Source organism: Anser cygnoides, chromosome 13 (assembly GCF_040182565.1).
Source record: "Anser cygnoides isolate HZ-2024a breed goose chromosome 13, Taihu_goose_T2T_genome, whole genome shotgun sequence".
Lineage (NCBI taxonomy): Eukaryota > Metazoa > Chordata > Aves > Anseriformes > Anatidae > Anser > Anser cygnoides.
Window position 1 is genome coordinate 7,296,925 of NC_089885.1, and position 54,853 is coordinate 7,351,777.

At 42.2% G+C, this 54,853-nt stretch overlaps 1 protein-coding gene and 1 long non-coding RNA gene across 11 annotated transcripts in view; both read left to right on the forward strand.

Annotated features, from left to right (window-relative positions):
• The first annotated feature begins 1,685 nt into the window (after positions 1-1,685).
• KIAA1210 (KIAA1210 ortholog) lies at positions 1,686-45,611 on the forward strand. Of its 10 annotated transcripts, none has more exons than XM_048079103.2 (13): positions 1,686-1,933; positions 16,146-16,222; positions 16,364-16,424; positions 21,132-21,303; positions 25,611-25,740; positions 28,245-28,403; positions 29,714-29,779; positions 33,228-33,437; positions 34,654-34,756; positions 36,375-37,964; positions 38,722-38,873; positions 39,575-39,680; positions 43,414-45,611. In XM_048079103.2, the coding sequence occupies exons 5-13, from the start codon at positions 25,624-25,626 to the stop codon at positions 43,584-43,586; spliced, it is 2,676 nt and encodes an 891-aa protein (XP_047935060.2). In that variant the 5' UTR covers positions 1,686-1,933; positions 16,146-16,222; positions 16,364-16,424; positions 21,132-21,303; positions 25,611-25,623; the 3' UTR covers positions 43,587-45,611. The 10 variants fall into 10 exon arrangements, with proteins under 10 accessions (XP_047935060.2, XP_047935009.2, XP_047935027.2 ...); XM_048079070.2 differs by lacking the exon at positions 16,364-16,424 and adding an exon at positions 7,124-7,236 and having other exon boundaries at positions 1,706-1,933; XM_048079078.2 differs by lacking the exons at positions 1,686-1,933; positions 16,364-16,424 and adding exons at positions 6,235-6,570; positions 7,124-7,236.
• Positions 45,612-48,372: 2,761 nt separating this feature from the next.
• LOC136791838 (uncharacterized) overlaps positions 48,373-54,853 on the forward strand; it is a 15,146-nt gene continuing 8,665 nt past the window's right edge. The window contains exons 1-2 of the long non-coding RNA XR_010834686.1: positions 48,373-51,034; positions 53,553-54,853. The exon at positions 53,553-54,853 is cut by the window's right edge and continues 8,665 nt beyond it. This is a non-coding gene — a long non-coding RNA (uncharacterized lncRNA). The remainder of the gene's footprint in view (positions 51,035-53,552) is intronic.

The window sequence follows — 54,853 nt, forward strand, 5'->3', positions numbered from 1 at the left end:
CAGCATTTTCTGAACTAAATGCCAGGCAGATTTCAGATGCAGTCCTCCATCCAAGGTTTTATACACCAAGCCAGTGAGAACGCTTCCCCAGTAATCCCTGGGAATTCCGTTTTGGTGGTTGTTACCCTAGAACCATTCTTGGTTTTGACTTTTTTTCCTGTGGACTTTCTCTGATGAGTGGAGACCAACGCAATCTAGCTAGCCTTTGCTTCTCAGGATGAGGAGTTCAGTGTGGAGCCATTGTGACAAATGCAGTAATTCAGGACGATGGGAAAACTCATTTGGATAAAACTCCAACTGTGTTTTTGTGTCTTTTCCAAAGAGAAGGCACATCCTGAGGTCAGGTTTGATTTGCTCTTCTTCTGTGGATGGCATTGAGGTTGGCTGCTTGTAGAAGCTTTCTCTTTTCTGTTAAGTGCGAAATTAGACTAGAATATGATTGGTTTCTGTTTGTGATGGCCCTTGCGCTTGATGTCAATTATTATTTGCGTCATGGCTTTCCTTCACGTCACAGGTGTTAAAGAAAATAAAAAATGGAGATGTCCATTCAGAGATGGCAAAGTTCTGCACTGTAGGGAACTGCTGTAGCAGAGGCGTTTTTGGGACTCTGTGCCAGAGGTGCGTTCCTCAAACTTCTAAGGGAAATGTTTTAAAACGTTTTTTCCTAATATTCTAGAAGAACTGATCCAACTTAGATCTAGTCTTGCTACTCAATTTGTAAGAGGACGTCGTATAGAAATACTTGTATAATACTCCTTACTGGCTTGCCAGACCAAACTATTCAAATATTATCTACTAGCCGAGAACAAAAGCAGTTTTCTACCGATATTTTATAGGACAGCATAAATCTTCTGTAGCAATGAGAGTTATGAACTTACTGCATTCAAGCGCATGTGTGTGTTTTTTTTTTAAATCAAGAGCAGGGATCCTTCCAGGCGGTGCGACTCCAGGAGCTGACACCGCTACTGGTGCTGACTGGTGCACCCTGGCTGCCATGGGTAGTGCGATGTGCGGTGCTCACCTCTGGTTTCACCTCACCGGGGCCACTGGCTGCCTGGGGATTGCCACGTGAGTTGAATGCGGTGTGATGCCAGAAATGGGTGCAGCTACACTGTCCTGGCGCTTGGGTATCCCAGGGCTGTGTTCCCAGCATTAAACCACGGCCGTTTTCCTCCTTCGCTGCCCAGTGAGGACCTCCTGAGTTGTAGCAGCGAGTACCAACGTTACATGTATCGCCACAGGGCAGTATTTTTCTAACAGGGGTGTCCTGGCTACTTGAAACTCCAGAGCTTCTCTCCTGACCTTGCCATATTGCAGGGACTTAGGGTTTTTTTCCTGTTAATGTGCAGGGTAGCATGTTAGAATAGGTTGTGATTTACAGTGAGATGGGATAACGCCTGTTCTGGAAGGTCCTGCGCACCCCTTGTGTGCTGGAGAATGCCAGCTGTTTTGAGTGGTTATTTCAGAGACAGTGCAGTACTTTCTGCAGCCTCTCTGTTTAAAAAATAACAGCAACGATATAATGTCCTCAGGGCTTCTTTGCCTCCTAATTACAACCAACCCTCTCATTAGTCCCGCAGGGAGACAGAATCAAATGCCATGTGGTGTTTTACACTTAGGATGCTGTGCTTACCACGAGCTGGAAGGAGGCAGGAAAAGGGGGAGTTAACAATTCATAACCATTTATGGAGCAGGCACAGCCCTCCTTGGACCCAGTTCAGCAGAGTCTGAGGGCCTCAGATCAGGAACTTTATCTGGCTAGTAATTGCATCGGCATGCTGCCTTCCTTGTGTGCAGGGGGGGGCATTTGGTGAGCAGGAGACGAAGCTGCAGAGTCCTTGTGCCGGCATCCACGCACAAGGATGAATTAAATGCACGCACGCCTCCGGGGAAGGACGATGGCTGGATTCTACAGTTGCCTGAAAAGTAAAAAGTAAGTGCCATGCTGAGCCCTCCCCTCCACCTTTCCACAGCGAGCTGACGCCAGTGGGTGCTTGGGAATTCCTCCCTCCTGTATTTCAGCAGCAGCACTGCACACAGTGCTTGTGCCTTGCGACTGATGTACCGTTCGGAGTATAAAGTGCAAAAAATCAACTCAAACTGAACTAACAAATGATGAAAATTGGTCATGCTTTTATTCCTTCACAGATGTGTGTGTATATATATGTCCAGTGGCAAACACAAAATACTGAAAAAGAAATTAAGAACCTTTTGCTGTCTAATTATAGCAAAAGGAAAAATGTCCTCTTCTTTATTGATTAGCTACATTGTTTATGTTGAACAAATAATGAGAAATACAGAAATGCACGTTGGCTTTTAAAAATGTTCAGCTAGAAATCTGGCATTAAATGCGCTCTGAGAACTCGATATGCTCAGTTTTTTGTATAAGCAACCTGAGGTGTGCTCTGTAATCGCTCCCCATTGAGAGATTTGATTTTATTTAAAATAAATATTTTTGATTGCTTCACTATCATGTTCTGTGGGAGCAGGCTATAAAGGGAGAAGAGGACGGGGCAATGCATGTTAGTATTTGTGCTTTAAACCACTGTCAAGACAGCTTTTGTTTTTCCTTTGATATTCTCTCTGCTAAGGAATGGAACAAAATTTTCTGCTGCAAAAAACTGAGCAGCAGTTTTTGGTGACGATTTGCATCAGCGGACTGTAGAGGGCTCTATTCTTGCATACAGTACAGGATTACACAAAGTGCAAATTCACGGAGAAAGGCAAGCGAAATTGTATCTTGAGGCTTAAGATATGAATGATGACAGTTAAATGTACGGATGAAATCTTGGTTAGCAGGGGAAAAAAGTGCCAGTTCAATAGTGAAGCTGACAATTCCTTCTTTCTCTTTTTCCCTCTTCTAACTGTTGGATCCCTCATACCAACAGTGTCTCACGTTACTCTGGTGGAAGTATGTATTTTTGAAGGCACTCAATTCCTACTGGATTTCAGTTAGCATTTCCATCCCATATTCCATCCCTCTTCTCCTCCTTTGAAAGTTGTAACGGTGTCTATGAGAGGAATCTAAATATTTGGAAAGTAAGTCTAATTTAGCTAAGAGGGAAGATGCGATCACAACAGACAAAAGGACTGAGAATTAGTCCTGATGAAGGTAGAGAGATTGGCACTTGAACTGACAACAAAATCAATTTATGTTGTTTGATTTATGTTGTTTTTCCTCCAAATCCTCCAGCATCTAATGCAATTAAGATAAACTTGGAAGGCTGAGAAAGGCTATAAAGGATGAGCAGCTGAAGCTTCTTTCATATGGCATATGATCACTTCTTTTCAGGTGGAAACGCACCTGATTTCTGAAGAACAGCTTTGTTTTTTCAACAAATTCTTCTTTCTGGTTGCTTTTCAGTTAGATCTCTATGCTGGGTATACATGCAGTTTGTGTTCCTCATCCTGTTGTCTCAGTCTTGTGATGTGTTCCCAAGTGGATTAGTGTGACTATAAATACTTCGCAGTCTTTACAAATTTTATATGTTGCTTTGGCTGTGATTATTGGCAGTTAAAATGAGCCTGAGACATTAATTGCAGCACCAGAGATGTTTGGAGCCTGAGATGAATTTTGGATAAATTTTTTTGGGGAGTTTGACACGAAGCGTTTGTCTTTCTGGGCAGTGTCAGATGTGTTACAGGAATGGCTTCCCCAAATCCTCCCATGGTTGTTTGACCTGTAGGAGTTAGTTTGCTTTGTGAATGAAATGACTTGGATGTTTTAAACAACTGGCTCGGGCACAAGCAGCGGTTTAGCCAAAGCAGCAGAGCTCTGCACAGGCCTTAAAACCTGCCACTGCCACTGGCAAGGGGTCCTGCCAGGGCTTTGGGCTGCTGTGTCCAGGTGAAGTGCCTGGGCTGTTTTAAAAGCTGCTTTGGGGGAGCTCTCTCCTGTGCTGCTGTCACGTTTGCCTTCGCAGCCCCACATTTTCCTAATGAAGGCTCTGTCTCTGCACACTGCTGTGACTTCTGTCTGCGTCTGAGCTTTCTGCAGTGAGTTCTGCCCCTGTGCTTCATGAGTGCTCTCTTACGAGATGTCACATCATTAAAACAAACCAAAAAACCTCATGCAGATAATTCCTCAGCACAGCACCAGTCTTAATCCACTGAAATAAAAGTTGGAGATTGCTTTCGTATTTTTCTTTAACCAGCATCTGCAATCCAAGTAATCTAAAATTGTTCTTCCAGTAAGTTTGTAGCTCTTGTAGCTCATCCTTGTTGCAGGGTTTCATTGTGCTTGGTCCCAGCCCGGTGTCAGAACAATCCATCAGCTCTGGGCAGACATGATGCAGTTTTCTAAAGCCTGCAGAAGAATTTGTTAATATCTGTCTTTCAGCTTTTGATACTAGCCAAATACATAGTTATGAGCTGAAAATGTGGTTGCTTGAATAGTAAGTTTCAGTGCTGGTCAATGCAAACTGCCAATTTCCAAAGACAAATATAGTGTGTTAGAAGCTATATAAAGTATTTGGCTGAAGGCTTTGTGTGCCAGCTCAGAGCTGGTTTCGGTAACAGACTATAAGGAAATGTATTTAACTGGTCTGGAGTTAATGTGGTCACTCAAGATTTCATGGTGCCTTTCACAAGCAAGCCCAGAATTACGGACTTATTTCGGTTTGAATGTCTTTGCTATGCCAAGCTCTGTACTTCCAGTGGGATATTTCATTTCTTTCTTGTAGCCCAGAATTGTCAAAAAAAAAAAAAAAAAAAAAAAATCTGATGTGTACTCCTGTGCTGCAAACAAGTTCAGCATCTGGGTAAAGCAGCTGGTCAAGGGATGCATCAGTATCATTTTCAACATATTTTTATTATGAGATGGAAATTACAGATGTAAAATGATATTAGGAATGTAACATCAAGCAAAATTTGTTTTCTGGATTAGGAGCTGTTGCTTTGTTGCTGTCTGTGTTTGTTGCCTGTTCGGATGAGCATCAGGAAGAGATTTTGTAGTTTGTGGGGATTGTTGTAAAGGTGTCACAGCGCTGCCTACCTGACTGATAGCCAGCCCAGCTGAGGTCTCTGTTCCCTGCACCCTTCCCTCCAGCTCCCTCACTCCAAGCCTGCTTGTTGGAGAGGCTCACAGAGGACAGCTGAGGGTGCAGACTGCACTTCCTACAGCTTTTATTTCTGCGTAGGGTCCTGTGGCCCTTTGGTAGGAGCCTTTGGTTCCCCATCGGCAGCAAGCAGCTGCTTTTGGAGCTTGGACACTAGCAAGTGACTTGGAAGCAGTTTAAAGCTCCACTGAGTGCTACTGACCAAGTGCTACTGACCAAGTGCTACTGAAGTAGCGACTTGGCACTGCGGGGAGCGGGGCACTTCCAGAGTGTTGCCTCTTCTCTGTCAGCAGGTCATTCGCCTCCCGCAGCGTCTCTCGCTTTTTGGAACTACATTGGTGCGGCGGGGTTACAGCGGGGACCGTCCGTGACGCTTGGCTCTGACATGTGCTTGTACACGGAGCTCCTTGCAGGGTGCTTGCAGCGAGGCCATCCCCATCCGTGGTGGCATCCCCGCGTGTGCCTGGGCTCAACCAGGCCATCAGGAGGCCACGCGGCTTCCCCGGAGCTGCTGCCTGGGAGCGCTGGTGCCCACTGGCAGCAGCCTGCAACACGAGCTGGTCCCGTGGTGCTCTGGGGGATCTGTGAGCAGACAGCGAATCCTGGAGAGGTGAAATGCTTCCCACGATTGCTTTGGTATCCCAAAACACATGTGGTTACCTGCCTTTAGTGTTTTATTATTATATTAATGCTATTTCCCAATGAGGGCAAGAATCACTCATTAACAGTTTTTCAGTGGTTCATTGTATTTTTTTTTTTTCTGGTTTATGAAAGGTGGTTCCTGCCCAGCAAAGCAAGTTCACCAGTGCAGAGAGAATCCCTGGAAGCAGACAGAGGTGGCAATACCAGGTTTCAAGAAACGGCTTGTGGGGAGTACAGGAGGCAAAGCATTGAGCTGAAGGGAGGTGCTTTTTGGAAAGTGGGGAGCTCTCCCATCCAGGGCCAAGTCAGAGAGGGTGCGCTGAGCAGAAAGGACTCCCCAGCCGTTACGATCCCTTGGGAATCTTCCAGTAGGCAGCCTGAGAGCTTGCTTCTGTATGTAGCAATGTAGAGGGCGTTTGGACATTTGGGAGTGTTTGGTCTTCAGCTCACAGGGCTTGTTCAGTGCCACGCCTGGTATTAAAAGCATACAGATTGAAGCCCTGTTTTCTTACACAACAATAATAGAGAGGGTGAGCAAAAGCAGTCAGGAGGTGGCAGAGCCATGGCACTGCAGGCAGTTATGCACAGTTGGTACAATGGTGCTGTATTATTAACCCAAAGCTCAACTATTTCTGTTTGTTGATTCATTCCATTTGACTCATCTCTGTGTGAGAAGTTCAGTTGTGGCTTAATACGGCCAGTGAGTCACCCCACCTCTCCCAGTCCTCCTCCTCCTCTTCACACTTCTCTCTGGATGGTGTTTGCTTTAGCAGCCACCGGGATGCGGTGCGTTTGCTGGCTGTAGGCTGAGGAATTCCAGGCAGCCGTGTCCGTTTGGTTTCAGCACAACAGCCCTTTCCCTACCACCAAGGTACTGAGTGTCTGATGGATGAGTGCCTCTAATGCTGCCTGTCCTACTTCTTTTCCACCACAGCAGAAGCTTCTCAGCTTGGAACAATCTGCTGAATGTGATCTTCACTCTTCTGCACCATTTGCCTGCCAGTTTTTTGTCTACCTTGTTTTGCGAGATTGAGCCTCGAAAACATCTTGTCTTAATTTTGCTTTGTGTTCTCTCCTTATGCAGGGTCTTCTGCTGTTCAGGGCATCTAGCTTTGTACCCTTTCAGCCAAATGGAGAGATGAATTTATCATTTCTTCCTTGTACAGAGGTCTGGAAAGTTTAATAGCTGTGATATGAGGGCCTGGAAATGGCTTTCTAAGCTGAAATCTGGCTATGGATGCTTAAGACAAAAATACACTAGCTCCAAGCTGTGCTTCCAACGGATAACCTACCTGAACTAGCTTAGCACAGCTAGAGCTGCTTACCAGCAAACTTGGGAAACTCCAAGATGAGGCTGGCTGTGGGGAGACAGGCAAAAACCCAAGGTAATTCCAAGGCTGAATTTTTATTTTTTCTCTCCTAAGGGCTGTTGCTGTAAGAAAACAGTTGAGCACAACGTGCATTGATTCTTACCAGAAGCTCTACTCTACAGTCATCAAAGCTTGTATTTCTGAGTTCAGTCCACTGTAGTTTCAAGGTTGGTACTGTTACACATCGAGGAATTTTAAGAAATATTTTGAATACAGCAAATATGAACAGCAGACTTTTTTTTTCCATATGTTGTTATATTAGTAATAGTTATTTGTGTTGAGGTAGCAGGTGGCCCTCCTAGGCTCCATTATGGGAGTCATTGTTTAAACAAATTAAAGCCAGTCACTTAATATCCTGCCTGATTTTGCATGCAGATGCTGAGCTGTCACTGTTCATCAGGCGTGTAACAGTCAGGATTGTGCTAACAGCTCAATGTTTCCGACACGATGTACACGAAGAAGCTGAGACCTGGGCCACACACATCCGTATGTCCTTACTCATCGTTTAACTCTGTTGTGACACCAGTGTGTGCTGCTGCGTTCGTATAGGCCTTCAGGTATCAGGGTATCCTGTGGTCTTGTGTATCCCATCACCGTGCTGTAGCACCTTTATCTGTGACACGGTTAGAGGGGACTGTAGCACTTCCAGTCGGAGCAGGGTGACTTTGGGCAGACAAAGCAGCCTGATTCTGCTTTCCAACCATGCAGCCAGAGCTAAAGCGGCATTCCAGCTTCACATTTTTGTGGTGGTTGTTTCTTTTGGCCTCAGAGTTTCAAGGATCTGGTGCTAATTAGTGAACTAAATGTTTGACTTTTATTCATGATGGATTCATTTATGCTTATTCATTCTAAGAAATATGTAATCGTGTGCTTTTGCCAGGCACAGAATCACTCATCTAACAACACAGTTCTGATCCACACGGTATTTCAGACGCGAGCGGGATGTATTTATACACTCGAGCTCAGAATTACTCTGTAGATGTACGGATGTAGTCATCGAGCTGTCTCTGTGTATGGGGGGAATACAGACCTGACAGAGGTGCAGAGGAATTGTTTGCTGATTCACTCTAGCAAATTACTTTCCATCCTCTCAGTTTAGAGAAAAGAATATTCCAGAAGTTGAATGTTCATTGTGTTTCTTCAAAAAATGCAAATCTTTTCATTGTTTCCTTCCTTGCAGAGCTTGGGCTGTTAAGACCTTACAGAACTTCTGTCCCTGTCTGTTTTTTTTCATGACATCCTCCTGTCTGTACCCCATCTTGCTGTCCTTGGTGTCCCCCTCCTGGGATTTTCTTACGTTTTGTCCCCTCTGTTCCCTGATGCCACCACCTCCTTCAAAGCAGCCAAATGCACCTGGTGCTCCAGTGGTGCAAACCAGCGCTGGCTCAGGTGGTCTTGTTGTGGAGGGGTGTTTGTGGCTGCAGCCTCGGAGAAGTAGGATCCCTTTGTAGTGGCTGCTCATATAAAAGAAAAGCCAGTAGATAGCCTGGGGACACATGTGGCTCAGGGACTGCTTCAAGCACGTGTGACTTCCCTTGGCTCTCCCAGTTCTCCTGTGCTTCAAGACAAAGTGTGCCTTGGAAGGTGCCTAACTTGGGCTGCAGGGAATGCTGTCAGGAGGAAGGAGCAGGGACAGCAGAAGATTTCAGTGAAATCAAATGCAGGGAGACCCTCAGACTCCCCACAGAGCTCCAGAAGAGCTCCTTTTGCAAGCGTGGAAGCTGCCCCAGGCCTTCCTTTGGCTCTGGCTAAGATCAGCAGCCAAAATGGGGTCTGAATTCTAGAAACAGTGGGAGCTCACGGGGTTTAGCCAGCCAGATGCAGTTTGTTTCAACATAGGAGGGAAATGGCCTTGTTTTTATTTTCGCGTGTGTACAGCCAGTAGATGTTGCCCTGGCTAGGTCTGGGGACTTCACATGAAGAGATTTCCTGACCTTCCTGCCAAAGGCAGCCTCTGGGACCACAAAGCCTGCATTTTATTTGCTCTCTTGTATAGCCAAAAGATGGCTGGCTGTTTGTAAGAGTTTGATCCTTGGAGTGAACATTTGTGACAGTCAGCCCTGGAAATTTCTGGTAGTCACTAGTTTTTTCGTTGTTTGTTTGTTTCTTTTTTAGTGTACTTTAAATTCTGGAGCATTAAATGGCTTTATTGATGTATCTTGGAAGCAATGTGTTCTGGGGAGTTTCATCTACCTAAAGATGATTTTTTTTTTTTTTTTTTTTTACTTTTTCCCATCCTTAGGCTGTTCTTTACCCCACAAAGTGAGGGATAAGAGACAGTTTTGGAAAAATAAATAAATAAATAAGCTTCAGACATAGCTTTAAGTCCCATGTTTCAGTTCTGGCATTCAGATGGCTATTGTTTCTGCCTCATTTTCCCTGCAATATTCCGACAGCTTAATTTGTTAATTTTTTCTCCGGACTCTTTCAGGCCTAGGATGTAATGATTCCTCGTGAACATTTTGGGGACCAGAGCAGGATTCAAATACAGGAACATGGCAGATATGCAGGCAACTCTTGTGAAAGTTTATGGTTTCTCCAACTTATCTGTAGCAGTAGCACCTGGTAGCAGAGTCAATTGGTAAGGTCCCAACGTGCTGGTCTCCCGTAGCAGAGGCAGTGCTTTGCTCGTTAAGCTTTCCAGGCATTCAGCGTGACCATCACGATTCCACAGGCAAAGAAACTCAGGGCTGAGTGATAAACGTTTTGGCTACTGTTGGCAGCCCTGCCATTTGCCCTGGACTCCAGTGACAGAGGCAGAGATAGTCAGCTTGACTTTTATTCTTGTTCTTGACGCCGGCTTCTTGACTCTGCTAGCGTAAAGCATGCCTGCTCTTCAGTGATAGTGGCTGGACATTTCCTGCTGCTCTGCTCGTGGAGCTGTTTCCAAAGGCAGCAGGGCTTACTGGTGTAACTCCCTAACTGCCTTTGGTTACGTCCGTGTTGATGTTAAGTGCATGTTCCCCCTCCTTCCCCAGTTCGCCAGCTGTATCCACGTCAAGTGGATCTGAGGGAGTCTCCTGCTGCTGGCAATGTGCTGGTTCCTCGTACCGTTGCTGGATGACTCTGCTGCTTCTGTTGCTTCTTGTTAGGAGGAGTGGAAGAAGATCCTCATTCCAGCTGTTTCCTGAAACTTCCCCAGTGCGGTAGTGTAAAGAATTGCTACACGGGAAAAGCACTGACTTATTCCTACGCTGGTGCCAAATGGTGCAATTCAGCTGGGTCAGTTAATGTACATTCCTTTACAATAGAGGCAGTCTGGGCCCAAAACATTGGCAGAGCTCTTGTGTGTGCTTAGTTCATGACTGTGTTAGTGCCAGTCTTGATTTGAGCAAAGTTCTCTCGTGGTTCTCCTGATTTGTACAGACCAGAAAATGCACTGGAAAAATTATGCTGTAAATTACTGTCAGAGAAGGGCTGTTCAGAAGCACTTAGTTTTTGGCAAACAGGTGGCTATTCTGCTGTCTGTGCTGAAGCAGACTTGCAGTAGGGATCCCTGCACTGACAGCAGCAGCACGAGGTTGTGCTAATAAGCTCTGCAGAGTAATTAGGGGCACGAGGGCATGCCCGAGACAGGTCAGTGTCTGGTGTGGGTTCCAGCCATTGCAGAGTGGGGCTGCTCGGACTTCAGCTGGGCATCCCGAGCTTCATACAAACCAGCACTGCTCAGCTGTACCTGCCCCAGCTTTGAGCTCACACAGGTCCACGTACGTACGCTGCAGAGTGCATTTCCACTCTGTTTTCACCAGTAGCTTACAAATATTTTTTGTCTCATTTGCCCTTCCCCCTTCTTATCCTTTTGGCTTCTCACACAATTACAGACTGAGCCCGTGTGACTGTATGAAAGGCATTTCCTCCTGCTCCTTTTTTATTTTTTTAACTCAGCTTCAGTCCACCAGCTGCTTTCCATTAGTGTTACACACACACTCACTGGGAGGGCAGCACATAATGCACTGCTGAATAGCAGAAATCCTTCAGAAGCGGTCAGACAGAGGCTTCTCAAAGCAGACCATAGGTAAAAAGAGTTCAGCACACTGGAACCTGTCTTCTGGCAAGCTTTCCCTGTGAAGCCCAGGTCTGGGGACCGAGCACGGTGAGGGGGTGTTGTCTGAATGCAAAGTGTGAAAGCTGGCTGTAGATCTCTTTATGTGAAAGGTTGTTTGCTCTGGATATCTCTTCAAGGGTAGCAGCTGAGTGTTTTCTGATGCTGCGGGGATTTATGACCCCTACTTGTTCCTGGGAGAGCATTTTTATTGATACTAAATACTGACAGGATGCTTATCTAGGCTTTCTGATTTGTGATCCTTTGAAAATGGCCTTAAACTTTCCTAAGCTCTTCTTTCCTTAGAAATGACAGAATCAGTACTCATTAACTTTGTAAACTTCTTCCCCACCCCTCCCTGTTATCAGTGGAGGTGGCAGCAAGAGGCCACATGTAAGCTGCTGTTTGTGCCATTCTGCTATGCCTGCTTAAAACAGCCACAGTTGTGCCAGGCTCAGACCAGCAAGGGTCTGGCAAAAACATCCAGCTGGTCAAAACTGGGGGCAGTTTGTCGTAGAAACTCTAAAAAAAGTTCAGGGGGATCAGCTGTGCGAGGTCAGGTCCCAGTCCCACTGTCATGTTGGGCAGGACCCCGGTTGGTTGTGGGATCCCATGCCATTCAGCCTGTTCCCTGAACAGGGACCCTGAAGAGAGGATTGCTCAGCTCTTTGCACAGAGAGCGACGGGAGCTTTGTTTGTGGAGTTGGTGATGGGCTCAAGGGACGTGAAAATTGAATAGAAACCTCGCTGGCTCTGCTGTTGCGTTGTGATTGACTCTGAGAGTCTGTTCAGTGGGGTTGCAGAGGGTAAACCGAAGACAATTTTGCTTCCCTTACTGTCAGTGGGTTGCCAAGTCCTTGGCTAGCCCGTAGCATTCCCAGAGAGGAAGCAATCAAGCCCATTTTGTCAGAACAAAGTCCTCCAACTGCCTTAATAAGACAGAGTAACAATTTAACCTGTCACCTTCAGCTGAAGAACTTAATGTGAATACTAAACCATCCTGCATCCTGTGCTTTTATGAAGCTCTGTGCTCAGGACAGATGTGGGGGGCTTTTCCTGAGGTCCTGCTGCAGCTTCAGGTGTGTTGGGGATGCTGGCTGTGGGCTGGTGGCCTGCAGGACAGGTGAGGGGTGTGCATTTCGCGGTGCTGACCCGTCTTGCTGTGCAAAGCGTGTGTCCAGAAATTTGAGCACAAGCTTGTTTTTTGTAGCCTGGAGGAAATCGGTCTTTAAAAGCTCCAGGCTGAAATGTCACCCCTTTCTCATGGCTGCTTCTTGTTGTCTGTCTCCTTTAGGGTGTGAAGATACTGAATGAATGCAGCGCCTGGTGGTATTGAGTCCTTATTTTCTCAAGCCTTTATTTGTTCGGAAGGAGGCTATTCAGGGGTCAGAATCTCCTTTGATCTCTCTCATAAGGCCTTCCAGAAGGCTTGTGCAGAGGCATGGGACTGAACTGAAGAAACACCAGAAGCTGGGGTAGGAGCCTGCTAGTTGTGCGGTCTCCATCTCTTTGGTCTGATGCAGAGACAGCAAGGAGGCTGTGTCTCTTTTGTGAGGCTGAACAGAAAGCATGTCTGTTTGTCTTGGGCCTTTGTCAAATGTGGGAAACTTGAGTCCTGTACAATGTTAACTTCCCCGCAGTCCTTAAATACGCAAACCAAGGAGGGAAGGGAGTTGTCTTTGCTGTTAGCATGTTTCCCCCCATGTGATACACTTATTCAGGTAATGTACTTAGCTGGGAAAAGGGAATGGTCAGACATTCCCTTTGCATTTCTTCTGCCCAGCCACTGCCTTCCTGTGGAGCACTCCAAATATCTGTCCAGCTGCCCCAGACTGTAAGAGAGAGACAAGGCTATTTCTCCTGTTGCTGAAGAGTGTTTTCTCTTAGGACTTAAGAGCTCTCCTAATGAGCTGAAGAGCTCCAGGTGAAGGTAACACAGTAGGGTTATTAATGGCAATGGTGTATGGGTAGTAGGGAGCCCAGATCTAGACTATAAACCACATCAGTGTAGCAGTGATTGCTAACTAGGTCCTGTTGCCTGCTTTTAACATAAGGAAAGCCTTAAACTGTGGGAGCTCCAAGCCTTTAAAATACACATATGCCTTCAAAATGCTTGACAGCTCCATCACTGCTGTGCTGTGACTACTGCCACTGAGGAGAGAGCCTGCTTCATCCCTCGGTGTGCACCTTCTCCCAGCTGTCCTCTAGCATCTCCTGCCATGCTGAGCCTCGGAAATGCTGCTCCAAAAGGCCACTTATTTCATCTGATACTTTATCACTAAAAATCGATGTGCATACAGCATCTGTTTAAAACTTTGTCTCGTGGTGTAGTGCTCCGGGGGAGCTTGCAGGGTGCACGTGGTGAGTACAGCTGACTGAGCTGGGTGTGCGGTATCGATACATCCTGACCACGCGCAGCGCTGCGTCTGTCAGCTGTCATTAAGTGCTGGAAGTGGTGGATGTCTGGGGCTTCGATCCGTTAATGCCTGTGCACTCACATGTGTTCGTATTGATGAGGTTTTTGTCCTCATTCTCTCTGCTACATTAATCCTCAGGCTAGGGTTTTGTGCCCACAACTTTTGCTAGCTTTTGTCTTGTAAAATAAAGCAGAGTACCACAAGAATTTGAAGCCTAAATGTTATCTAAATGCTAACTTTCCTTCAGGTACATCATCAGGCTTTTAATGATGGAATTTACACTTTGCTGTAAACATTTTTTTCTTGTTCTTTCAATGCTTGTTAACTTAGAGCTTTAGGTCCTAAATGGGGGCACGATTGCAGACTCGTGATGCACCCTCGCAATTGACACTTGACCTCCATATGCCCCAGAGAACTCAGCTATAAAATTGAGTTAATTCAGGAGCTGATTTGACTGTAAAGAGACTGCCTCGGAGCTGAACTGCTCTGCAATTGTAGTTCTACTTGTATAAGAGATACACCAAATGGAAATAAATGCTTGTTGTAATAAACACAGCAGTCAAAGGATCTCCAAGGACTGGAGGGATTCTGAGTGAGCAGCTGAGATGATGGAGTAATTTAAATAAATGGAGAGCCAGCAAAAACAAAGCTGGATCTGAAATCAACGTTTTGCCCTGCTTTCATTTTATTGAAGGTGAGCAAAGCAAAAGATAGAGGTGTAAATGAGCCAAAAGTCAGTCGCACTCACAGTCTGGGAAAATAAGCGCAAGTCTGGGGACTTGCCAGTTTGTCTTTGTAAATGTGCTGAGCGCTTTCTTAATGTTTTATTTCAAATGCATTTCCCTTTCCCTAAGGATAAATCTAACAATATGCATTGTGTATAAAGTTGAGGGGAAAAAATGGGTCCGCATTTCTTCTTAATACAGAGAATCTATGAGAAAGTCTGCTGATGACCACTTTAATCAAAATTTGGAGGCAATGCAGACATTTCCCTGGATAATTGATGAGACCTAGATGGAAAAAGGAGAAATGTTGAATGGTTATGATCATCCAAAAGGGAAAATCTTAAAAGTCTTACTTTTTGTTGCTTCTGCATATTGTCTAACAATTGTTTCAAAACCAATTGTTTCAAACCTCTGTGCATCTTATTTAGCAAAGGCACAACCAGTCCTTTTCCCTGCAATGACTTTTTCATTGTCTTTTTTGCAAGGTGAGATGAGATTGTTTGGAAGTACAGTGTGTTAATGCACTCCTGTGTCCACTGCCTCCAGATGAGTTAAACCAGAAGAAAACAGCAGTCTATCTGCTCTGTTTCTACCTAGAGGTCAGCAGCATGGCAGCAGGTAGTACAGGGCATGCTTCCTCTGTCTGCTTTTTTTTTTTCAGGAGCCCTGCCTTTTTGCTTCATAGCCTGCTGCCTTTTTTTTTTTTTTTTTTTTTTGACAGTCCCATTGCCTCTGCACACCTTCTCTTTTAAGGTTATCTGAGGACTTGGGCTGTCCATGGACTCAGGGCAGTACTGCTGCTCTTCGCCATAACAGATTATAGGTGTGGCTGATACAGAAGAAATACAAGAGTTTGCTGACTGGCCAAATAGGCACCTAAGTTACGTAACTTAGCAGTATTGTACCACTTGAGGTGGAAAATAGACCATGTCTGTGCAGAAAAGGGGGCAGGATTTGTTTGTGGGGGTATTTTCATTTGTTTGTGAAGATTTCTTACTCTTTAAGACCTGACACGGCATATTGGAACTGCTAACTATGTAAATGTATCACTTGGATATCTCCTCTAACAAAGGACAGTATTTATGAGCTGCCTTGCTAAACTGTCACGTTTCCATTGTTGCTTGACATTTGTAGTGTAACTCTTGCGGTCTGCTGCCTAATCCCTTTGTTTCTGACAGACACCCACTTAGGAGCCTTGGAAAATACAAAGTGGAGCCAGTTAGCATTGAATGATCTTAAAACTAGACTGAACTTTTGTTTTCATCGGGGAGGAAGATGATGCCATCAGCTAATGTGGTTGATCAATAGCCCTGCTTGCGATAAGGTTTCAAAGCTTGTGGCTAAAAGCTGATTGCACTGGAACCAAAATAAATTTGATCTATTGGTTTCCACAAATGCAGCATAGCCCAGAATGATGGTTCAGTGCTGGTGCTTAACTAATTTTAATAATGCTGACAGGCTAGCCTGGTGCTTGCTGTAAGGACATTGTAATACATGAACCCTCGGCAGCAGAGCTCTTTTTTAGAATGTTTTTTACAGCAGCATGGAGCTATCAGTCTGTAGCAAAGAGTGTGCATAAAGATTCATTATTCTGAGGCTGGGAAGCATTACAGTCCTTGCTGGTCACATTTTCATTTAATACAGATTTTGATCCTGGATTCCTAAAAAGAGAGAGGTACTGGCACGAAGTAAGACTGGTTTATTAGTTTTGGCTGGAGAACTAAGTGTCACTGAAAAATGTGGAAAAGTTCTGTGGCTCAGGTGCAAAACAAGTGTGTGAGGCTCTGTTTGTGATGAGCATTTGGGAACTCAGTTTCCCAGCTGCAGGGTGGGATCGTAATATTCTGGGAAGGTGGACTAAAATTTAACCAATGCTTTCATCTCTATTTCAGTAACTATATCATGGCTACGGGGCCAACAGACGTCATACAGTCACCTGAAACAGGAGAGACTGTTGAAGAGTGCGCAGGTAAGCAGCAGTTCTCCAAATGTGGAGCTGATTTGGAAGTCAAGGTTTATTTTTTTCAAGTTGGAGGAAACGTCTGTGGTGACTTGTTTTGCAGGTTTTGTTTCTTTTTCTTTTTTTTTTTTTTCTGTGTGGCTTTGTCAGCTGGCAATATTATGGAAAGGACCTTTAATGTGCAGTACTGGAGGATCATAATGTGATGGAGGTTAGTATTTTCTGAATCTGCCTTGGATTTTCAAAAAAACGGGACATAAGAGCTTGAATAGCTGCTTGTCGTGCCTGCTTTGGTGGATGCCACGGAGCTGGGGGCTGAGCATGTTAGCCAACTGTTGTATTAGCCTCTGCCTGTGGGAGCTGCGAGTGCCCCTACTGCAGCTTTATTCTCTGCTTCTGGCCACAGACAACCATTTGTTACTTACTCTTTCATCTAGTGGCATGGGCTGATGCAAACAGCCATGAGGGAATGGAATAATAGACAAGAAAGGAAAATATGTTACTTATGCCAGAGTTGTGTTAATTAAAGCAAATCCCTTTTGCAGGCATTCAGCCTTTTCTTGAGGAGCTAAGCAAGTATGAAGAATACCACAATAGCTGAAGCGTTTCAGAAGTGGCTGTCATACCAGTTGATTTTTTTTTTGGCTAATGTTTCACAGTCATCTTCAATGTTTCAGTGTTTCAAAGACCAGCTCCCTTTTTCCTTTAGAAATAGATTTGCCACCACCAGAATACTGGTACAAGAGAGAATCAAATGGCAAAGCAGCTCTTAGTTGAACCCTGCGTGACAGATGGACAGTGGTGAAGGAAGGGGTGATGGATGCCCAGTGGCGGCTGGTTTCCTGAATTTATAACCTAGTTGATGACATTGTTCAGTGCTACTTGTGACACGCTGGTGACCTTGTGTGAAACCCCCAAGTGCACCTTTTGTGCTCAGGTTTGGAGAATGTTCAGAAAATGGATCAAATTCTGACCCTGCTGACAAGGAAGGCAGGAGATGGCTTGCTGACTGAAGTGTTGGCTTTAAAAAGACCAGGAATATTTCTGTCTCTAACTGGTTCTAACTGAACCAAACTTTTAAGAAGTTAAAAGCTGCTGCACTATTACTGAGATATTCAAGAAACACTTGACCGGACCTGGAAAAACCTATCTTGTTTTGCTGTTGTTGTTGTTTTAATTTTTGGAAGTTCCTTTGTTTATTTCCCATGTAAGGTAGGATTGCATCACCTATAACTCTTTTTAGTGGCTTATAACGGAAAGGCTTTAGGAGGCTAAAATTCCCACTCTTCACAGTCTAGTCAATTAGATTAATTTCTTGGGGGTTATGTTATTGTCTGATTAGTTGTAGAGTTTCCAGTGCACGCTGTTTCTTCTTAGTGGTAGTGACAAAGTAATTGTCCAAAAACTCTCAGTGCCCAGTGCTAGTTTTGCTATATATCACAATTTTATTGCCTGTCTGGCAGCCTTGAGTATTTTTTTATGAAGCTAGAATCATGGTGTTTTTTTGAGAATCTTGTCTCTGTGAGTGAGTGTGTGTGTTTTATCCTGTATTTTTATTCATGAAAATAGCTAGTTTTTGGAGCTGAAGAAAAAAATGGAAGTACCTCCTGAGTGCACCTTAGAAGACAGAGAGCACAGAATATCCCTAAATGAACCATTTGATTTAAATATTCTAAATGAGCTTCTAAATCAGATATTCCCTCCGCTTTTTACAGTCTCAAATTTGCACTGGTAGAAGTATCTTTCTCTCTTCTATATTATAGGGAAGAGCTATACAGTGAGCAAAAAGAGTGTTAATTCTCTCAGTGTACAGGTGAAACCATGAAATAGGCAATACACAAACAGTAAAAAATATAGAATAAATAAACTTTGCAGAAAAAACAAATGCTTATTTCTGCTCCTTTTCTCTTATAATGGGCTAAATTGTTAGAGTTCATTTTGGGGAGGACTTTTGCTTTTTAGGGCAGTTGCCTTTAAATTTAATATTTTGTTTTTAATGTCTTAATTGAATATTGGCAACTTGTAAGCATTTAAAAATCAAGAATCATTATTCGTCAGTGGGTGAATGGGGAATAGGCAGTTGTCTGAGCTTGGATTTTCTCTCCTTGTTTTGACTAGGTTTTTGTTATGCAACAGCTTTTTTTCATTTTAAGTCATAAGGTCCTCTTGCACATTATTCAATAAGTTGAATTATCATAGAGCACCAATTTAAGGATATGTTGGGCTACTTCACAGTGCACTGAGCTGTAGACACCTCCAAATGAAACGTGGCATCCCTTTACCAGCATGCAGAACCAGCAGCACAAAGTGTTTGCAGCAGGAAACTGATTTGAACACCATCTTTCTGAGCTGTGCCTTTACTGTCAAATGCTCCGACGCAGAGCAGCCCCACAGTTTTCATCTACATGCAGCACAAAGTGTCTAGGGGTGATTTTATCTTCTTTGCGTAATAACATGGCAAGTGCCCATCTTCTGGAGCTGCAGGGCAACGGAGTGTTTCTCATTCATCTGAAAGAGCTGAAGGCATGCAGCTGAGCAGAGCGCAGCTGAAGAGGAATTATTGCTGGAGGGGATGTGCCCCGCACATCAGAAATAAATCAGAGGCTAGAGAAGGTACTGAAGTAACAGAGGACTCCGTTCACAACGATACCCAAGTATTGTCCCATGCCAGCTGAGGTTTACTAATTGGCAGTGCTTGTGAACCTTTTCCATAGGCTCCATTCTAAAGTTAGCACCACTTCTGATCTAAACAAGTATTTGGAGTGTTCTCCCTGGCAGTGTTCTCCTTTGTGGAAGGACTTGTGTCTTTTTTTCTTAGTCGTCCTTAGGACCACTCTTTTTTTTTTTGTTGGTTGTGTGTTTTTTTTTTTTTTTTGAACATTTTCCTGGTTCTGGAAATACTAGTGTCTAATTATGCTCATCAGTAATACCTCCACTAGAATCAAACTTACTTATTGTCACTGACAGCTGTCCGCTGTATCTGACAATGTCCTTATTTTTCATTTAGACTGCCTTTAAGTTGCAAAGCTCTCTGCACGCAGCAGAGATGCCGTTTTGTTCTTTGAGTCACTGGAGTGCGCTAGCAGACATTGATGGATTGATAATTTTGGGGTGCTGTTTTGTTTTAATCTTCCATTTTGCTAAACTAAAATAAACCAGTTCTGCTTTGTCAAGTTTGCTGGGAGATTGCCATATAAGTTGTCTAGCTACTGATGTGAATGGTAGAGAGGCATTTCTAAAGACTCTCTAAAGTCTTAGTCAACACACTTTTTTTCGTTGGGAGGCACTCTGCTCTTCTGATTGCTGTGTGACCTGTCTTTCCGTACCATCTCCTGCTCTGGGCCCAGTGCGAAACTCATTGAGCCCCATGGCAGAGTCTTAACAACTCTAAAAGCTTTGCGCTCAGCTCTGGCATCCAAGGGAGGCAATTTATCCTTTGTTTTCTGAGACTACATCATTCACTTACTGCCTGATACACAGCTTTTTGAGATCTTCTGCTGATAAACCCTCCATAGGAGCACCACATCTCGTTGTTATTTAGGTGAGTGGAAATCCAATGATTGTTTTACACTATATTGTTGGAAAGATAGCTTGGTCCCAGTGACAGCCCAAATCACTGGAAAAACAAAGTGCAGGTCTTCCTTGGCAGCTACCACTCTGCAGAGAGGTGCCATTTCGTCAGGCTGTGCCGGTCGGTGTAGCAGCATCCTTGTACGTCCTGATGCGTGCTGCTGGCACTGGTCTTGAGAGCTGGGAGGAGACAGGGTGAGCAGGTCTCAGTGTCATTGTTTACTTCTCAAAGTGCCCACTGTCTGATGCACGATGCAGCTGTGCGGTGGCACAGTTTCAGCCCAGATAAGGCTTGTTGGCAGAAATCCCTATGCACACAGGGCACACGTTGAGGCAGAGCATTGCCGACTAAATCATTGCTGGGAGAAGACAATAACTGTGTGGAAAGAATGCCTTGCTTATTAAGGAATCCTCCAGCTGTGAGCATTTATTATGCCAACTGCTGTAAAGTATTAATTGAACAATGAATTTGGCTCTGATATGCAGTGATGTTATTGCTCTGCATATGTATTTAAGTCAGTCCCGGGGGTCAGTACAATAGCTTGGCCCAAACCACCCCAAAATGACCCCTCAATGTCAGTGACAAAACACAGCTCTTGTGTGTTGAAAGAAAATATAAATAAGAATGCTAAAGTATCTAAGGCTATTAAAAATGAAAGAAGTCAATTATGTTTCTTATGGTCTATTCTGTTTTTGTATTTCTTTTCATTTGGACAATGGAAAATGTGAAGTCAGCTTAGCAGTTTTCTAATCATGTTCTTAGGGTTGCTGTGTTTGGGGGTTTCATGTTCTGCAGGGGAATGTCTTAATTTAAGCTTGCTCCATTGACCTTGGAGGAGTTGTTGATTTTAATTTGGGGCACTAATTTAGTGTGGAAACAGATCTTTTGGTTTTAGGGTTTATAGATTCCTTTGCCAGTTTTAATCTTTTTGTTTCCTTACAATCCTGAATAAAGAAAAAGCAGAAATAAACCAAGTTAAATGAAACAACATTTAAAGTCTTTAAAATGTTAATTGTTTTACTGAAAAAATATTAAGTGTGATTTGCATGACCATTTTTCAGTTGTGATACATTCTCTGTGTATTTTTCCTAAACTGGAACCTAAGTAGGCACCACCATTGTTAGCTTAATGCCAGTGTTGCTTTGTAGGCAGCACATCTAAGAACTGCGGCTTCACCTTTCACTAGACTCCAGCACTGAATTATTTACAAGGCAGCTGACTAAAACACAATGGGCTGCTCCTGCTTGTGGCTGTCCATAGGCTTCCTTCAAAATTTAAGAGGAAAACATTCTCCAAGCTAAGCAACACCTCCAACTTCCATAAATTTTCATTTTTGTCTTGTTGCAGGAAAGAAAAAATCCAAATTTCAGACTTTCAAGAACTTCTTTGCCAAGAAGAAAAGGAAAGAGCCTTCACCTCCCAGGGGGGAGAGTAATTTAAAACCTAGCCAGTCCAGCAGCGATGTCAGCATCTCTGTGCTCGACGAGGCTAATGCACTTCATTCACCGAAGGAGGCTGGGTAAGCTGGTGGGGAAGGAAAATAAATAAATAAGAGCAGACCTCTTGCTGCAATGGGATGAAAGCACGGGCTGGCCCCTTAGGAGCAACCTCTGTCCAAGTTTGTGCAAAACAAGCCCTAATGCTGATGAAGGAATTCCAGGAATTTCCTCTTTCTTTGCTATGTGCTTCCAAAGCCACGGTGGAGAGGAGGGGGAGGGCAGCCAGGGGCAGGGGTGATCCAACCTCCTCGTCTGTAAAACTGCAGATAGCCCAGATTGTTTTGATTGGTTTTAGCTTTTGAAATCTGTCCTGGAACATCTGATCAGCAGCAGCTTTACAAGGAAGGATGATGGAGTACTGCTAGTATGGGGAATAAATGTAAAGTTGAGTTGCTGTTTTTCAGCATAAATGGTGCTCTCTGTTATGTGTTTGTGATGTGTTCTCAGAATGAGATTTCTGCTTAGTTTAACTTTTATGCTGCCATTTCTGTACAGAGAACAACAGAAGGCCTGGAGTTTTGTGTCAGCCGCCCTGAAGGGCTGAGCATAAGTGAGGTTTGTCAGTCCTCAAGGTGTGTGCAGAACAATTCTCAGGTCCCTGAATGTGTCATTTCATAAAACGTGTCCTTTTTTCAGTTAGTGTAATAGAAACTATTCTGTATCTAGGCTGGGACAACCCTCTGAACATACTTGTCTCTCACCAGGGGTGTCATGGATTAGTATCTGGCAGCCTGTAATCTGGCTGCTTTCCAGCCTTCCCCACCTCCCCTGTTAGCTGCTGAGGCTTCTCTTTGGTGTACCTTAGGCCTTGGGTTGTGGAGCTACAGACTAACCTAATGTGATGGTACAATGGCCACATCCCACAGTTTGCAGGGTGTTGTTGGAGGGGACATTGGACACTGGCAGAGGTCACGAGTGGGTGACTAGATGCTGAAATCACCGTTGCTGCTAAATGCAGTGTAGATCTTAGGTGCAGCTGGACACTACTGGTTTCTTCTGGTGGAGCAACTTGTAGGTGTTACTTTCTCATGGGTACTTGTGCCTCCCTGCCCCACCCTTCCTCACTCTCTCTGTTATACCACTGCATCATAAAAATGATTTGGGTTTAAGGAAAAAATAATCTCTTCATTTTGTTTGTTAGCATAACAGCAGCAAAAAAAGTGACCACACAACCAGTCCCTAGGGTAAGGGGAATTATAGTGACTCAGCTAACCCAGTCCAAAAGGCTTAGAAATGGCTGAGCTTACTCTGAGAGCTCATAGAGGGGCCTGGCTTAAAATCAGCTGTCAGATCCAGAGGCTATGTGTCTGAGAACTCTTTTGTCTTTCCCTTAACCAAGTACTTCAAGTCCAACTGCTGTTTACCTCAGCACTATCCTCCAGTGATTTAAAACTGTTTTTTAAGACCAGAGATCAGGAAGTGAGTAAAACCCCTCTGATTTTTCCCTTAGAGATAGGATTGGATGGACAATGTAAAAAAATGAGAGGGTATGTTTGTGCTATTTGAAAACCTTGTCATGTCCAGGCTCTGCATGGTATGAGCACACGTTGTAGATACCAAGGGAGACTGAACAGCCTAATCCTTTGGAAGACCTGATCCTGAAAGCCAGTGGAAATACAGATTTGAAGGGTTTATAGTCAGGCCCTGCGCTTTGCAATTCCTGGCATACAGAATACCAAAGGCAATCCTAAAACAATGCTGCTGTCTGTTTGTTCTTGAGGCAGAAGCACTTGTTTTATTTTATTCCTTCTTCTTTTCTTCTTTTTTTTTAATCATGTAATTTTTTTTAAGATCTAATTTTTTTTAATACTAACCAGAGACCAAACCCCCAGGTGTGCCAAATGTTTCTTGCAGAAGCCAAAGGGATGTGCTCAGATGTCATGGTGCTGCAAGGAATCAATGGGGTTGGTCATCTGTGAAGGACGAGGGAGCATTACGTGCCACTGCCTCTTTGTCTTCTGAGAGGCGCGAGTTTTGAATGCAAATGGAAAAACTTCCTTGATGGCAAGGTTGAAGCACGTTGTGTTGAGAGTTCCATCATTTCCTCAAGCATAGCAGCTTGAGGGGTGCTGCATTTGAACTCAGTGAACATTTGTATGGGGAAATCAGCACTGGAAATATGGGAGCTAAAACATCTGGGTGTTTAGCTAACAGTGCATCTTAAACATCAGTGCAAATATAAATACACTGCCTGGAATTACACATGAATGTATGTTTGCACATAAAATACTCATCTGTACTAAAGCTGCAGTTAATTCTATATTTAATCCAATGCTCTTTTTGCCACTGCCAGGCAGAAATACAGTAATTCTCTTGCAAATGCAAATAGAATCATCTAGGCTGGAAAAAACCTTCAATATCATCAAGTTCAACCATCATGATGTATATGTAGAGAGAAAAAGAAAGGAAGAAAGAATGAAAGAAAGAAACAGGTCTTGTACTGACAGACTCAGGAACAAGGAAACCTCTGCTTTTATTACTAAACGAAGTAAAAGAAATGAGGAAATCCCTGATGAAAAAGATCAATACATGCTAATGCATGTACATTCCATGCAATAAGTAAAAGAAAATATATCAGCTAATAATGAATGTACATTACAGTAAATAAAAGCTCTGTGACACTGGCTTTCTGAATGCAGCAAAATTATTATGTCCTGCCTGTGTACAGTGTATTTAATGCTGAAAATGACTGAATGCAGCAAAATTATTGTCTTGCCTATGTAGAGTGTCTTTCATGCTGAAAATGGCTCCGTAAAATCTAACATAAAGAAACGTGTGATGGCTTTATTCAATTTAATGATGAACTAAGAGAAGGGCTTACTGGTGCGTAGAACTGCTGTCTTATAAATTATCACAGACACTGACTAGTACATATTGTGAGAGAAAGCATGAACTCTGACTTGAGCTGTGATAGAAGGAGCTCAGGCTGTCCTGAACACAACACAGACATAGAGAAAAACTATTTTGCCCTGCTGTGAGACTTGGCATAACTGTTTGCAGGATGCAGGAGGAAAAGGTTGGTTTTTTTTATTGTTATTGTAGCTTGTGTTTTTTATTTTTATTCATTTATTTATTTTTTAACATGGCATATTTGCATTATCAAAGTTAACTGTCTTTCAGGGCTTTCTTCTAAATTAAAGAGAGAGTCTGGGGCTAGGCAAATAAGAGCCCCCTTCTGTTTGGTTTCCTTGCAGAAGGCTGTTAAACTTACTGGATTTTCTTTATTGTCAAGTTTTGTTTCTAATCGTCTTCTGTTACCCTGAGTGAAACTTTCAGAAGCAGTGGGCGTAACCTGCAAGGCAGCGGAGCCAAAGAATCCTTGTAATTTGGAGGTTATGAGGCTGGCAGCCAACAACACGAGTATTCTGTTGTTTCCCAGTTAAGTGCCAGAATGTAATCCTGAGAGAGGCCATACTTGTGGTCTTTTGGACAAACTAATGTACAGACAGTGCGCCTACGCTTGCGGAACTCGGTGACTAAAAGATTTGGAGCCTTCCTTGTCATGCTACCCAAGCGCAAAACATGCCCTGCACAGCCTAGCAGAAAAACCCCAATCAATCTCAGTTGATTATAACTCAATTAACAGATGTAGTTGGAACTCATCTGTGCTTCACTGGGCTGACCACCCAGTGAACATAGAAGCAGGGCAGTAATATCTTACCTGGCTACTCTAATTTGGCCATGGCTACGTAACTATAGCCTTAGACACTTGGCCCATCTATATTTTGGTATGTGCTTGGGATTTGGTGGTGTTCATGATACAGGTGAACGGAACTATATTTATTGTTGGACCCAAGAAGATATTAATCAAGCTTGCTAATGTAGTGGAATTACATTTTCTGGGGGCATTTGCAAGAATGGACGAAACAATATGGTCTTTGGCAGGTGTGACAACACGAGGCTGCAGAGATTGCATCTGGAATGTCTCAAAGCTGGACCCATTCCCACCAAAAGAGGGCACGGGACTTCTGTGGCCCTCCACTGCATTGTAGGCTTCCCTGGGTGTTGGAAGTGTCCAATTACATGTTGGCAACACCTAATTACCTTGGGCTCTCTTTCTAGCCCACAGAGACTGGGCCACATGTTCAATACAGGTACTGCTTACATCCTACAATAGACACTTTCGTTCAATCAGCTTTCTAAAATGTTCTTCCTCCTCCCTTCTGAGTGTAGAAGGAGCTAGCAGTGACTACTTCAGACAGCTAACGTGCAGAAATCTGAAGTGGGATGCATCCCACCCTGGTCTCTTTACGATCACCATGGTGATGTGGCGCAAAGAAGTCTCAGAGCTATATGCAGTGCAATGACCACTCTTCCTCCCTTCCAGGCCCAAAGGAAGCATGGGAAACAAAGCCTTGTCGCATGACAGTGTCTTCATTTTTGAATCTGTACCAGGAGGTGTGGCTGGGGACGTGTCATCTCAGGAAAACATACCTGGAAGAGTGAAAACTTTGCAGGTGAGAACATCATGCCCTCATTTGTGGTGCTGTTTTGTATTAGCTGTCTCCTAGGAAACTCTCTTATGCCTCTGCTGTGCATCGTAAGACTTTGTTGACTTCAGTATCCAAAGCCAAACAGAATGACTGCTTTTGGATCGTCTCTACCTCTTGGAAGTTGCTTCTTTGAGCAGTTTTGGTACTTTAGGCCTTGCCCAGGTCCCATAATGTGCAACTGAGATGTTTCCAAGAGTCTGTGAGCTGGATCTTTCCTTAATGAGCATGTCCTCTTCCAATGGGATTCCTATTCTTTACTTCATAGCTACTGTTTTTGGATTAAGGCTATTTATACTGCAGAGTGCCCCTTACACTGTTATTTGTTATAAAGGCATTTCTTTTTTGAACATCTAGCTGTGATGTTTTCACAGAACATGCTAGTACCAGGGGCTGTGTAAGTGTGAGTGATGATGGATATGTCAGGGCATTCTTAGTGACAGCTTTATTTATATCATTATTCTTCAGCTCTCTGCCAGCAAAGGATAGTGTATTCTGCTAGGTCATTTCCTTCTTCCAAGGCACATACCGAACCCTCCTTGACAGCTCCCTTATCAACTGTTGGTTTTATTAATTGCATTCAAATAACTGCCCAGCTTAGAGCACTGAGATAAAAGTTTAAGGTTTTTCCAGAGACTGAAAACAAACTCTTGATAAAAGGCAGCCAAAGGCCATTGAAATTCTTCCTTTGCCCTGTGTGAGCTTCATGTTGCAAAACACAATTGCATCACATATTAAGTAATAGAGGATGCACAGAGGGACTTGTTCATCCATAAGGAGGCAAAATAAGCCAACCTTCAATTCAGGGTATTTTTTGCATAACAATAGGAGAGGCAGGGGAAGTCGTGTTTATATATGACAGAACTTCATCAAGGGGAAAAAAAGCTCTTTTCATGCTAGCTCCAGCCCACTGTGCCCTCTCTTCATCCATGCATCATCCTGCATGGTGACTTAATACTGCCAGCACTATTTTCGTAGCCATAAAGGACAATCTGTTTCTGTGAGCTTGACACTTGTCAGACTAAAAGCCAAGCACTAACAAAAGCTGATATTTTCTTAGCAATGTAGACTTCTACCAGTAGAAGACAGACTGTAAATTCAAAGTTTCTTACCGTAACACTTTGCTGTCTACATCTAATGAATTTAATAAATCAAAGATGGGAAGTTATGAAAAGAGGAGAGCAGAATTGACTTTCTGTGTTTTCTTCCGCATGAAGTGGACAGATTTGTTGTATGTCTTACTTGTTTTGCCCATGTATTGCAATCTTTGTGCAGTTTGTCTTCAGTCCTCCTTTTGCAGACTGTATTGGTGATACTTACTTGACTAATGTGGGTAAGAGGGCAAGAAAGCTGTTTAAATAGGGAGACTGAAGGATAAAAGGATGACATTGTGGTACCCTGGGTAGCTATAGGAGTTGTGTTCCAAGTGAATCTCACTGAATTAGAATGACAGCTGCTTAGATTTATTTTGCAGTGATAGAAATGAATGCATAGCTTGCAGAACAGCACAGAATTAGGCCTAGAATTTCCAAATCTGGTTTAATAAGCAAAGGACCAGAAAAAACAGGTCTGCATATTTATCTTGGGGATATTTAGATGAGACATTTGGAGTTTAAGGACAAAGATTCTGTTCAGATGTTGTCTGTATTCCAGCTTTGACATAGCTGAAAGACTTAAGCCAAGAGTTTTTGTAATGGTGTTTCCTGAGTTTGGAACTTTTTTAGTTTGAGGGAACATCTGGCTGCTTGTGAGGTTACAGACTTTGTTTGATTTTTCCAGGGTCAGGGCCTGCCAGAGCATTTTTTTGTGCAGTCTTGGAAAAGAAACTCCATACTCCTTTACAAACAAAATTGTTCCTGGCTGTTGTTATCATTCTTGCTGTAGACAGGACCAGGATGTGATGCTGGGGAAAACTAACAAGCAATTCATTAGGGTGGACCAGAATTGAATTAAGTTGTCTTTACGTAAGAAGTGGGACTCAGATGATTGTGTGAGAGAGGGTAGTGACACACTGACAATGTCTGGGGAAGGGCTTTGGGAAGGAAAGTTGTCCACGTGAACTTGGGGTTGGGAACTGTGGACTGACAGTACTTTGTGGGATTATATGTGTGTCCTGGTACATGTAATTATTTAAAGAATGCTTAAAATAAAAGAATTTTTAAAGTTTAAATTTAAACATATTAAAAATGGTCTAAGTTTTCTGGCATGGTAAAATTTGTCTTTGATAATTTACTGAATAAAACTGGTTTTGATTTAGTTTTGTACAGAAGTCTGTTCTAATGATGGTTCCTTGATGAGTGTAATTAAATAAAATTTAATTAATGGCTGTTTCCTGTGAACAGTCTGTTACTTCAAATATTTCTGTTAAATAAAAGATTCTGCATGTATAATAGGAGCAACTGGGATAAAAGTGTCCAAAGTGTCCCCTGTAGATAACGCCATTGAAAGTCTAAATTTATTTTCAATCACAGCTTCAGTTGCAGCAAAACATCAGGTTTGGATCACCTCCTCTTGTTATAACTGGAAAGAAACTGGAAGATGCAGGTGCTGTTTCTGAAGATGATGGATTACCTAGAAGCCCTCCTGAAATTTCAACCCTTCATGAAGTTCTGACAGATTCAGCAAGCAAGGTACAATCACTATGTCACTTTAGTGACCTCCTGCACATTTGATTGTGAAAAAACCTCTACACCCACAAAGATGTGTTTCAATGCCATTTTTCATTCAGTTTCTTTTGTGCAGTCCATTGGTATTGTGACATGATGTTTGGGTAGAACACCACGGGAGTTATTCATTTCAGGCCAACATTTGTGAATGAGGAATGAGCATAATTCTTTGGTTCATTGAAGTCCGTTTGTACTAATGAACTGTCTTGTAGTTTAAAAGCTCTTCTTACTGCCAGACACCTTTTGATAGAACAAATCAGTCAGAACTAGAATGAGTTACCTAGGTGCATTATGGACTCATCGCCACGAGGAATAGCTAGGAACTGGCTTTACAAATACTCCTGAGTACAGTTTTCTATGGTTTTATGTAAATCTGTGCTGGGGCAGCTGTGACCTATATCATTAGGGAAAGAGGAGAAAAACTCTGTTGATATGACTGAGTGCTTCTGGTCATGGCAGTGTCTTCTGGCAGGTCCGTATGGCAGAAAGCATAAAAAGTGAAGTATTCACGGGTGAGTGTTGTGTTACCGTGACTGTACTACTTCCAGTCTGAGAACAAGCTGAGGTACACACACTGCACAAACTTCCCACGTCTTTGAGCTCCAAAGAGCTGGAGACATTTGGCAGTTTCCTGCACTTGTGAAAGAGGAAGAGGTTTGGGGCATTTCAAAGCTAGTGAAATAATGAGATTATGAGAGAAATAATGAGAGCTGCAGAAGAATCTTAAACAACTACTGTTTTTAGAATGAAATAACTCAGAACCAGGGCATTATTAGTTGAATTGACAGGTGAAAGTGAAAATCCTATTAGCCTGGTGAGAATAGGTGTTGATGGGGCTCAAAGAGAGTCTTGGGGTTAGTTCTTTCTTAAGAATTGCCTTTCTACAGCAGATGCATGATTTTGGATTTCAGTGAGTATGTAAGCATCTGTAAATTTGAAGATCTTAAAGCAATAAGCCAAAATACAAAATAACTAAACAATGTATTGGCTCAATTCCCCATTAAAGTGTTTGTTGCTGTATTGTATATATGTCTAGCACAGTGTTTCGGTTCTTTGTGGTCGACCTTAAAGGTATATCTCATAGCAGGATAAAGTTCCCCTACTTTGATCTCCAGTGAACAAATGAAACCTACTCTGTGAGGTATGGACTTTCCAGTGACCCTTCCTTTGTCTTTCCTCTTGTATTTTTTCATAATTAGTACTGTATATCCAGTTCCAGGCAATTCAGTGTGATACTTCCTTTGATTTACCCTTTTCCTTATTTTATCCCACAGTCCTCCAACCCTGTTCAGCGTCATAGCTCTTTGAGTTTAGGCGGGACAGACAGTGAAGATGAACAGGTAAATAGCTATTCTCCCTGCTAATAAACTTTTCTGAGTCAGTGTGTATTGTGTCTATATCAAGCCAGAGCAATATTCATTTTATCTGTTCTGGGTAGAATATATTGTAGCAAACCATTCATGAACAGTCGAGAGCGATGCAAATGATACCGAAATCACACCTCTCACAGAGTTTTGAATATGAACCAAGTAAAGAAAGGCAGAAATCTACTGGTAAGTGGTTTGTGTGAACAGTGTAGTCAGCTCTGTAACACACTGTGAATCTGTAAAGTTATGCAACCGAAAATTGGACAAGAGTGAAGGACAGCAAAGCACTTCAATTCCTCTTCCATATCCCAGTGCCCAAATAACACCAGCACCTACAGCTTATTGAGTGTACCTCCCCATTGGCAGTGGCTTGTGAGCAGTGTCCTGCTTCTCTCTCATCACTGGAAAGAATTGCAGGATCTGCCATTTCTGGCACCATGTATTCCACAGGAAAAGGTCTGTGTTAATTCAAATTTCACTCTGGGTTGCAAATGACCATCAGAAGCAGCAGGTTCTGCTGTCAGACCATCACATTCTATTCCTTGACCAGCCTGGCAAAATTTACTGAGGTTATATTTTTGGAGAGATACCTAGGTGACTTTCACCTTGACTGTCCCTATTGGTTGAAGCTGAGCTGAGTTCCTGCTCACCTCATGCTTTCAAGGGTAAAATAGTGCAAACCCCACTGCTGAGGAAGCTTTCCTTTCCATTCTGTCCTTGGCCAGCCTTTGAGAAGGGAGAGAGCAGACTTTGAGCAGACCAGCTCAACTTTCCTGTCCGTGGTTGAGATCAGATACTTCCCTGCTTGGTCATCCCTAGATCTTTTGCTTCAAGGATGGAAAGATACAGTCATGCCTCCCTCTCCAAGCGTACTGCTAGTCAGACAACCCTAGAGCCCCAGCTGATCTGGGTAACTTAGATTGGCATTACTTTTTAATAACTTACATATTTTATTGTTACTTCAGTGTACATTTTATTAATGCATCTCCTATTTTATATTTTGACTAATATGCTCCATTTTATAAGACTGCATACTGTTTTTTACTTGCTATATAAGAAGCCCTTTTCTCTCTGGTACTGAAGTTTTAGAGTGCTTTCAGTCTTGCGTCCTCATCTGTTATGAGAAAGAAAGGCAGGGACATGAGAAAACTTTTTTTTTTTTTTTTCCACAGAATTCCCCTACTTATAGGGTCTTCCCTTTAGGGATTTGGCTAGCTTCACTATAGTGCAGCATCTGTTCCTTTACCCAAATATTTTTCTTAGCCCAATATGTTTATATATATATATATTTAAAAAAAAAAAATCCTAAAAAAAAAATATTTTTTTTTTTCCAGTAGCATTTGTAGCTATTTTTTTTAAACCAGGATTTGAACTAGCAGAAGAAGTTGCTACATTAAATAACCTCATCCCAAAGATGAGGAAAATATTGAAGAGCACCAAGAACTCTACACCAGTTATTCCATTTCACAATGTTGTATATTTAGTAAAGGAAGAAGAGAATTGGATCCTAAGCAATTTGAAGTTACAGACGATGTAGTGGTTTACATTTTATTCTCGTATTGATTTGGATGCAGACAAGAGTTACTTAATGTCTTTTCCCTGTGTTACTTTACTGGGTTTTCAAGGACCTTCCTGCTGCTGCTGCCTCTGTGGAAAACCCTGATGTGTCACCCATGAAATTTTCTGTGCCTTCCACATTAATAGACACCCATTTTCTGATTAACTGAGGATAAATGTGGAGCTGTCACTTAAAGCCAGCATCAAGTGACTTCACAGAGACATTAACTGGTATTTACACTGCCTTTGCCAAATAGTCTTTACAGAAATCTAACTTCCTCCTTGGTATCTTCAGCCCAGGCTGATTAAAAACAAAGCATGGTCTCAGCTTCTGGGGCTGAGGACGTTTTTTTCGCACAAACACTCTTTAGGATATCTGCCTCCTAGTTGCAGCATTCCCCGTGTGCAGCCTCCTGTAACTGCACAATAACCAACAAATACCAAATTTATCTTACACTCAGACATGAACGTGGAAAGTCTGTCTCTGCTCCACTGTATTTTAGAGAAGATACCAACTGTCAGTGCTCAGAGAAAAACATAGCCTGAGTCCTCAATGGAGTAGGGAACTTGCCATTTACATGCAGTGGTGGCTCAGATACTAGTTTCAGGTGGTTTGTACATTAAATAAGCAGAACTATTAATTCTGTAATTGGAAGACAGAAGAGCTTTTATATAGAAATGAGTAGCTGTTATTATTTTTGTAAGTTCTAGTGATCCTTACAGGTTTAGCATTAACCTTGTAGAACTATAGTAATAGCTTATTAACAAGATTAACAAGAACTATAATAATAACTTATTAACTAGACATGTTCTTTCTCTTTGTCGTTTTGTGTAAATATTTCATGGGAAGAATCTATATCTGTTATAATACAGTCTGTTGGGATTTGTTTCAGACCTAGGAATTAAAAAAAAAAAATCAATAGAGAATAAGGAAATCAGTTGTAGTTACCTTAAACACAAAGCGTTGTACCTACACAATTTTTGAAGGTCAGTTGGTAAGAAGCTTTCATTATCTTCCAAACTTTATCAGCATACATGTTGTAAACTCCGTGTTGTATCTTAAGCTTAAAGAAGACCAAAATTCAAAGGCCAAGCACAGTTAAATGGCTGTGTTTCACCTGGCTTTATGGCCAAAGCCCAAGTAGCAGCTGTGTTATATGGAATGAAGCTTGTTGGGCACGTGTGAAATTTTGCAAAAGCCTGGTCGACACCTCAAAACCGTAACAAAACCAGTCAAACTGCAATGCTTAGGGGTTTCTCTACAAACACTTCTGTAAAGCCTTTAATTTGACAGTGTAATCTAAGGTTCCTGCTGCTTAGTCCCCCAGAGCAGCGTGGGTATGAGGATGAGATCCACGTCACTATCTGGACAATGGTTTTGGGACACTTGTTGAGAGAAACATTTGTTTTTTTCTGGGAGAGTGGATATTAAGAGGAAAGTGGTTGTGGTGACTTTCTGAGAGATAATAAGGAGAAAGTACCCCTGTTACTTTTGTGGCTTTTTAATAACACATTCCTGCAGTGTGTCTCATTATCAGGAAGAGAAGGCAGCTATAAAAACTGCACCAGTGTCTCCTGCTGGTGCAGACATATATTGCAAATGGCTTTTCAGATGGTGACTGGGCAGGGGACAGCTGAGGCTTTAACTGTGGGAGAGAATAAGACAGGTATTTCTCGCTTCTGTGTAACATACAGCTGAACACACAGAACCGAGTAATTTCTGTGCAGAGACATTAGACATGCTTTTCAAAGTAAGGATTTATGACCAAAAATACAGCCATTTCAGGCTTCTGAAGGGGAATAAGCTAACAGAAACATGGAGAAGCTGAGCAAAAAGTATAACGCCATGTTTGTGTTTTTACAGATACCTTCTGCAGCTTCCTCCAGGCCTATCAGTCCTTCATCCTCTGCTGCTCTTCGGGTCCCTGGCTCTCGAGGCAGCAGCTTCCTTCCCATTGACTTCACTGTCCCTGCCAGTCCCCTGGGCTGCCTGGACACCTCAGCAGCCAGGCACAGGATTGCCATAAATCCCCGGAAACAGAAAGGCTTCACCAACAAGAATCAGCAAGCCCCGGTAAGTCTTTTCTGGAAAAGAATCACTGTGCAGAAGAAAGCCTATGTGATTTTTTATTTTTTTTCCTCCATTTTCTTTTCTTTCTTCCTCACATTTCTTTACTTTTTTCCTTCTTCCATTGGAAGAGAGTAAACCACCTATTTTTTCACCAAATGAGTGAATTAATTTCAATTTAAAAGGAGCCAAACAAAAGTGCAACTTTTTTTTTTCATTACTTAGTCAAAAACATTATGGGTTACACTTCATTTGTAGAAACATCTGTGTTGTTTGAAAAGCTACTATTCAGTTTTAAGCAATCCCAAACCTATTTCCACAAAAAAAAATTCAGATTGTCTTTAATTTAATTCATTGTATGTCGAGGGAAAGAGTGAGGGGTTTTAGGAAGGGCTGTGCCTCCGCTTGTAGGAATCTATTGTTGAGATGGATGGAAACAAATGAATATAGGAAGCCTTGAGCTCTCTTCAGGGGCCCAGGAAAGTAAAATTGAGTGACAATGGGATGAGACCTTCTGGAAAAGTGAAATTAGGATGAGATGCATCCCATCCTGATTTCTAGGAAACATTGTGAAGGTTAAGTTCACCAGATGGAAAAGGCTGGAATCAAGCTGGAATATGATGGAAATAAGGAGTAACCCTTCTATACTGCACATTCCCCTCGTTGTCAGAGAACCATGCATGAAAATCTGTCCTGGAGTTAGAAGTGCCCTGCCCCAAGGAAGGGAGGGAGCAAGGAAAAATCAGGAAGAGTGGAATATTCTTCCTGAATGAGGTTTTCTTGGAAACTTGGGCCCTGCAGCATCTTTGCTGGATATTCTTTGTGCTGCAGCTGCTGTAACTATAGTGCAGAAAGAGAAAAGCTAATTGTGGAGGTGCAGTCAGAGATACCAGAAGTCATGATGATGATGTCTCTGGCTTGCTTTGTTCTCTGCCACCAGGTAGCTAGGGTGATGTCTTCAAAACATGTTCATTCTCTTAGAATATGTGAATCCCAGAGTGTTTCAGGGATTCAAGAGGCATCAGTGGGCTGCCTTTCACATTTTAAAACATGAATGATTTCTAGATTCTTAACTGGAATAATACATTACCCACAACATTGGTAAATTACAGGAGAGATTTTGTGGCTATATGTTTTGTCTATTCATAAATGTCCATGTATGTATAAAATACAAGTTCTGTGCATTATTCTTTAATTAGAACATCTTTCTGCTTCTCATTAGGTGGAACACCTGGAAAATGAAGCACATCTTCATGCAACTCCAGAAAAGAAGGGAAATTCAACAGAATTACTTGAGAGTGACCAGCATAAAAGTGATTGGGAAGGTAATGCAGATTTATGAATTGCAAAGATAATGGTTTGAACTCTTCTACAAAAGGCTAACAGGACATATTTGGACTGAAAGTCCTTTCAAACTAGGCAACTTCTTGGTTTTATATTATAAAACCAGTCCTGACTGCTGAAGTGTGATAATGGGAAAAAATTTGTATTCCAGTCAACAATATGGTGCTGAAATGGTGAACTTTGAGGGCAACATTAAAAAATAAGAGAGGTTAATGTAGCATGTTTGGAACTGTGCTACACAGTTGGTTATATCACATTGTCTGGGGATCTGAGTTCCTTGAAACCCAGAAAAAAATTAACCTCAGCATTGTATGTTATGCGTTTAAGGTGACTTTAATAGGATTGTTTACCAGATCTTCCTCTCCTGCCTCCCCTCGTATCATTTGAATAATAACTAGTTACCAGTGGTAAAACAGTTGTAATCTAAATTGTAAAAATGATTGAAATTTCTCCAAAACAGCACACAGATTTTTACCTTTAGCACCGTATTACAAATGCACTGGCTGATGGTAATGCTATACTGTAGTGGGAATGTGTTGGCATCTTGTTTTTCGGGCAGACTCAGGACCCGATGCTGTGGGATATTAAATGCCTCTAGCCCAGGAGGTTAGTGTCTGTCATTTACGTATCTGAAGCACTGAGGATTTCTGCTGATTCAGAGGAATGAGTGTCAGATGGAGCACACAAATTTCACCTGTCTGGTAGCTGGACATTTCTGTCTCATTAATTTGAATCTGCTAATCAGAAGATTTGTACAAGAATTGAGTTTGTTATCTGCCATTCTGATGCATTTAACACAGACTGTCAGTTCAGCATTGAAGGGCAGGGTTCATCAGGGTCAGGGTCCATTAAAACCAGGAAATGCTACATGCATGGTACAGGCCTGAGGATGCCCGTGAAGGTATCAGTTATGATGGACACTCGCTGGTGTATTTTTATCCCAAATTTCCCAATCTGATATTAGGGCAGCTTGGTGGGTCTCAGGTGCTCAGGGAGGGTTGGATTTACTTTAAATGCACGGTACAGCTGATAAAGGGTAACACCAGCCCCCAGAGGTGTTGCTGAACTCACACTGCGTGCAAAGATCACTGCAGTAGTTCCCTTGGGCTGTTTCACAGAACACATTCGAGTTATTGTGTGTGCAGATATACCTAACCTATCCAGATGTTCTGTAGCCCTGCTGGAGCTTCAGGAGGCAGATCTACCTGATGCTGTGGTGTTCTGCTCAAATACAGAAAATCATCCTGATCATTCTAGGCAGTCTTTCTAGGCATACGCATGAAGAAATGTCTAGGGAAATCCAGATATTAGCCCTACATATGGGTATATGTGCAAAAAAGAACTAAACAGCAACTGATTTAGTACACTCTAAGCTGACAACAACTTTCAGTGTTTCCTGGCATTAGGTGTATTCAAACTACACATGCTACTGGGCAGTTAATTTCTAAATATGCTTTCAACATCCATATTTCTCAGATAACGGCAGCCAAACGTGGGGAAATAATGCTAAATGACTGCATATCTGAAATGACTTACTGATACAAACAGTACTTGAGTTGTAACCTTTAAGGGCATGCACTTCTCTTTTGTTTAATATAGGCTTATCAGCCCAGGTGGAATATGGTACAAAGGAAAGTGGTTCTAAGGAGACACCAGGTGTAAAATGTCCCACTGATGATGCTGCTCCTGACTCCTGCGATTCCACACTTGTGGCAGAAGACTTGTGTACTTTGCTGCAAGGAGGCGAATGCCTTCCGGACACAGACCATGACAATAACACAGCTGCACCCCTTCTGAGACCTGAGCCTTCTCCAGTTAACCTGGAGGAACCACACAGTGCAGAAGTGCCGTGCTGTTCAGATGAGTCTGCTGGTGAACTGAAATTACATCAGCAAAATACCAATATTGAAGTATCTGCACTTCCAAAATCTCAACAAATTGAAGTGGGAGCTGTTGCACTTCCAGACATAGTAGCAGCTGACTTGTTTAATAATGGCACAGAAACAGAGACCATAAATATATTGGCAGATGTTGCACAAAGGTCCCCAGCAAAATCTGTGGACCAAAACATCGAAGACCAGGGAAAGGGGGATGCACCGTGTATTGGCAAAGTAGAAGCTTGCCTGGGTGCTATTCAGAACTGTTCTAATCAGTCTGTCTCAGATACTGCACAGAGCACTTCACAGGTTGCTCTAGCTGATTCAGGGCCTCCTTCTGACATCAAGACAGTGGCTGTTCTGAAGTCTGAATACTGTTCAGCAACAAGAAATGACAAAGAAACTTATGAAATGATGGAATTTCAGTCATCCAAAGGCAATACAGAAAACAAACAAGACGCTGCTGCACCTGTGTTAGAAGCAGGTTGCGTGCTACCTCCCAGTAAATTGGAAGTAAGTTTTAAAGCAGAAATACCTTGTCCTGCTTCAAAGGGTAACCAAGTCAGTCAACAAACCAGCACATCATACACTTCTGAAGAACTTTCCATTGGATGTCTTGCTTCTTCAAGTTTGGCTGGATTAAAGAGTAATATCTCTTCTAACGATGACAGTAAGGAGCAGGTAAGCAGTACAGCCTCTCACAGAAAAACAGAGAAAGAAAGTCGATCTTCAGAAGAAAATGTAAAAAGTCCACTAAAGACTGCGGCTGCTAAACCAGTTAGATTTACCATTGCACCAGCATGGCAGAGATCTCTCTCAGGGGGTTCAAATTCAAAGGAAGATTCCTATAACAGAAGTTCCCCAACCTCCCCTATAAAACCAGAGTTGTTTGAAGGAATGACAAAAGAATATGCAGGCATCCAGGAATCCACAAAAAACAACCTGGATGGATTTGATCGAGACTGTAAGGATGGTGATTTGCATTTGAATTCTTCTATGGAATGGGCTGACCGTGAAGCACAAAATTTTGAAAATCCATTTGGGGTCAGACTGAGGAGAACATCTTCTTTACTCAAGTACCAGAATGAAAACCGTGCTGAGTCTCCAAAGCTGATTCCCTCAGCTGCTCCCACTGCTGCTTCTGCTTCAGTCAAGGAGGATCAGAAGTCAGGGGGCAATGGGAAGCCACCTCCAGGCCTTCCAGTCAGCACAAAATCATTTGTTAAAAAAACAGATCTCCTAGAAGACAAAAGTCCTCCCAAAACAAGATCAGAAGAAGTGTCAAAGAAGCAAAATGGTAGCAAACCTTCAGGTATTTATGTTTTATTTTTATTAAAACATTGTAGAAAACAGTGATCATATAAGACCCTTGACAGAATGGCAAACAAAAGATAGAAATCCTCTTGAAGAGGACTGAGTTCAGCCTTGAGTTTGTTAGCACTGAGATTTAATAGCTTGATCGTTTGGTCAGTCGAGAATTCTTGGCTTATCTTACTGAGGGGTGTGTTCCAGTGAGAACAATAACAGAATAATAGCTTAAGGGCATCTGAAACATTTCTGGTACAACCTATTTCTGCATGTAGTTGGAGTTTTAGCATAGCTTTTTAAAAGCTGCTGCTGTTCTGTAGTTATTTTTCCAGACTGAAGCAACTCAGACCTTAACTAGGAGTTGCATTTAGGTGTGATCTTTTTTCCTACAGTCACTTACTTTAAAATACTTAAAAAGTGAAAAGGCAGACTGTATTTTACTGCCTACATGAAAAAATAATGGTTATCTTACTCATTTAATTTGCAATGTAAGGATGTTTTTTCAAAGGCAAAATCTGGTTCACAATGATCTCAGTGGGAGTTCTGCCATTGACTTAAACGGAAGCAGAGTCAGGTCAAAAAATCCAGAATAAACAGAAAAACAGTTATTGCCAAGGACAGAATCATCAGGGAAGGTAATTTTATCTCCGCAGTGTTCAAAGAGTGTTACAGATGCTGAAGGATTTAAAATACAAAACACTTTAGCTTCAGACAGACTTGACCTAAATCCCTTCTTTACTTCAAAAATGCTTCTTTTATAGAAAAAGTCTCCTCTCCACATTTGGAAACTTCTTCCTCTGAACCGGCTTGGGTCTCCATGGCAAAACTAAAACAAAAGGGTTTCCAGGGCCACCCTCTTGCCAAAGAACATAAAGCTGAAGACAAAGCTTCGACCAAAGTGGATCAAGAGGAGGTAGAGTACCAAGTGAAGTTGCTTGGGTGTGAATCCTGGACCAGATTGTCTGGGTATTTGTGCACACTGCTCTTTATCATCTTGATGTGAGGCAGGTTATTAGCACTACTTGAAGCTGATTTTTAGGACTGGTCTTAGAAATGTATTAAGACAGACAACTGATACAAATAAATAAACAAATGTGTGACTATACTTTGTGAATCAGTGGTTAGTTTCAAATCTGGGTTATATGTTCTCTTTCATTATTCAAACCTGAACCTTTTTAGGGCTTGTCTATTGCCCAGAATGTATTTATGTAGTCCAAGAGCTGCTGTGAGTTGCAGCAGCTTCCTCACTATTGGTGACCTACAGACAGCATTTGCTGCTCTGCTCCAGGAACTGTGTACTGAAAGTTTAGCCTTTCCACTGGCTCTTGCATATATTCCCTGTGCCCCTTGGGCAAGCCCTTCAATTCCCCATCTGTCAGAGAGCGAGGAAAACTTGCTTGCATGTGCAGTAATCCTCTATTTGTAACAGCTGTCTTTTTTCTTGCCCTGTCCCTCCCTACCATAGGATGCACCCAGCTGTTCCTGTCTAGCTTTTGCTGCACTTACACAGTTAGGCTTGGAGATGCTGCCAGGGCTCCAGTGGCAGCCTTTATGAGAGCAACTGGCTGGCAGGTTTCTTATTTGCATTCTTTTCTTCTCTTCCTCCTTTTGTAGCATGTGATCTGTGCGAGTGAGAACATACTGAAGAAGAATATGTCTCCTAGCTTGAGCTCTCAGGATAAGAAACCACAAATGAAGACCAGTATTTCTGCTGCAGCAGGTATTCTTGTTCAGCTACATCTTTACATAGTGGCTATAATTTACGCAAGTAAGTGGTGAGTGTGGTAGCTAATGGGGGCAGACTGCTACCTATTGAATAATCAGCATACTTTGTATAAGGCCTGTTCAGACTATAGTTTGCATATAAGTCCTATATGTATTATATCATATGTATAAGTTGTATTGGCTCGCTCACTTAGCAGAGAAAGCAAGTGATGAACTTTCATCTCCATTGCCAGTTCATGAAATGGCACATAAACAATTTGGTGATGTATTACTGGCAAGGGTCAATACTAAAGAATATTTTCCAGGGAGCAGTTGAAGTTGGAGAGCATCCAAAAAAGAACAGCAAAAAAGGTTGGGTCTTCCAGACCTACAGTCAGCCAGGAAATACTGATGGGAGTGGGAGTTGTTTAGTCTAGAGAAGAAGACTTTGCTGCAGAGAGGAAGAGACTAATCTTTATGTCCTGCATGCGCTTAAAATGCATTGGAGAGATTGAAAAACTTCCTAACAATAAGAGTACTCAAGTACAGAATAGGATATGTTGCTTACAGAGGGTCTTCAGTTTCCATTGCTGGATGTGTTTAAGAAAAGGTTAGATAAACATGCATCAACAATAATAAAGGCAAGAGTCAGTTCCACCCTCGGGTGAACACAGAGGCTGAATGGCCCCTCTCCTGCCCTGGTAACTGTGATTCTCTGTAAGAAAGATGCAGGGGAAGAGTGTGACTCAGACATCGTGACTCACATCTCTCTTCCAGGGCTACTGCTGGGCTGCAACTTATCCTTCCCTGCTTACTCAGTGTGGTGCCAAACCTCAGAGACACACTCCAACTAGATAGATATAAGCCAGGTCTTCAGCTGTAAAAGCATCTTGTGCTAGCTGAAAACCACTGATTTCAGATGCTGCCTAAGAAGATAAGAAATGCCCCACTATCAGAGAAGTAGCTTTTCTGATCCAGGTTCCTGTCACTAAGAGATGATGTCTAGAATAAGCGCATGCACCTGACTACTTTCCCCTTGTAGTCCACCAGCACCCAGAATTGTTGTATTTGAGATACTAAGGGAGTACATCCCTGCCTGTTCTCTGTAGTAGTTGTTTACAGGCTTGTTGTCCCTTTTGGAATTTACAAGTGCTACAACGTAAGCTTTCTCCCTTACTACAGATACCTGACCAGCTGAGGATGTGCACCAGCACAGAGGCTCTGATGTCAGCTGCTAGCCTGATGTCAGTTGTGCGTGTGTGTTGAAAATACAATCTTTTTTAAAAAGGATTCTGTTACAGGCCAACTTTGTCTTACAGTTTTAGGTGCAAAGTAAGATATGAGACATAAACAGGCCAAGAGTTTTGCTCAGATTAAAAGGAAGTCTTCCTTTGAAAGGCTGGCAAAAATAGGCTGGATTTCTGTGTTTTATCATCCAAACCTTGGAAGCCACACAGCTTTCAGTAGCAATATAGAAGTGCACAAAGTGCACTGCTACTCATTTACTGGAACTCATACCACTTGTAGGCCTTGCAGCAGAATTAAAAAATTTTCTGCATCGCCTCTCCCCAAGAGCTGGCCTAGTTTCCTGACATCCCCCTCCAAGAATAGCATTTATAGGGATAGTCTAGCCTTCCACTCTTGGAATACAGCAAAAAGCTCTAACTAGAGCTGATGTTTAAGGAAAACACCACTCCTCAACTGCTCAGAAAACCATGCCCTAATGCTTAGGAAATGTTCAGCGCTGTAAGCACATGAGTAGGAAAACAGGAATCCCAAATGTAACCTCTCCTCTTTCCTGATTTGGTTCCCATTAGCATAGATAGCAATTTGTCTGGTTGAAGGTGCTGATGGAAAGGATGTAAAGTTAATATCCAGAGGAGTTAAGAATTTAGATTTTGCTTTTTGGCTTATGTTAACTATTAACAGTTTTCTTCTCCTTTGATGGATGGCTGAGGTTTTGTATGCAATGCACACATCCTGCACACAGCAGCAAAAACCAGAACAACTCTGTCAGCTAAGTTAGGAAACAAATTCCAGTAAATCAGATACTTGCTTTACTGAGTGTGACTGTTTTGGTATTGCTCTGTGGCAGCCCAAGTTCACATGTTCCCATAACCATGGGAAGATTTCTTAGCTTGCCTCTTCTCTTTCACTTCACCCTAAGCACGGTGAGGTTTGTCCCAAAGTCTGTCTGCCTTCAAATAGGCATGAGCCACTGTTTAGGGGTTTTGTTTTACTTTGTGCCATTTAAAGCACACGTAGGGTTTTATATTCGTTTTTGCTTATTACAAAGAAGGAATTCTCCCAAAAAGTGAAAGTTCATTTTCAAAATTTCAGTACAGTTCAATTTTTACATCCCTTTCTGAAAAATTTACTGCATATGTAGAGCTGCAGCCTGTTTTTAATGGATGGTACACTTCCTCCAGTATTCCTAAGTATAGCTTGCCTCCTGCAAGGACTACCAGTGAGCCAGGATTATTAAAAGATCAGAGACCTCCTGAGTGGCAATATGGAACTTCTTTGGCTTTGATCAGGAGTGTGACTGGTGGAGCTGATTGACATTTTTCATTGATTTAAGTGCAAGCAAGATCAAGTTTCTTGTACTCAACATTGCTCAAGTTTGTGTGTGGCCTCTGTTCTTTTGCTGGAGCACAGCAGCCTCATCTTGCCTGCCACATGCCACACGCAGGCTAATAACTATGAGAAAAGGTTTGTGTTTTCCCAGTTTGACTTAGACATAGAAATAAAGTAGTGTCTGGGTTGAAATGGATGGAGAGAGCATGATGCTAAAAGACTTGTGAGCTATGTCTCAAGAAATGAGAGGCTGCATCTGTTCAGAGCCCCACAGCTGCCATGAAGCCCCATTCCAGGCTGTCTGAAGATACCAATCTTGAGAATTCTCAAGCAAGATGGAGGGAGGATGCCTTTTCTAAATAGTCATACAAGGAGTCATATCTGCAGTATTCTGTCCTTTGTGAGGATGACAGGCTTGTGTTAGGCTGCAATTAAAAGGAACACCTAGCTCCACCAGAGTCCCGCCTTCTTGGCTTGCAAGTCCAAGAGCATAAAGCATTTGACCTCTACTTAGTATTTAATAATATTGCTGGAGAAGTATTTGTGCTGGCAAGGAAGACTGAAAAGTAAGTCTTTATACTTCTCAGAGTTGAGAAACACATACCAGTTACTTTTAAGACCTCAGCGAGCCTGAGGTGATCCTTGCCCTGCAGACATTTTGTTTCCATTTTCCTGCATACTCAGGAGCCTTATTCCTAGATTTTCTTGCCACTTACAGAGCAGAATAAACCTGTGGAACTTCTTGCTATGCACTGTCATGACAATTAGGAGTTTGAAAAGATTAAGAAATGAATTAGCCAAAAATATGTATTATAAAAATACCTGGGGCAAAACTCTGTGTGTTTGAAGAATTTTGAAGAATATCTTGACATATCAGGGGCTACACACTTGGCCGTTGGGACTGAGGAGAAGATTCTTTTACAGGCAGATTGTCAACTAACAGCTTCGTATCCGTTTTTCCATTGCAGTAGTTAGTCCTAGCTTTCATTGTAGCTGGACCAGATAGTGCCAGTGATACCCGGTTCAACAATTCCTTCGACTTTTATTTTTGAGTCACAGACTTTCTGGGCTGTAAAATGATTTGCTTGACAGAGAAGGAAGTATTATTGGCAGAAACTGAGCTTTTAACTCTCTAGCCTTCTGATGAGTGATGGATATCTTGTTGTTGGCAGGTAAAGTTGGACCTATTGCTCAGGAAGCATCTGTGATTCCTGCTGTTGAAAAGGAAACAAGACACTCCTCTAACCTGCCACTGACACCATGCAGCCCTGCTGAACCACCATGGCTATCCCTGGCCAAGAAGAAAGCCAAAGCATGGAGTGAAATGCCCCAGATTGTACAATAGCAAATTACACAAGCATCCTTCTTTGTATTGCCAATAGCTGTGTTAACTCCATTTAAATACTTCTTTACTGTGATTTTTTTTGAGAAATAAGAGACTTAGAACTTTTGATGAGACTGTTGTGTGTAAAAACACAGTGAAGAAATGCCATCTGGGGCATAATTTTGAAGTATTAGGAAGCTGAGCATTTCCTGCTACCAACTACTAGGAAAACTTGATCAATATATTATATACTTACACATTCGACTAAAAGACAGTGCTGTTCTAAGAAGACATGCTTCAGGCTTTTGAAACATTTCCCTTGCAAAATATGCTTTTAAAGTTTCCATGAACGACCCAGTGTTTTGTGCAATGTAGCTTTGGCAAAGAAATTAACGTATGCTATAAAATAGACGTGATGCTGTGCACTGACGCATCATGACTCACGGGCATTGATGTCATCACACTTGTGTGTAATGCTCTGGGATGGACAGTCTGACTTTGCTTCTGATTGTTAATGGACCTGTCTTGTGATAGCTGTAGGATCGAAGCAGCACAATGAGTTGGAGTAATTTTGGCTTTCGTGTGGTTTGAAATCACAGAGCTGTGGGTCTTGTGCTTTGCTCAGTGATGCCTGCTGGACTGGCCTGGAGCTACTTACCTCCTTTTCTCTCTCATGTGCTAGAAAACCACCATGCTCTAGCATACACTCCATTTTTGGTTATACCTTTGGAAATGTGGGATAATTTGAGCATTCCAAACAACAACAAAAAGTCCTTCCTTTAATTACGGCAAATAGTGGTCTATTGTGGTTTATTTTTTTGTGAGATTCATCAGCAAATTTTCTCTCTCTTAAAGAGTGTTTCAGGGATGGGAACGATTTGCTACCTAGAAAGGTGGCACCTTGTTTTTAACAAACGCCGCTCCATTCTTCATGTTCATGTGGCTGTGTGTTTAATGTTAGTTATAAAGGGGGCATCCACTTTCCTCCTTGCATCGTCATGCTTTAACTGGTAGCTCAACATCAGTCTGAAAATGACAGAAGTTTTGCTATTGGCTTTGAAGGGAGCAGGTGCTTGAAAAAGAAACTTTATAAAATGATGTTAGTGGTTTAAATGGCAATGGCACTTACCGGTCCTTTTCATTTTTTGCAGCATTGCACATTTATAAAGTGGTTTTTGTTTACAGTCGATTCAAAATTTGAAGGCTGACTTGGCTAATGGACAGTTTTCAGCTGGAAAGTCAGTAGGTATTTTTAAGGAAAAAGTTATCTGTTGATAGGATTAATTGCAAAACAAAAAATTTGGTTTCAGATCAGCTCATTTGAAAGACTTCGATCTTCCAGTCTTGTCCAGGATTTATATATGTAGATCTTGATCTTAGAAAGCAGTATTAATTTGGAGCTAGACTGTGAGACTTTTTTTTTTACATAGGTGAAAACTCACTTACCTAAGTAGGCTCACTGAAGCTATAGATCCTGCTTATTTTGTACTAGCACAAGGAAGAGTAAGAGTTTCACAACTGGTTTGGTAATCCAGGCTTATTTTACTACTTGTTTTTCTCTATTTTAAGAAGCATATCTTCTCTTGCAAAGACCTGAAACATTTGTATTTCTCTGAAACTTTTGAGCATAATGTAAATGACCATACTCAGCTTTGATTCCTGAAGTTTTGTACAGATGACATCCCATCAGAAGCTTACTTACCCTGTGTAAAATACACACATTTCTTTATTCAGCAAACTCTTCTCTTTTTGTTAGTGTGGACTGTGATCCTTCACCTAAAGTACTACATATGGTACTAGAATCTCTCTTTCCCTGTGTTTGCTTTTGGTCTTAAAATTGTTTCTTATTTGTTTGGTATGTATATATGTTTTTGTAAGGAAAGGAAGTTCCTAGTCTCGAAGGAACTGCTTTTGTATTGCATTCTCATTTTTGGTTTACTATTAAATGTAGTTGTCCGTGATGGTGATGTAATTCCTGGGAAGAGAAGAGCAATAGATGGCCCTCATTGATTAAGGAAAAAATAAAAAAGAGGTATTTGGACAATATAGACTCTCTGTATGGATATACTGCATAGATTTTGTCTTCAGATGATTTTATGTGGCTTCAGATGGTTTTATGTAGGACTGATCAACACAACTGTTCAGACTAATATAGTCTTCTAAATCTAGCTATTTAAAAGGTGGAAACATCACAGAGCTGATGGCTCTCCTTTTGTTTGGGAGTTGCTGCTCCTTTAGTTGATGGTTGGCTTGAAGGCTAGCACTCCTCCAGGCACAGGAAACCTTGTATATGATCATTTGAATGTGTTCTGAAATTACTCGCCAGCTGCTTTAAGACATCTTGAGGCCACTTTGAAAAAGAAGAAAAGCACATGAGAACTATGTGATGCTTCATTTGGTATGTACTTGTCTTCTGGATTTTTGGAGGTAATGTATTCAAGTTTCTCTTTGCAACTAAGAGGACAAAAAGCATGTAGATGAAAAAATCAAAACGAAGTCTCATATATCACGAGTTTAGAAGGTGGTTTTAGAGGATAAGCATTGAAACATCAGTGATATATTGCTGCATTTATAAAAGCTGGTAGCTGTATTAGTGAGGCTTTGATTTCCCATTGGCCACATGTAGCTTTTAGGTCCTCGATGAGTGCAAATAACTAATGTAATAAGCTCCTACTGAATGATTGAAAAAAAAAATCATGATTATTTCCAGACACTGTCACTATTCTATCTTTGAAAATAAGCAGACTTGAAGTAATTGTGAAGACACTGCCAACAATGTAATTGTGAATTTTTATGGCTCAGGGTCTTTAGTGAAGGATCTAGAAAGCTGTCCCTTGAGATTCCCAGTGCCCAGTACCAAGACGGGGGTTTCAGCTGACTTAATTTGGTGCTTATATATGACAGCAGAGGGTGCTAGTGCTATCCCCAAGGAGTACAGAAGGGTTCTGGGTGTTACAGAAAGCGTATTTCACTGTGCACTTATAAGTACACTATTACAATAAGGAGAATGGAGGCTTTTATGAAGACAGAGAAGAGCGGTCTGAGAGAGAGGCATATTTCTGTTGATGATATAATGGAGTTTTTGGAGTATAAAGTATGGAAAAATATGTTACCTTGTTGTTACAAGAAGGCTCTGAGAATTGGTGACAGCTATGGGGAAAAGTAGCTTGCATGGTGAATTCAGTTTTGCTGTGGGACCATGCAGGAAAATACATGAACATGTGCAAACAGGGCATTGCAGTTTGGAATTTTAATTCTGCTGCTTAGAACAAGTGCTGCCTGGCTAGAGGTTGATCTTCATCCCAGCCAGATGTAGAATCTGATGATTTTACAGGAGAGATTAGAGAGACAGCAATTTGGCATGCACCTAGCTGGAGATTATGGAGGTTCCGCTTGCTGTAATGAGCTATAAAGACTTGGGCTAAAAGTGAATCTGTTACATTTTCATCCAGCTGTGAATCTACTTACAATTAGCTGGGCTTGAGGGGGAATGAATCAGTTTAAAAAGGAAAAAGACTCAAAAATCTCCAAGGCTACACACTTCGGCTCTAGCATAACTCTGGCATTTTCATTAACAGAATGTGGTGTACACATCTCCTTAAATATACCCAAAGAATAAAAGAAAGCCTAAAGTTCATATATAGTTGAAGAGCCAATACTCATTTCAATTAACATAATTAGAAGGAAGGGCTTAGAATAGTGAAGAATGACCCATGCTACCCATACTGAAAACGCTAAATACTAGCCCTTTTCATGTTAGAAAGTTTGGATAGAGAGGGCCTCCCTAAGCAGCATTACATTGTCTTTTTAAGTGTTGTGATTTGAAATATTAAATCTATTTTATCTACATCTATTACAGCATAAGTAATTCCTGAGTTTGTCCCACCCGCTCAGCTAAGTGCTTTTGAGATCAATACAGGAAAGACATTAGCCTGTGAAAATACTTTGTCCTTTAGAGCTGTTACTGGAAGGTGATACATCTGAAGGGTATTAGTAATCAGTGATGTGATTAGCAGCCTTAAAAAGTAAGACATCCATCTTTGTCTTTTCCTCTAGTGTGTGATAGCCTACCTACATTCATATTAGAGACTTACCCTGGTTTGACAAACATGCCTCATCAACTGTCACCAAAATGTCAGTAATTATCGTGTGAAACCTCTCACATTTAGGGAATCTGAGCATTATTTATTTATTTATTTAGTAGGATTCTGGCCTCGATTTCTTGCTTGCTGTAGTGGCTTTTTGTGTCTTCTATGCTGTCCAGAAGTATTATACCCAAAGTGTTAATATTCGTTCCAAGCTGTTGCTGTTCACAGATTCACAGATTCACAGATTTCTCTAGGTTGGAAGAGACCTCAAGATCATCGAGTCCAACCTCCGACCTAACACTAAGTACTCCACTAAACCATATCCCTAAGCTCTACATCTAAACGTCTTTTAAAGACCTCCAGGGATGGTGACTCCACCACCTCCCTGGGCAGCCCGTTCCAATGCTTAATAACCCTTTCGGTAAAGAAGTACTTCCTAACATCCAACCTAAAACTCCCCTGTCGCAACTTTAGCCCATTCCCCTTCGTCCTGTCACTAGGCACGTGGGAGAATAGACCAACCCCCACCTCTCTACAGCCTCCTTTCAGGTAACTGTAGAGAGCGATGAGGTCGCCCCTGAGCCTCCTCTTCTCCAGGCTGAACAAGCCCAGCTCCCTCAGCCGCTCCTCGTAAGACTTGTTCTCCAGACCCCTCACAAGCTTGGTCGCCCTTCTCTGGACTCGCTCGAGCACGTCCATGTCCTTCCTGTAGCGCTGTTGTTACGGTCTGGGTTAGTTTGTACAGCAGAGGTTTAGTGAAACCTCTGTTTTTTCATTGAGAATGTTTTTTAATATATTTTATGAAAGTAGGCCAGTGAAATAAACCGCAAATTCTGAACCTGGAGCACAAAATAGTGCATCTGCCCAGAACAGAAAAGGTCGCTCAGATATTTCAAGCTGGATGAATGAAGAGGCATAGCTGGATGAAGGTGAATGATTATGGACGAATGACAGTTCAACTCGAGAAACAAGAGGCTCAGAGCGGGAAGCTGTAATTCAAAGTACTCCTGCACGGTGGGGTGTGTATTAGCCTAAGGAAGGGTATCAGAAGGGGGCTTTATTTGGAAGGTCTTTATCCATCTGTTCCCCCTGTGCATGAGGAAGCAGGACAATAAGATCTTGTAAATGAATGGAAATGCATCAGAGATGCCCACTGCCATTGTCAGGGTCTTTTTCTTCTTCCATTTGACACAGTCTGCACATTTCCAGGTTAGTTGGTCCAGGAGGTAACGCTCTGTTGCCAGACCTCTTTCCTTATTCTGAGCCCCATTAAGCAGGTGAGCACTTTGACTGCGCTGCACATCAAAGCGTGTTGTGACCTGCTGGTGGAGCCCACAGCACCGCAGCTCTTTAAATAGAACTGCTGTAAGACCTGTGTTAAAAATGCAGCTTCTCAGAAGTGAGCTAAGCCAAAGTTTAGCAGCTTCTCCTGACTGAGGGGCAGATTATTGACTACAGAAACTGAGAGATGCTATTATGATTCCCATTGTACTAGGAGGGATTTAAAAATAAGCTATTTTAATAGCTGTTTTTTTTAGAAGCAGTTAAGAAAAATCTACAGGCAGTTTATGTAAACAGGATTATTAACTGTAGATTCTTATTCTGATCTATAAACCAAGATAATCACTAAACAACAAATAGGTATGGAAATGGATGACGGTGTGGAGTATTTAATTGACATAGTTCTGTATGAAACAGATAAAAAGGCAGAAAGAAGGAATTGATGTAAACAATCCAAATACAAAAGATATTTCATACCTGAAACTCTCACTCCAGCATTCCCTCTCTCTGCCACAGAATAGGTCCATTAAAAAAATAGAGCTTCTCTCTCTAAATTGTTTTACTTTTCATTTGTGAGATCAGAAACACTTCTTACTTGTTTTGTAGTCAGCCATACTTTACAAGTCCAAGATTGCATACCTATCGATACTAGCAATTCTGCCCTGTTTAAAGATCACTTTAACCTACTTTTTAAAGCAATTTAAGTTAACGCTCTATTATATTTTCTCTGTTATCCCATTCTGACCTCCAAATTAGTTATGATTTACAGGTATTTTTCCAACACAGTGGGGTGAGGTAGAGTGTTTTAAAATTAGAAGCTTTCCACATTTCTCAGGAATACATTTCTGTGGCATTGAGGTAACTTTTTCCAAGTTACACAATAAGGTCATTGTAGCAACTGCAGCAATGTATGGAAAAGGGTCTAAGTCTCAGGGGCCGTGTTGTGTTTCCATAGAGTTCAAACTACTTGCAGCAGCCTTCCCTAACGATGTTGTTGGCACCATCGAGAGCTAGCAAGGCAGGAGGAGATGATGTTGCTGGCTGGCTTCTAGCGAGTGCGTCATTCCTGCTGTCCTAAATGCCAGCTCTGTCACTGGTGACGTGGGCAAACGAAGCAAAGTGACACTTGGTGAGAAGCAGAGGAGGGGAGATGTGCCCCCCAAAGGGTCAGCATTTTACCAGGTGTACGTGTGGGGTGAAATAACTTCACTGGACTTTGTGAGCTGTGAAAGCATGTTTTATTCATACAGGATTTAATAAACTGACTTTTCTGTCACTAGATGTACAAATTAAGATCTATCTACATAAAATTAGAGCTTTGTTTTAGACACAACAGGTGTTTACTCAGTTTGGATCTCAGATCATACATATTACAAAGAAGAGGGAAATACACGACCTGTTTTAGTAGAGCATTTCATTGATATAGATAGCTCTCCTCAAAGATGAGTGACCTGATCTGTATTTGCATGAAAGAAAATCAGATTCATTTTGTGCTTTCCATTTTGACAGAACAATTGGTTACATAAGCATTCTTAGTGTTATGATCCCTAATGAAAATAAATGTCTCCTTGCTTCACATTGTGTATAAAACAAGGGATTTGACTGTGAAGAAGCACTACATACTGTGACAGAACAATCAATAGGAATATTTACATTGCATATAAAGTGCTATGACTATCAACATCAAGTTTTACTTGCTATTTGTCTAATAGTTTCAGAGCATGACTTGCTACTAAAGCCCAAATTCTGTGGCATGTATCAGTGTGGGCATGTTGAAAGGTGGACTTCAGGTCTAGTCCTGTTCTTGACTGGCCACAGTGAAAGTTTTTATTTTCCTGCTCCTTGACTTCCCTTAAAAGCTCGGACTTCAAGCTTTCTGCCACCATCTCCAAAATTCTGGGTGAGCTGTGATCTTGTATCACAGACTTTAACTCCGTATCATTTTGCAGGAACCTCTGGGAAGGGCACATCTCTGTGCTGCGCATGACCCTTCTGACGTTCGTGTCGTGGTCTGTTGTGACAAAATGTGATGTTGCAACCTCGAGTCCAACCGCCCTTAGGGTGGGTGTCACCACTTGGGAATCCAAGGCTGGTAACCAGGTCAGTGTGGCCGTGATCAACCTAAAGCCTCCAGGAGATGTGTTTGGTTTGCACTTGCTGGGTGTGAAAGTCTTCACTTATTCCCGGGTAATGCAGTACCACCAAACAGCGTTACATGAAGGACCTGGTGACACCATTCAGAAGTTCCAAGCAAGTGCAATTTCCCTGAAGCCAAATTTGATAAGATGTCTTGGAGGGTCTTTTAACCCAAAATGAGGAGTAGCTGCTCCACGCAGCATGCTTGCCTCCACGCCAACAGACGCGCTGCTCTACAGTACATGTTGCTTTACTTCCAGACACAAGCTCCCCGCTGCAGTATGGCAAAAAAATGTTTGTACAGCTTTAGCTAGGGGCTCTGTGAACGGGCTGCTGCCAGTAATTGTCCAGATGAGATCTCTGATGTCTTTCATATGTTCCATTAATACAGCTTAGTGGTTTTCCTCCAGCACAGGTGGTGTTATGGCTGCGTACCACCGATTTGGCCCAGTGCATTCAGTTCACAGGTAGCAATAGCCTTGTTTGCAGCTCCACCAAAGTCACAGGATTTAACAGTGCACGTGTCATTTCTTGATGCTGGCTTATATTTTTTTTCCAAACTTTTTCATACGGATTTCTCCTCTGGAGGCACAGATCAAAACTCAGGTGATACTGCCAATCTGCCACGACTAATTAATTTTTGGAGCATAGCAGAGGGAGCTGGGATGGAGCAGCATGTGCCTGGAGCGCTCCCCGTGCAGACCTCCCAGCCGGGCTCAGCGGCTCGGCTTCCTGCAGGCGCTCTGCGGGCGGCTGCCGTGTTGCAGGCACAGAGCCTCAACTTTTATTTACTCTTCCCCTAGTGCTTCCCTTGCTGTGCTGATGCAACTGAGGCCATTGCATAATAGCCTGGTCCATAAAATGAATTTCTCATGGCTTCTACCATGTGAAAGAAGCCGAGCCAGTGGTGCTGGCAGTGTGCGGAGCCAAGGCTGCTGGAACATCTGATTTCTTCGCGTTGTATAAGCAGTTTGTCAGTCTTCCCTTTCAGTCTGATAATGAGAATTTTAGAAACATGCACACATAGCCTCTTTTGTGTTGACTGAGCAGATAAAACCAACAATTTTCCCAGACAGAACTGATGTTTTTGCTATACTTTTGCATTTGTTTTTATTAACAGTATGGGTCTGTAACCACAGCACTGCAGCAAAGAGTTTTTCTTTCTGGGAGTGACTTAAGCAAGAACAGACTTTATGCAATTTTCCAAGGAAATGTAAAATAACAAGAAGGATTTCAATGCTAAGTGGCACTTTGGGCTTTCTTTCAAATCTCAGGAACAACTCTGTCAGTCAGGAACAAATCTACTAAAGCCAATGGAATTAGTTTGGTCTAAATAAGAGTATAATTGGGCTTTTTTGTTTCTGTGTTGCTTAAAAATGAGTCTCAGTAAATAACTTAGGGTCAAATCTTCTCCTGCTTACGCCAGAACTATGTTGAATTGGGGGGAGATTGTCCCAAATTCACCCTGTCTGGCAGTTTGCAATGAAAAAATGGTTGAACAAATGTATCTGTGTTTCCTAGGTAGCCCCTCCAGAATTTGACTTGTAATTAATAGCTGTTTCTTACTAAAATGCTTCTTATTGGCCTCTTTGAGTTCCTTGATGTCACTGCAGACACTTCTTCCACTCAACTTTCACAGGGTGGGCGATTTCACAGGCTGACCACAGCTCGCTCTGCTCGTGTCCAGAGCTGCGTGGGTGTGAGTTGGCACCAGACGAGGTGCCACCACACATCGCCTGTCATGTGGCATTGCTGATGTGCCACGGTGCCTATGGCATAGTGGCTTTTTGGTTAGAGCTCTCTGACGTCCACCTGACTCGGAGGGAAAGCAAGGCAAGTTTGCATCTCCCTGCAAAGCACAGCGTAGGCATTTCCACAGTCATTCACACCATTGCCTTCCTTTATGTTTTCATTGATAGTGGACCCAAGATAGAAAGTTAGATTTTAACCTAAATTTAAAGTTCTCCAGAGTTTAACAAGTATATGAATCAGAGTTTTTTTTCTGTGGGTTGTGGAACTGTAACTCAGATGTGATGCTCTGGTCCAGATCCAGATCTGAGTTTCCTCAAAGTTTGGGAATATTTGGATTTTTTTTGTTCTTGTTCTTAAGCCCCTGTCATTTTCTGGCTCCTATAAACAATGTTCAGTTTGAAGCTAGGCTGTTCATACACAGCCCAGTAGCACAGTAGCTGTTCCTGTCAACGCGCAATCATAAATATTTCTATTAATAGCCCAAGCCTGACATTCTGACTTTAATTAATCTGATTATGTTTAATAATAAATTGTAGTAACCTATAAACATATTTTTAACTTGTGAAGCTGCTAATCAGTTTTGCAGATCAGTTTTGCAGTCATTCAATGAGATGGTAGGGATTTACCTTGCTTGAAGGCAATATTAATCCCTGGCTAAAAAGATGACTATATTTCTGGGATCATCAAACTAATCTGATTTTTTTTTTCTTTCCTTTTTTTTTTTTTTCAGTGCACTGAAGTAAATCGTTACTGGTTCAGAAGAAATTCATTTATGGGAAACGGTTCATCTACCACATGAAAAGTGGTGCTGAGGTAGGCCTTCTTTTATTTTGGTTTCCTGAGATCTTTGGCTTGGTTTATTAACAGCTGTATACTTAAAGCACATTAAGGATAGCTAAAGTGAGGAATGTGACCATTTATTATTGTAGCAGAAGTAGCAAAGTGCCTGTGTGTCTAAAGCTGCATTTCTGAAGTGCCAAATTTGTCTAGCTAGGAAGGGATGAAAATAAGAAGCTGGTTTTCCTTTTGGCTTCCCTGAGGAGTGGATATGTTTTGGCTCCAAAGAAGGCAGGGAGTAGAAAAACAGCTTTTGCCTTGCTTTTAGGTGACATGCCACTCTAACACGATACCTTATTAAACTTGCCCATGGATATTTCTTGGGTCTTAAAAGGGGGCTGCAAATTTGCTTCCCAGCATTGGCTTTCTATAGAAGCATGTCCAGCATTTTTTCTGCTCATTAGATGTTGCGAGACATGCAGGTCCCCGCAGGACTTGTGGACCTTCAGCTTTCACCCTTTCACCAATGGGAAACGATGGTCTTGCATTCAGTGCCCTTACTGAGCTGTCCCCAATGCAGCCGGCCTCTGAAAAATGATCTCAGTGTAAACGTTCCTCAAAGTATTGAGGGAAAAAGTTGGTCTCTGGCACTGAAGTACTGTTTTCTTTTAGACATCTCAGTGTATAAGTGAAGAAAGTAATCTGATTAGCACATTTGCTAGAGAGTTGAACCTATGGGAAGGTGAAAATATTAATAAAAGAGTTGATTTATACTCAAACTGGCCTTTGAATTTGCAGTATACACTGTAAGAACATGCTTATATAACCTCCATTTCTATTCATAAAGGTTTATGTGGGTCTATATTGAATTATGCATTTAAAATTAATCCACTGAGGCAGCCCACTGAGATGCCACTTCTCATTTAGTAACTGCATTAAGGACTTTGTGCTTCATTTAGAAACTGTGAGAAGCTTGCTTTGTGCAGTGGAGAAGAATTGGCCTGCCAGATTCAAACTGGCTGTTACAGGGGGTTTAAAACAACCACCTCTCTGTCTCTTTCGGCATTACCAGTAAAACTCTGTTCTCGACTTGTGTGACCCGAATCATGTAGCTTGGCTGAACTTGGCAAACCCAACTGACTTGTGTCAGATTCTTAGAGGAGATTAATGAAGATTTTCTTCAGGGGTTGGGAACATCTGATTCTGCCCTTACAAGGCTGCAAGGGCTCGGAACGAACAGATGTACAAATTAGG

Bases quoted from the DNA above. Each gene is read 5' to 3' on its own strand.
- KIAA1210 (XM_048079024.2), top strand. From the start codon at position 12,426: ATGCAGCGCCTGGTGGTATTGAGTCCTTATTTTCTCAAGCCTTTATTT. The intron at 16,223-21,131 runs GTAAGCAGCAGT...GTCTTGTTGCAG, and splicing joins GACTGTTGAAGAGTGCGCAG to GAAAGAAAAAATCCAAATTT. The intron at 33,438-34,653 runs GTAAGTCTTTTC...GCTTCTCATTAG, and splicing joins ACAAGAATCAGCAAGCCCCG to GTGGAACACCTGGAAAATGA.